Below are 60,948 nucleotides of genomic sequence, written 5' to 3' on the forward strand. Positions count from 1 at the left end.
AATTTCATTAACGAACAAATTCCGTCACCAAACAAGGTAATAAATCAGTAGGAACAGACTTCATACTGAAGGTACGATCAGGATACAACTTAGAGGCTCTAGCAAAGTTATGAGCTACTGAATTAGCAGATCGTTTAACAAAAATAACCTCAACGGTACTCAAATCCGCAAACAAATTTTTACAACTTTGAATGACTTGACCAAACAAAGAAATCATACAAATAGAACTACGTAATGCTTGCACAACCCCAAGACAATCACTCTCCACAGTCACATGATGCCACTGCTTCAATTTGATCCAAGTGAGAGTTTCCTTGACAGAGATAGCCTCGGCAAGGATTGGTTCCACCATGTTCATCGCCAAGATGGTTCGACCCTCAATTAACCAACCTCGATCATCACCCGCTACCATACCCGACCCAAAAGACCACCCATCATCAAATAAAGCTACGTGTACATTAACCTTAATGCTATTAGCAAGAGGAGGGGACCAATGTTCTGCACCATCATGAATCTGATCATCAGAGTATGATGTGCCAATGACAGAGTTTTGAGCATTATTCCATTGATTAAGGTAGTGTTTAGCAAACCCAACTATATCATCAAGACGAGTCGTGTCTTTCCCTTCCAAACTAACTCATTGCGCGCATTCCAAATGGCCCAACACACAGCAGCCACAAGAGCCTTTTTTTCAGCATTCAGCTTGCTGAAAACCAATGTGCACCAGTCAAGAAAAGAGATACTTGTGTCACTAGTAGTGCCGATGCCCACCCTATTCCAGCATAATTTGATCACATTGCAAGTGACCAAACAATGAGTAATGGTTTCAGTTTCCACCCGGCAAAGAGGACAGAGAGAGCTTACCTCCACATGTTTAAAAGTAAACAATTAAAGAATTTATTGATAATTTTTGTAAAACATAAAATTTAAATAGTATTTATATTAAAAAATACTTAACTCTAGTGCAGATAATATTTAATTTATATGTATGAAACCTCTCCAAACAATTAGTGAACAAGTGTATTTAAATGAATTTTGAAATAATAAATAAAAATAAATTATTGTTTTGATAACCAAAATAATAATAATAAATAAATAAAAATTATATTTGAAACAACCACTTATATACTATTAAACCATCTCTAATCGAAAATATAAAAATTGAGCTATGTTTGACACAAAAAATAATTTTGTGATATTTTTACATCAATTTTATTATGCTTTAATATATAATTGTAAATCTTGATGTAAAATTTAATATGTCATTTAATACCCATTTAATAATATATTAAAAAATATAAAATAATACCAATAATATAAAAATAAATATAAAATTTGATAAAAAGAATGCAAGATATTTAATGTAAAAAAATTTGTTAACTAAAACTAATAATAAAATATTAAAAATGACATAATAATAAATATAAAATTATAGTATTTATTGTAATACAAATTTTGCATCATGCTATGTGGTGATCTAAATTTTGATCACTTTTTTGTTATCCCACATATTTACATCACAATTTAGCACATCATTAGAGTAGAGTTTTAACAAAGTGAGCTATATATTTGACACAAAAAGTGATTTTATGATATTTTTATATCAATTTTTACTATTGTGCTTTATTGTATAATTATAAATCTTGATGCAAAATTTAATATGTCATTTAATACTCACTTAATAATTTATTAAAAAATTATAAAATAATACTAATGCAAAGTAAATATAAAATTTAATAATAATAATAATGAAAGTAATTTAATGCAAAAGAGTATACTAAAATTTAATAATAAAATATTAAAAACGACCTAATGATAAATATAAAAGTATCACATTTATTATGATATAAATTTTACATCATGCTATACTGTGATCTAAATTTTGATTATTTTTTATTATGTGACATATCTACATCACAATTTGATATATTATTAAAGTATACTTTTAATAAAATGAGCTACCGAAATAAAAGATGTTAATAATTCCACATGTTTGTTTGGTGTGGTATAAAAATGGAAGGAAAATATTGTTGCTTTTAAAATTTTTGGTCTATGGAACATAAGTCTAATGAGTTTAGTATTTGGAAAGGTATCCTTAAGTCTAGAGATATCATTCTTAACGGGTCAGTTTCCTTGGTTGCCTTTGGAGACTCCATTGATGTTTGGAAACAACTTTAGATTCTTTGGCTGAAGCTAAAGGATTTTCAAGATTTAATGAAGAGTTTAAGAGGTAGTGGCTTTACAATAAAAGATAATTGCAGATATCTCAAATTAACAATCTTTGGAATACTCCTTTCGGTTACCAGCTGGTTTGGAAACATAAGAAAAATAGCCAGTATACTGTCAAGGATGCATGTTATGTGGATCAAGTTCCGAGATTTGCCAAAGCAAGAGATTTGGAAATGGATATGGCACCCGTCAATACATCCTAAGGTTGTTGTCATGTTGTGGAGAATTCTGAATGAAGCTCATCATACCAGGTCTAGGCTTGAGGCTTCTATTTTTATCGAAAAAAGATTGTCTATTGTGTGGTGTTTTGGAGGAAAGTTGTGTTCATCTATTTAAAGAGTGTAGTTTTATGAAAACTATCTGGTTTAATGGTCCTTTTCCATGCCATTTAGATGTCATTTTAAGGGATTCTTTGATTCAGATGTTCGAATTTTCCTTACTTATTTTTCTAAACTTTAGTAGACCTATGGTGATTTTTATTTTGGTTGTGTTGCCTTAGAAGTTTGGCATCAAAGGCACTTCCTTAGATTGAAGGGTGGATCTGTGGATCTAAGTTTGGTTTCTTTTTAAATTGGAGTTAATTTTTTCGAATTTTCTTCTCACCTTCAAACACCGATGCCAAAAACAGTATGGAATTCTGAGAGGATGGTCATGCCTAGCAGGAGGATGTTGACATTTGTGTTCGAGGTAGAAACTCGAGCAATTCACCTTGCTCTTTCTTGGGCTCTCCAATCTTCTTGGAAGGTATTTCATATATTTTTTCTAATTCTAGTCAATAGTATGGCTTAGAATAGAAGCCTTCCGGACTGGAGCTTCTTAAATGTGTTGTTATCGATTTTAGATTTAGTTAAAAAGTTTAATGTTTGTAAGTTTTCGTTCTTGTATCGTAATTTGAATTCTTTTACGGATGACCTTGCTAGAAGAGTTAGAATCTCTAGCTTAGATGCTGGTTTGTATCAAGGACAACGAATTTTCCTTGTAATTCTGTTGTTTAAAAAAAATAAACTTAAACTACAACAACAGAAAGAGAAGGTGAAAATGGGTGGAAGAGAAAAAAATAGGGATAAAAATGTCATTTGAAAAATAATAAATAAATAAATTGAAACTGCTCAACCAAACTTTCACAAATAATTTGGATATTTATATTTATTACATTGACCAAGTTTTGGTAAACTTAGAAAATATTAAATGTAATTTCTAAAAAGTTTATAAAATCGGTTTTTTTTTTCCTTGGCCATAATTGAGGGCCTTATGTCTACTCTAGTCTATATGTCTAGCTATCTTCTTGGTGCAGTTTTTTGGGGTCTATTTCTTGTGGGAAATTAGAGTTGTATTTGTTTGTATAGCTAAATAAAATTCTAAATGTTTGGTAATTCAGTAAAAAAAAAAAAAAATTATATGTTTGGTGTGGTGGAAAAATAGAAGCAAATAATGGCATGCTTATTTATTAAAAGAATAAGGTCTTAATTCTCATTAATTTATTAAATAAACTTTATAATAAGATAATTTATTTACTTAAAGGAATACTATTCCCTTATCTAATTTATTTTATTTTAGTTTTTTAATGTTATTAATTGAAGAAAATAAAAATATATATATGCTCTTTAAAAATTTATACGTTAAAAAATAACTATATTTTCGAAAAATGATAATTTAATCAAATTAAAATATTTCAATTATCTTTCCTAATTATTAAACAAAATAAAATTATTATAATTTTCTTTACAAATTAGTTTACAAGATAATAAATTATTGTTTGTAAGTATTTTATATTTTAAACTTATTTATTTCTTTCATTAAATATGTTGATTCCGATTACACGTAAACTTATTGAATTGGAAAAAAATTATAAAAAAGTGAAAATGGGTGGAAGAAAAAAAAGTGGGGAACCAATTATCTATCCAAAAGTGGGACAAAATGAAAAGTTACAAAAAATATATAAGGTGATTTTAGAATGCACTCTCTTAGATATATTGATACACTCTTTACTTGTTTCAGCATCTAGAATAATTTTTTAGTCTATTTTTTTTAATATTCATGTATGTTATAACTATTTAAGATATCCTACAAAATTTTGAAAATGAATAATTTACAATTTAAAAAACAATGTTCAAACAATATGTTTGGGCAATTGCGAACAAACAAGACAATTTGTGGATCAGATGGGTTCACTGTGTATACATCAAATATGAAAATTGGTGGGATTACCAAGCGCCAATGCAAGCAAGATGGTATTGGAGGAAATTGATTGATGTTAAAAATCAAGTCAAGGCTACTATGGATATACAACAGTTTGCTCTGGCTAACTATAGAATATCCAATGGCTACAAGGCTTACTGCCCCACTACTCCACCCAAAGTTTATTGGAGCCAAGAGGTATGGAATAGATTGAATATACCTAGACATAGCTTTTGCTTATGGATAGCTATACAGGATAGGCTTAGAACAAGAGAAAGGTTACACAGGTTTGAGATTATTGACGAAGATGTCTATTTGCTTTGCAAGAACCAAACCGAAACATCTAAACATCTTTTCTTCTCTTGTCCCTTCTCTTCTCTTTGCCTTTCCTTTGTGAAATCATGGTTGGGATGGAATGTTGAAACTTCAACACTTATAAGATTGATAAGGTGGCTGGAAAGAACAAAAATTAGTAAGTTTAAAAAAACTGTGTACACAGCTACAGTTGCTGCTCTCGTCTAACATTTGTGGAAGAACCGCAATGACATATTGTGCAATTCAGGGCATCAAACACCAGAACAAGTAGCGAACTCGATCAAGGTTGCTGTGAAGAACCGAATTTCCTGCACTTGGCCAAAGAAAGTGCAGCTGGATGAAGAATGGTTTTTGAGATTGTAGATATAATTTTGTAACTAACAGAGGTGTTTGAAGAGCTTACACAGGAAATGTATAGATTGATATTCAGGTCTTCATTTGAAGGTCCTAAATAGGTTGTAAATTGTTATTTGGAGTAATGAAATTCATGATTGATTGATAAAAAAAAATAGTCACGCGTGCAACACACTGTTTGAATGTAGTTTTTAGCTTGTTAAAATTTTCCGAATTTTTTAAAATTTTGCAGGATGTCTTAAATAACAATAATTTACATAACCATGAGAAAAAATTGGACTAAAAAATTATCTCGAATACTAAAATGGATAAAGATGTATTGGTACATCACTTTTAAGTAAGTGCATTATAGAATTTTCTAAATGTATATATGTAAATTTATTAAATTACCTTCATTAATAATTATTAAATTAAAATTATGTAAAGAAAATAATAATTTTCATAGCATTTTGTTTCTTTTTGTTCTTGTTTAATAACCAAATAACATAATGAATGCTCTTATTGATGTGGTAGAGTCAAAAGTTGGTATTGGTATTGTTATTTGATCTTATAGAGAGGATTTATTGGTAGTATAACTTCAATTCCATTACATTCGGTCTAAGCTATTTGCAGTTACAAACACAAGAGAAGGTTCCTTTCCATTTGGGAATTGTTGATTGTATGATCAAGAGGGGGAGAAGGAAATTTTTTTTTCATTAGTGTACAACAAAAATTAATGTATTACAATAAATGTGAAAAAAAAAACTTTTTTATTAGAATATTCAATTGTTATTATAAATAAAAAATTATTTACAACAATACAAAAAATAGGAGGTGAAATTTCTCCTACTATTATTTCTTTTCTTTTTACTATTGTTATTTCTGTGCAAATCCATCACGAAATAGATTTTAATTTAGTTAACAAAAATCTGCGTTAACACATTAATTTACATTTATATATAAATTAAAACGGATCAAAAGATTTGGATTTGATCCGACTAGTTCGAGTCAGATAATTAACTAATTAGGATCATAATCAAATTAGATCTGACCTGATTAGTGGCGGACCTAGAAATTAAAGTGAGGGACGTAATTTGTGCTTTTTTTTTTTTGTAAAAGTAAACTTTGAAGAGAAAAAAAAAATACCCTTGATGGAAAAAAAAAAACTTTTGGTGAGATTTGAACTACTAACCTAAATCCTATATATAATTCAGCTTAAATATTACACCTAAGTTAATATTATGTCTATAAATGTAATCTTTTATTACAAATATATGTTGTAATTAATTAAATTGCATATATATATTTTTATCCTATTTTTTTCAGAGGGCGACTACCTCGTCTCACTTCTATATAGGTTCGCGCCTGCACCCGATCTATTTGCATCCCTATACAATTTACAAATGAGTATTGTTAAGCACCAGTGGTGCCTTTTAGTGGTGTCGTCTTGCGATTAACTATCGATATTTCTTAAAAATTATTACATTAAACTTATGAGACTCGATACTTAATTAGACTACTAATAATATTAACATGTATGAGAGTGCTAAGTAATACTAGTACTTTTTAGTATTTTTCTTTACTAATTACTATTAATGAAAATGTTAGAAATTACTAAGACATTTTTTTAATATTTTTCTAGTTATTTGTACGGATAATATTGGAACCATACATGTTGATATTTTCCTCTGCTCATTTATTATGGATTTTAATAAATTACCCTATTTTGTATTTTCTTTGTTTATTATTAAGTTCTGAATCTGTCGAGTTCTTCCCTATTTACAGCAACTAGTCATTTTTTATGTTCTTTACGAATAAAATTTTATTAAAGCAAAAGAAAATATTTGGGTTTTGTTAGTCGGTTCCACTAAAAATACATAAAAATCAGTAAATTATACTAAATAAACATATGTTTTGATATTTAAGTTAGCTTTTTTTTTTTTTTGTATGATAGTGTATTAAATATTATTTATAAATTTTAAAAAATATATAAAAAAAAAAAAGTATTTTTACAATACTCTTTACTACTTTGGGGGCAATTTTTAATTATTTTAGTATTTAGAAAAATTTATTAATCTAATCTTTTATATTGGTGTACAAAATATAATTATTTAAAATAATTTATAATATAATTTTTTTAAAATTTTTAAAAAATATCTTAAATAATTACAGCTTGATTCCAACTATTTTTTTTTTTTTTTCTAGATACACTTGAAGAATGCATACAATTTTCACAAGAAAACAGTGTGCAAATCAAAGATTCACACCATAAAAAAAAATAATAATAAAAAACTTTCTTAAATACTTAAAAGCAAACGGCAGAATTTGGCGTATTAGATGTTTGAATAATAATTTTTTTTTTTTGAACAAAGTTGTAAACCTCCACGTTTCAGTGTTTTTGTAGAATAAAATAGTAAACCAAACACGTCACTACAGTGACGTAACAATCCTCTTGTCGAGTGACGTCACTTTCTTCCTTTACAAAAAATTCCCCAAACGCAGTCTTAATTTAATATATATTCTCTATTCAATAAAAACCCCTCCAAGCCAAACAAACAAATAACAAAAAAAAAAAAGAGAGCATTTCCTTCGAATGCAAAATCTTTATTCTGGATTTTAATCCACTACGACGTCGTATAATGGAGAAAGGTAAGAGAAAACGGAGAACAGACGGCGACGTTAACGAGAAGAAAGGAAAATCCGAAGAGATTATAGGCGGAAAGACGACGACAACGACGGTGACGGCAACGGAAGATGAGGTGGAGGAGTTTTTCGCTATACTCAAGAGGATCCACGTGGCAGCTAATTATTTCAAGAATAAAAACGGAGGAAACCGTGAGTTGACGGCCAAAACTTGGAGGGCTGTTGTAAAAGGTCAGAGTGACGCTATGGTTTTAGACGGAGATAACGGCGTTGATGATGAAACGGAAAGTATTAACGATAACAGAAGAGGTTTGGATCTCAACTTGGAACCTCCGCCGCCTCATTCCGATGACTTTTGACTTTTGTTTTTTTAATTTTAATATTATTATTAATAATAATAATATTTTTTTTATATATATATAAAAATTTATTAGTAAGGAAAAAAAAATGGATCTGATAGTTCAGATAATTTTTTTTTTTTTGGTAAATTATTTAGCAACACCAAGTTGCCATTTTTAACAATCTTATTCTAACTTAAAGGAATATATCATTTTATGATTATGGGTTTATCTTGAACCAATTATGTTGTGATTACTTAGTTATTAAGAAATTGGAATTATTATCTTGTTTTATGTTTTTTTCTTTAAATCTTTGTATTGGATTGTATTTTTTTTTTAATTAATTTTGTAATTAGAGATATTTTGAGGCATAGATAATTTATGTTTTCAATTTATATTTATTTTTTCGACCGATTAAATAATTACGTTTTTATTGCTTACTATCAATTTCGTTAACGATTGATTTGATTAATAAAATACCACAGATTAATATATTAGTGATCTGACTAATTTTTTATTTTTAAAATATCATCAAATAAGAAAAACAATAAAATATAAAGTTTTTTCATATTTACATAAGTAGTTTTTTTTTTTTTTTTTTTTTTGTATTTTTAGTGAAATTCACATAACGATCAAGTAATTTAAATTACAATTTGCAACTAAAATTAACATAGTATTTTTTTAAAAAAAAAAAAACATTAACATAGTATATAGTAACTCACTTAAAAATTATCAAAGTAATTATAAATTTAAAAGATAATATATGGAATAATTTTTCAAATATAATATATATTTTTGCTGTTAAATAAAAATATATTTTTATTTTGTTTTTATTATTATATAATTATTATTGAAAGTGAACAGTTAATAAATTGACACTAAATATTATTTTATTATTACTTTTCATAGTCTTTTTTATTATTATCCTTTCTGAACATTAAGGAGAAAAATTCCAATTTCCAACTTGGAAGAAGATTATGCTACAATATTCAATTACATTATATTATTATTTTCAGTCTATGAATATATGTATTTAATATTCATTTTTTTTTATTCTACTTAATAAAAGAAAATGTGTGTATATTGTTAGTAATTTTTTAATATATTATTGAAGATGTTATTATTATTTTAAGAGAATAATCTCATTTAGTATTTTGTGTTTACTAACAAAATAGAACCGATAATGTGTTCAATAATATATGAAAGTGAAAGAATATATAGCAAGCACCACAAACCAAATATAGAGTGATTAGTTATTTTTATTAAAATATGTGAAATTCAATAATAAATATATCACTAATAATATTCTATCAATTTGTAAGAGCAGTGTAGTGTTAGGTAATATTAGTGTTGGTTAACAATGATAAGTCTTTTTATTTTATTTTTTCAAAGTCAAACTTCATTAAAAGAAAACTAGTTAAAATACTAGTTAGTATTGAAATATGTTAAAAGGTATTTATACTGTCTAATACTATTATTTATATAATTTAATATTGAGTTCTACTTATTTAAATTTAATAAAAATTATAAAAAAATCGCTAACTAATTATAAGACGTTATCTCATCATAATGGTAAGTACCTTGCTCATTAATATTAGACTAAAGAGATCACATGGCAATAGAGTATGTCAAACCAATTAAAAATAATACCTAATAAAGGAATTAACTCAAGTCATTTGGTATGATGTAATATTTTTATGAAAATGATGATTTTTTATATTTCCATATTTGGTATGGAGTATTTATTATTTTAAGTATAGGAAAACTGTTAGATGGTAATAAAACTACTCTATAATAAGGTAATTTTAAATTCTTAAAAAAATTAGGTTTAAATAGGGAAATTTGATTTTCTATACTTAAAAAATCTTAATATTTTATTTTTAAACCAATACATTTTAAACTAAGAAAAATATGACACTTTTATCTAAAACCCAAAAATACCCCTCTCATAACTCAACCCCATCTCTCTCTCTCTCTCTTCCTCTGTCTGAAATCGAAAAAAAAAAAAAAAATTCCCCCAGGTCCGATGGTCGGACCATGGGACTCTCTCTTCCTCTCTGAAATCGCAAAAAAAAAAAAAATAATAAAAAATACTGGTCTGATGGTCGGACCATGGGGTCCGACCATCGGACCAGTATGTTTTTTTTCTTTCTCCAAGACCTGGTCCGATTAATAGCATGCACATCTTATATATATTTTTTAAATAAAATAAATGTTTTATCAAATAATAAATACATAATAATTGATGGAAGATTTTTTTTTTGGAGTAAAAAGATAATATCTAATTAATATAAAATCTTATTTAAACTTTCCATTAATGATGACTGCCGTGTACATATTTTTAAAACAGCATAAATCACAAACCTGGGAGGAATTTTTTTTTTTTTTTTTTTTGAGACTCGGTGTCCGATGTTCGGACCTTGGGTCCGATTGGTCGGACCCCATGGTCCGACCATCGGACCTGGGAGCAATTTTTTTTTTTTGCGATTTCAGAGAGAGGAAGAGAGAGTGGGTTTTCGGGGTGCGACTTTTGGGCGGTCCGAGAGAGTGGGGCTGGGTCGGGGTGTTGGTGCGGGTGGTCGGAGGTGGCGGTGAGGGTCGGAGGTCGGAGGATGAAGGTCGGAGGTGGTGGTGAGGGTGGGCGGTTGGGATGTGAGATAGAGAGAGAGAGAGATGATGCAGAGAGAGAGAATTGTGAGGGGGTATTTTTGGGATTTTGAAAAAAAAAATGTATAGTTTTTTTAGAGTTTAGATTTTTGGTTTAATAATAAATTTTTTTTTATTTTTTTAAGTATATAAAATCAAAATTCCCTTTAAATATTCTCTTCACTCTTAATATAGGTGCCGTTTGGTAACACTTTTGTTTTTTAATTTTTTAATCACAAAATGAAAGTAAAATTTTTGTTTTTAAAAAATTTGTTTTTGAAAAACAAAAATGCGTTCTGTAACCACTTTTGTTTTTCAATTTTAAAAACAGAAAACAAAAGTGTGTTCTATAAAGTTTATTTTTATTTTTATTTTTTGATTTTATTTAAGTCGGGTCTAGGTCCGGGGTCGGATTCGGGTTCAAGTCAAAAGTCGGGTTTAGCGCCAGGGCCGTAGGGAGGGGATTTGGGTCCGGGTCTGGTCCTAATCTAAAAGATTGATTAAGAAAAAAAACTGTTTAAAAAAATATTGAAAGTGATTCTTTTTGTTTTAAAATTTTGATTTCTAATTATAAAATTGAAAAGTAAAAATAGTTTTATAGAACATGTTTTTGAAAAATATTTTCACTTTTCTACTTTTAAAAACAGAAAACTGATTAAAAAAGTGTTACCAAACGCCACCATAATATTTAATATATCAACAATAATTGATGAGATTCATGTATTTAACTAAAAAAATATAATTTAATTAATAATAATCTAATTAATTAAATAACCAAATACGGTTATAAATTTAAAATTATATTCTTTGCTTTAATATACCAATTAATCAAAAAAATTTGAACTCCTCGCACCAAATTATTTTAATGCTTCATAATTGGCTGTCTATGGGTCATTTAATATTTAATTGAAGATTTTGTTAAGATTTCTATCTTAATGATTGTAAACGGCTTGGTGAACTTATTTCTATTGATTCTACTCAATAAATAATATGTACATGTAATCAAAGACTAAATCTCATTTACCTATTAATAGAAATTTTATTTACCTTTAAACAGTTGGAAGCAACATTTTTGCCATTTTTAAAATAACCATAGATAATTATATAGTACCATCAATAACATCTTTATCAATGAAGAGTAATCAAAAAAATTTACAACTTGTAGAAACTGACAAAAAAGGAGAGTTTTATTTTCACCTCATAAAATCATATATACATCCCATTATTAAAAATAATATATAAACTTAAATAATTTTTAAAATTTAATCTAAATATTTTTTAAAGTTTTTTCCTCACATTATTTTATGTTAATTTCAATACTTATTTTGATTTTATTTTCTTAACTTTCTAACTCATGTATATATATTTTTATTATTTTTCTAAGAAAATTTTATATAATTTTTTATTTTAATTTTTTTGTTATAATATTTAAAATATAATTTTTTTTATTTGATAGGTATATTTTTTAAGAATATGAATTGGCAGAAAAAAATTAAAAAAAAAAAAACTTAGTACAATTGAATATATAAATTTTATATAAAATAAAAATTATTATAATTGGGTGTCTTTAGAAATTTTTGGGGTCTAAATAAAATTTCTTGACGAAAAATATAACTTGAGTACCCTAACAAAAATTCTAAACCGTCAATAAATATATTGGGTCTGTTAAATATTATTTTAACTTGCTTAAATAACTCGAATAAACTTATTTATATATTTCCCTACTAAAATTTTCTATAATATTTTACATAAATTATATTTAATAGTTAAATTATTTTATATTTAAAGTTTGTATTATATAGTGTTTAATTAAAAATTTAGACTTTTAATTAATAATTTTAATTGTATTTAAATATTAAAGTTAACATTTAGAATCTACACTAATTTTTTGAAAGAGAAATAATTTGTTTAATACTTTAATATTTATTCAATTTAGCTTGTAAGATTTATTAATTAATTTCATTTAAAAAATTAGGTAGGTTGGGTATTTAAAGTGAACCCTTGGAGCAAATTGTCAAGGCCCAATATAATGAGTAAGGTGAGCTTGAGCCCAATATGGCCCATCGAAAACCAAAGAACCAAGTTGGGTACCATGCCATTTAAATGAAAAAAATAAACAATTTGAATTATTATTACATTTGGGGTTTTGTTTTGGAACATTACTGGGTCTTGATTTGAAATCTGAAATGGCCCAAAAGTTTGTAATGGCTATTTTCAAAACTAAATAAATCATGCTAGTTGTACAAACTATTTTAAATTTTGCTATTTTTGGTAGAACATTGTTATTGACCACTAGTAATGTCCCATAATTGGTTAGTGATATTATTCTTTAAAAGCTATTATCTTAAGTTATGTGAAACTCAATATTTAAGTACACCAATAACAGTATGATAGGGTGTCAAGCATCAATAACACTTTTTAACAATTCTCGTTTATAAATAACAAATTCAATACCTTAGTCACCGAAACTAGTAAACATTTGGAATTATTTTTGTTTTTAAAGCCACTTGTAACTTCTTACCAAAAAAATGCCATTAATTACTTATTTATTACCAATGGAATTGAATTTTAGGAACTATTTAATTCATAGCTATTAAAATTTAAAATGTTAGTAACTAGTTTTACCACTTTGAAACTACTGATTAGAATAGTTTTAGTCTCTTTTCTAAAATATCAACCTAAAAAGTAAAAATATGTCATGCTTTGTAGATCACTTTATTAATCATTGTGTAAATATTTTTTAAAAATATTTATGAATATAATTTTCATAAAAATAATATCAAAATTAGACAAACATTAACAAACGCTAATTTTTCCCTTATTAGAAAAAGTGAATGGATTTGTGGTAAACAAAATTTATATTGGTAATTTAATAATACTATTATTATTAGTATTACTCCTAACACTTTATTAATTACTTTCTAACAACAAACCTTACCTACCAATTTTTATTATTATTTTCTTTAATCTTGATAAAGCTTTACCTACCAATTTACCACCAATAATAGTCTTTTTTTTTTGGATGCCATTTTTAGGATGAAAATTCCTTTTTTTTTTTTTTCACATCAAAATAACATTTTCCCACCTAATTTTTCTTGTCCCACTTGTAAATTCATCCAAATTAAAAGGTCTATTTAATTTCTATGTTTTGGAAAATTATATTTTAATTATTACGTGCCGTCCTAGCTATATATACATATTTATATACGATGTAATAGAAAACTATTGTACCTATTTTCTCTCAATAATTTTTACTTTATATATATTCCAATTTTATAAATATTCTTCTCAATTTGGACCATTTATTTATATCACATCCAACTTTAAAATTTGTGATATATAAAAGAGTCAATCTTTAATTTATAATTATCTTTAGGATATTTGCTTCAATGATATATACTGATTTTTTTTAAAAAAAAATAAATAATATATACTGAAATTGTTTTATTAATAATTGTGTTTTAATAAATTTTGTTTCTTCTACTCTATTTGCCAAACATGCAACTTTAAAATTGCATATATATATATATTTATTAAAAAAAAATAATAACCTTATTTATATATAAAACACATACACATGAACATAAGCCATGCAAATTAATTAATATAATTACCTAATTAATTACAAAAACAGTAGTAAAAAGTAGTTATATAGAGAAAGCAAAGTTTAGTTGAGGTTTTAATTAATTAATGAACTAGATAGGATTAGAAACCAATTAACAAGGAACAAATAATAATCATATTGAAAATGTTTTTTTTATTATTATTTAATCACCTTTAATTTGTAATGTTATAAAACATGTAATAATTAATTTAAAAAATAATTAAGAGGTGTAGTGGGTGGGTGTGTCACACACTATTGATTGGGTTAGGCCATCTGTATTTTTAGGTTTGGCATTTATATTTTGAGACACATCTTAGTGCCATTGGGCATTGACCACGACATCTACCAAGTTTTAAACCTTGTAATAATCTAAAATAATATACCTTTTAATGATTTTTAATTGATTAATATCGGCTATTTAATAATACTATTTGAAATATAACTTTTACGGTACTAACATGGTTATTTTATTACATTTTATAATAAGTGATACATAATAATTGATAAATGGATCAAGATCAAACTTGAATTTTAGAGGGTCATAGAAAAAAAAAAAAAAAAATTAGGTTCTTATTTAAAAAAAATGTGGTATTTTCAAAATTAATAAAAAATATGTGTATTTTTAGAAATAGAAAAAATAATTTATATTTATTTTTTTAAGTTTTTTAAGATTATTAAAGTACGTAAGATTAAATACTATTTTAGATTATGTATTTTACAAAAGTTAGAAATTGGATCATCTGACTTGTTAAATGACAAAATGTACCTTGTATTTTCCAAAATGGTACAAATATGATATTGAATTGATTTTTTCTCAAAATAAAACTTAATAATCCGACCTAGATGTATTATGACAAAACTAATTAAATTTTTTGTATCTGTTCGTGTTAAGAATTATCTTGAAGTTCGTTATATTTAAAAAAAATTATCGAAAATTAAGCTTAGTATCCTATTTATACAATTTTAAAAAATACAAGATATATTTTATCATTTAACAAAAATAAAAGGTCCAATTTATAATTTTAGTAAAATACATGGTCTAAATGGTATTTAACTTTAAAGTAAAAAAAGTAAAAGATATTTGATTTATTATTCACTGTGTTACTCGTTTTACAATAAAATTCTAAAATTAAATAGAATGTAATTGAAAAATTATTTTACTGTAAAAGTTATATTTCAAAAATATTATTACCAATATTATACTATAAAGGATACAATTTAATAATATAAAAATTTTTGAGATAAAAATACTAAATATTCTATTAATATATATGACACTTTTTTTACTTTTTCTTTTTTTAGTGTAATAAAGCAAACAAGAATAAAAGTATTTAAGTATGGACAATGGACCTCAAAAATGTACGTGGATATAATATATATAAGATATCTTTAATATATATTTTTTCTTTCCCTTTTTCATTTCTAGGGTTAGAAATAAATATCACATGCAATCACCTTTAAAAGTATTTTGGATTATTGTTCCAAATATAAACATACATTTAACAACCGTTAGATTAATAATATAATTATGTTGATCGAAGTACATAAAAAAATTAACCAAAGTACGTACGTTAAATAATATAAATTTATAATAATAAAGAATATGCATGAAGTCCAATACATTAAATTACGAGATTCGATCTGTTTTAATTTTGTGTTCTTAATTTCGTTATTATTTTTTTTTATTTTAATCCCACTAAAAAATCTTTTTTAATTTTTGTTTGCCACCACTACTATAAGGGATGGCTCACCACTACCACCACCATATATAAATATATATATATATATTTATATATGGGTGACTATTCAATGGTTACATTTTTATTGTAACCATATGGTTACATTTTTCATTAACCTGTAATAGCAGGTTACTAATAGGTAGACTTTCCTTTTTTAGATTTAATTAATTATAATTAACTATTTTTTTAAAATAATTAATTAAATAGACATTCCTTTTTTAGAATTATTTAATTATAATTAACTATTTTCTTAAAATAATTAATTAAATATTTAACAAGACCTTTTTAGTAATTAATATTTATATTTAAATCCTTACTTGAATTATTTTAATAATTAAGCCATTTAATTATAATATTAACAAAAAAATTTATTTTTTTTACAAAAATTAAACTTCTTTTGACACAAATTAAAATTCTCTTCTTATAATAAATTTTCAAATAATTAATTATTTTTAAATGATATTTAATTATTTTGTTACAATTATATGAACTAAGTATGAGGCCTCAAGCTAATCAATCGATAACAAGTACAGCCATTTTTTTTTTAAAAAATCCTTCAACTTATTTCATTTTTTACTTTTTAAATATCTAAATAAAAAAATTAAATAATTATGCGTAATAATTTAAAATTAAGATTACAAGTATAATAAAATTTAAATTATGAAATTATATGTGTATAATTTTAAATTATAAAAAACTTTGCTATAAAATTTTAAATAATTTAAGTATAAAAAAATAAATTACTAAAAGATCCTTATATAGTAATAAATTGCAAAAAATTAATTAATAATTATAATTAATTTAATTTTAAAATATAATTAATCTTAATTAAAGTTTTATAAGGAAATAAATGATTAGGTTACTTTCAGGTTACAAGTTATTTTTTATTTATTTTTATTTAATTTCCAAATTAATCACAACCATTAAATAGTAATCCAATGACTTAAAAAAATGTAACCATGATGGTTACAATAAAAATGTAACCATTGAAACCTCTTCCATTTATATATATATATTAAGATAAGTCTATTATATACTCTGAGTGTTTTTAATAGATCTGCTATTTGTTTCGACATACAGATTTTAACATATTTTTAGATTTGCTATAGGGTAAGTGTTTTTAAAAATTCTTATTGAAGATGTATCCCGAGCATTTTCTTCGTCTTCATCTAAAATGAGGAAACAAGTGCTTTCAGAGGAGAAACGGATCGACCTGGAGGCCAAAACAGGGACCCAACGCCTAGGTTGAACTAGGTGATGGGCCTAACACCCAAATTGACACTTTTATCAACTTGGGCCATTTCCATCAGCAATTCAGGAGAAGTCATCTGCGCATATTCTTTATTTTCATGGACAATTAATATTTGAGTTCCTTCGAGAAACAAACGAAGTAGTTTGGGGTCAGATTTGGGACCCAGTGCCCAAATTGACACTTTGTCAACTGAGTTTTTCTAAGAAGTCTTCTAGATATATTTTTCGTTTTCGCCAAAGATTAAGGTACAAGTTTTTCTGGAAATCAAACGGAGTCATTTGGTGTCAAAAAACTAGACCTAGCGCCTAGGTTGACACCTGACACTAGGCTCGATGCCCAGGTTGACACCTGGCACTATATCCAATCAAATTTCTAGAAAAGTGCTCTGGGTATTTTTTCTGTCATAAAAATAATAAGGATGCAAGTGATCTCAAGGAGCAAACGAGATTTCGAGGGAACTAGAATAGGGCCCTAGTGCCCTGATTGACATGGCACTAGGCTTTGCGCCCAGGTTGACGTGCAACCGGATTCGCATGTTTTCCCTCCTCAAATATAAATTCTACTATGGGTATTCTTCTTAAAATGGTCAAAAATTAGGTAGGAGACCTCATTTGCAATATCGAATTTCATAGAAATATCAAAACGAGCCCTGAGAAGGCACTTGGGAAGCACCCAGTACCCAGGTTGACACATGACTTGGTGCGGTGGGTTTTGCTTATCAAAATTCGATTCTATTTCAAACATTCAACTATTTTTTCATAGTAAAAGAGAGCTACAACTTGTGAGAGGTTAAATTCATACTTTGATATTTTACCATTTCAACAATGTGAAATATCGGCAAAATCAAGGAGTTTTAAGTCTTCCTAATTTTACAAAAAAGAGACATCTCCGAGAATTGGTGAATAACTTTACCAGAGTGCAGAATGTGACTAAGTGGTATCAACACATCAATTAGGTGACAAAAGATACAAGTTTGAGACATTTTTTCACTCACCCGACGTCCAATTGGGTGTCAACCTGAGCAATAACAACCTTTAGTAAAATAGACATAACTCACTCAATATTGATCTGATTGACTCGATTTAATTTGTGTTTCGAAGCTATTTCAGAGATATATTAATTCATGTCTCACACCCATGTCGCAATTTGGAAGATTTCAAGGACACAATTCGTCCTCAACATAGTTGCAATATTCATTACTCGAAAACGATGTGACGGAGGAGATTCAAACTCCAAAAATTGACTATTTTCACCAAGAGCCAATTTCACCATTTGATCATCATCAATGGCCAAGATCATCCCAAAGTGATTTTTTCATATTTTTTTTTGTAATTTATTATTATTATTATTTTAATAGGATCTCCTTCCCTATAAAGGAGAGCTCATCTAGCTCATTTTTCACATTCTTCTAAGTCTCCATTAAGTAATAGCACGTCTCTCTCTGTAAATTCAAGCCCCACACTTGGCTAGTTTTCTTATAATTCTCGTGAGAAATAAAAACTCAAAGTATTCGTAACTCTATTACCATCGCGTCACAGGGAGTGAGCTATTATAAATTTATTGCATCTCTTATTTATACTTAATTCTCATTACATTCTCACTAATCTAGCTAGCGGGTGCAACTAGATTTCTGCGTCAAGAGTAACCAATCGATTACGTGGGTTCCCAATCGACACAAACAAATTCCAAATTTGCATCACACAATAAGCTTATATGTCAGTTTATAACTGACACAACAAAAGTTTTTTGTACTAGTGTGATGATTAAAATTTGGCTAATTAGGATTTTCGTCCCTTGAACTTTGACTTGTACCAAATCATGTCCCTTTAATTTTTCAGGTCGTTAAAAATTCTTCATAAATCATTGAAATAGTTAGATTTAAGGACTTTTATCTAATTTTAATTAATTTTGCAAATGTGACAATTGTCCATATACTAAATTGTGCCCTTAAATTTTGATATCTTCCAAATTATGCATCTTAAACTTTAACATGTACCAAATCGTGCTCCCAAAATTTTTATTCACGTTAGACTTTTTTTAGCAAAATTGGACAAAAGTCATTAAATCCAACAATCTAAATAGTTAAAGGGAACTTTTCAATGAGCTAAAAAATTTAGGGGCATAATTTAATATATGTTAAAGTTCAAGGGGCAAAAATCCAAATTAACCTTAAAGTTAACTCACTATTCTAATTTCCCATGACCAACTTAGAATGTTAGAACTTTGCTATTAGGTATATTAATAGTGTTAAGCATTATCACAATGATTATTGAATTTTCATAAAATTAAAATATATAAAACCAAATATAGTTATAATCCTAATTACGGTGTTCATGATAGTGCTTGACACTACTATTACCCATAACATTTTTAAAAATATTATTCCATTAAATCGTATCCAAACTCAACAATGTAAAAATTAATAGTGGTCCGAGAACAATTGCAACTACCACCTTAAATAAAAATGAGAATTTATGTCAAAAATAAAATGAAAATTCAAATTAAAAAAAAAAAAATGAGAAAATGTACAATTACCAAGTACCAACAAAAGAAAAAATTAATTTGCTTTATCAAATTAGCATTGGAATAGTCAAATTCAAAATTAGACATGTATATGTAATAAGGAATTATGTGAAGAATTATCATTAGAGTCAAGTCGTCTATAATGGGAGAAAAAAATGTTAACCTAAGAGTAAGAGATGGGATAGGAATTTGTACCCTCCATTATTATTATTATTATTATTATTAAGATAAATAGAGACATAAGTACTTAAAATTTTAAGTTTATAGGTGGCATAAATTTAATATTTATTTTTAGTACCTAATATTTGTAAAACTGTAATTTTTCTTCAGTTTTATTAGTACAAACTCGTTTTGAATTTATTAAAGGAACATTTAAAAATAATTGATACTATATATTTCAGTCTAGACCCAATGATCTAGAATCTGGACTTTATGTGAAGTCTATTTAAAAAAATAACAGAGTTTATACTGACGAAATTAGAGAAAAATTACAGTTTTGGTACTTATGCCGCTAAAAATAAACATTGAGATTATGCCACTTATAAACATTAAATTTTGAGTATTTATGCTATTATTTATCTTTATTATTATTATTATTAAGATAAAGATGGCTTATTATTATTATTATTATTATTATTATTATTATTATTAATAAGAAGATAAAGATGGGTTTAGAATTAGATTAGAATAACTTAGAAGAAACTATAATTTTTTGAGGCATATTATTATGACCCACCACCACCACCACCTTTGTTTGGGGGCAATTATTTTTCCAACTTCAAACTCAAGATTATGTGCTTAAAAGACAAGAATATCACCAAAAATAATGGGGGGCATTTTGGACCATAACTATTTATAAACACATCTAATTAAGTTTGCCCTTCTAGCTAGGTTGAATTGTCAATCATAACTAAAATGGTAAACAAGTCACAACTCATAACAAGTTGAAAATGTGCACCTATAATTTTTATTATTTAAATGAGAAATTAATACCTAAAAAAATAATAATAAAAGCATTGTCTGATCAAAAATGAAATAGTTCCCCCATTATCTTTATCCTATTTTTCCTGTGTTAAACGTGCACCTTTTTCTTTGCTATATTGATAGTTGTGATCGGACTTAAAATTTGTATTTTATGGGGGCTTATTTATCATAAAAAAATATTTATACTTACATTATTATATTTATTTAATTTTGTGGGGGCTTTTCTACTATGAAAATCTATAATTATCAAATTAAAAAAAATACATTTAACTTTTTAAAAGACAATATTTTTATTAGTATGGATCATTGCCTGGTTGTGATTCATTCGGAATGAAAAACTACTTTTCTTCAGAATAATTTAATATTTTATAAATTATTTAGTTGAAGATGTTAGAATTTTTGTTTTTTCTATGTAAAAATCTTAGTTAACCTATTTTTATTGATTATGTTCGGTAAGTATTATCTACATGTAAGGGAGTATGTCCAATTGATTTGTCATGTTATTTTATACATTAATAAATTATAAAAAAAAAAAATTTATGTAGTGAACCTCAAAAATAGGTGTATGAATGCACCATTTATATTATATTTTTAATATTTGGATAGTTCTAATTTTAATTTTTTTATAAGAGAATGTGCATATCATACTTATTTAAAATATTTGGTATATTTTTTTTAAAAAATTAAAATAATTTAATGTGCTGAAAGCAATATTTGAATTGTTTGTACACATATTTTTTTTTAATTATTATTTTATAGATATATTTAAATACCGACATAAGTATTTAAAGTTTTAATTAAATTTGTAAGCGGCATAAATTTAATGTTAAGTTTTAGTAGTATAAGTACCCAATATTTGTTAAACTGTAATTTTTTTCCAATTTTATCAGTACATACTCCATTTTGAATTTATTAAAAAAATAATTGAAAGTAACTAATACTACATGTTTCTGTCTAGACTTAATGATTTATAATCTAGACCTCATATGTGGCCTGTTTAAAAAAATAACAGAATTTGTACTGACAAAATTAAAAAAAAAATTACAATTTTACAAACATTGAATACTTTATACTGTTAAAAATAAATATTAAATTTATACCACTTACAAATTTATAACTTTAAATACTTATATTGCCTTTTATCTTTATTATTTTATACTTATAGGATATGTCTTAATAAGCACCCTAATTAAATTATATATTATTGTATATAATTTTTTTTTTTCTCATAATTAGTGTTTTGCTTTGCAGGTATAATTGAGTACTGTATATGAAAAGATATTATGAGTGTGTAGACAATGTCTCTAATATGTACATATATATTATTCATTAAAAAAATATATAATTCTTTAGCAAAAATATATATATAGGTTTTTTTTTTTTTTTTGCCAAATACCCTTTTTCTTAATAATAAATATTGTTTATTAAAATAAATAAATAAATAAAAATATATACTATCTATAGCATGAATTTATAATCTTTTCTTTTGTAATAATAATATCAATGGGCAACAATTAAAATTTAAAAATTGGAATCATGTTATTTAAAAAATAAATAAAAGAGATAGAGAACGTATAAAAGGTAATTAAGTGAGAAGAATAATCTTTACTTATTTTTTATTTTTTTTAATGTTATATTTAAAATTATATAAGAAGAAAAATAAGCATGAAAGTTACATGAATTAATGAAAGATTAATTAAGAGTAATTTGTATTAATTAGTGGGCGATTTCATGGACATGTAAGACACGTTGTGGTTTATAATGATATGATTCATGCACTTATTAAATATATAATATATAAGACAGAAATGCTAATCACGCAATTAATTTTTTTATTTTTTTAATTGAGACAAACATGATAATTAATAAAATTAATATATTATTTATAACAAGTTTTCACTAAAGTCATTTTCATACTTTTTTTAATCATTTTAATATTATAGATCTATTTAATTAATTAAAGTTACTTAAAATTAATAAATCGATTAAGCGTTAAGAAAAATTAGAGTTTCTCGTTGTTAAATCTATAGTTATCGGAGTTATTTTTTTTCTCTAGCCAGGCCTGCCGACTTTCCTTGGGGTTAGGTACGACTTGGTCGGGGTTGTGTTTTGCTACTGTTTAGTCTTGTCTCTGTGACATGCATTTGAGTCTTGAATCTATAGCATAGTTTTGAATATTTTAGTCATGTCTCTGTAACGTGGTTTTGTTTTGTTGTTGGTTTTTCTTTGTTCTTCGATGACTCCCCATCAAATCATTATTAATGACTAGTAATAACAAGTTCTTTACGACGAAAAGAATTGTTAATAATGCAATTACGTATTTTACACAATAGTTGAATATTGCTCAAGCTACGAGGTTGAATATGTATCTTATGAGCGGTGAATGAATTAGAATATATGTGTTCTTAAGGTTGATTGTGATGTTGTAATTTTTTTATCTAATTTCATTTTTTATTTTTGTGTCAAATTAACAATCAGAGAATTAGGCAGCTGATTATTTTGTTCATTTTTTAAATTATAATTCTAGTCGTATCTCCAACAAGGAGATGTCGCGATTAGATTGCAGGATATTATTAAGTTGATTGCTATTAATAAATTTCTATGATTTATTAAAAAAATTACATCTATTTAATTATATGAGAGATATAGATCTATGTAGATTATAAATAGTTTTTAATTGAGTTTAATTTATTTTGTTATAAATTATTCAATCATCATATGAAAAATAAATCATTTTGTAATTTTTGAATGATTACATTTATTTTATTTTTGTTTATGTTATAATTTTGGTGTTTACCCTAATTGATCCTATTCATTTCTTAAATATTTATTTAATTCACTATAATGTTTTTTTAATTATTTTATCTAATAATTGAATCCACAAATTTTCGTATTATTTTAAGGTATAATTGACCTCTCAAAAACACCTTTTAGCAAGACTTCACTATTCATTGTGGACTTTCCTTTTACATATAAACATCATTAATAATAATCATTATGAGCAAGATTTAATAAATAAAAAATTAAACAAAGCAATTAGCAACCCACTACATTTTCAGATTTGAGTAAACAAATAGCTAGTGGAACTGGCCTAAACAAAATTATAAAATAATTAACATATATACATTTTTTTTGGTACTTTGTTGTCTTAATTATATATAAACAACATGATATATATTAATCATTTTAGTCTTAAAAATAAATATAACTCTTTTCATAAAAAATATTATAAAAGCTTTTACCTAATAGTAAATTTATTTAATTAATTTAAGAGGACTTAATAGCTATAAATAAATTGTGGGATTTATTTTTAATATAATTATTAAATTATAATAAAATATTTCATTTTTTTAAAATATTTTTTTTTCAGTGGGGCTACAGTCCCCATAAACTCTTACTTGGGTCCATCATTGACCAGTCTTCTAGCTAATTTTAATCATATAAATAAACAAATTAATTTATATATAATATTGTTTATAAATTAATAAATTACATAAATATATATTTTTGAAAGCATATATAAATATATATTATTGTGACTATTTTTTAGTGGTCTCTATCAAGTCGATCTAATCTAATGATAATTGATTGATTTAATTATAATCGACCGCCAAATTAGATATTCAATTATGATCAGATCAGATAATTAGATGTTATTTTTAAATATCCAGTTAGATCAGATCGACTGTTGTTAGATGGGGTGTCAAAAAATCTATTACATTCAACATCTCATCGAACTAATTGATATTTTCATTCAATTTGAATGAATAATTAGATTTTATATTGTTATACGTAAAAATATATATAAAAAAATTAATATTAAAATTTTACTCTTTTTTTTCTTTATGATTGAATGGACCTAAAAAATTATACATATTAAAATACTGGACTTAAAATATTAAATGAATTAATCTGATTTAAAAATACTAGGTCGAAAGTATTGAATAAATTTAAATTAAACTAATAAATATACATAAAATACATCAAACGAACGATACCGATCCAATCTAACATTTTATAAATGTTGGATCGACTAGATGAATAAAATTAATTAGATTAAGTCATATAGTAAAATTTAATATCTAATATATAATTATATAAAATCTGTATAAGTTTAAAAATATTGAATCTGATCTAATAAACAGCCCTGGTATGTGTTTCACTAATATAATACAACAAGACTGCTCCTCTAACCGGCCTACGTTCAAACCCATGAGTTTTCATATTTTATTAATGTTTGAAATTAATAATTAATTTTAGCATAATTCATTATTATATTGTTATGTGTAATGCTGACCAATTAATTAATTTAGTTTATTATAATGGTCAAATAATAGTTTTATATTTATACGTAGAATTAAATATTTTGAAAAAAAATGCATCAGATACGTAATCACATGTTGACATATAAACAAATAATATAATAAAAAAGAATATACTTGTAAATAAAGATAGCATAATAATAATTCAAGCCAAATTATTATAAGATGGCATAATAATTAATTAATAATTAAATAAAGAAAAGAAATTGCTTCCAATTAAGCAGAGCCGGCATGCTACTTTTCCAATTAAGAAAAAAAAATTAGTTATACCATTTTTGTGTTAAATTTGTAAGCCTTTTCATGATTAGCAAAATTATACTAAAAAATTAATTCAAATTAATTTTATCTTGGTAGATATTGATATTATTATTAAAATAAACAAATAAGTATTGCTATACGGCAAATGATATGATATTTGAATTGTTACATAATTATAATATAATTAATTAATTTTATTGTAAATTCAATTAGTAATAAGTGGAATAATACATGTTTTTATATGTTAATTTAATATTTTTACCATTTATTTCATATGGTATATTATCCCATAATAGACATCTGTTAATAAAATTAAACTGAGTTGGGGATCGAAAATCTTTAATTCTAATAATTTCATATGGTTTGAATTTTAAAAGTCTGTAAAAATTTCAAAACTATAATTTGGTATATATATCATAGTTAGAGGAGAAAAATATTTTTAATTAGTCTAAATATAATATTAGATATTATTTCACATATTTTAAAAAATAATTCTATTCAAAATAAACATTATATGAAAAGTTTGTTTAATTTTTCTTTGAGTTTCTGCTAATTAATGAGATTTTTTTTGTCTTTATATTTTATTAAATGGCTTAGTTTGAAGCATGGACACATTGTCCTAGTCTCTATGATGAGGCACTTAGATTAAAATATATATATATATATATATATAAATATATATATATATAATATAAACAATTAGTATTTTGGCTTAGTGGTGAGCTATCTTAAATTTGTTTCTAAGGTTGGAAATTAATCTGAAACCACTATATAAATATATATATATATATATATATATATATATATATTACATTTGTATATAATATACAAACTCAATTATTAGTGATGTTGGTTCATTCCCAAATTGGTGATGTTTTAGACTAGATCAATATAATATATTATATAATTATAATATTATTTTATATAAAATATATTTATTTTTTAAAAAAATACCATACATAACAGATAACACTACTATGATGTTTTGATGTATATTTTATAAGTAGATTATATTCATGATGATATATATGTATATATAATATATATATATAGGTGGCATCGTACATGCCAACCTTACCCATATATCATCATATATAATAAACCGTGACTAAGTGTGATTAAAAATTAATTAAAAACGTGGTTCGGAGGTAGATTATTGGATAAACCATACATTAATTAATAATAATAATACTAATATATCTACTAAAATCATAATTAAGTACGCATCAAACTAGACCAAAATAAGGTAACATAATATTAGTTTGGGAAATGTTGAAAGATATTGCTTAGTACTTTTTGTTTAGTACTCTCTTACATATTAATATTGTTATTGGTTTAATTAAGTGATCATGTCTCATATAGTTTAATGTAATAAATTTTAAGAAGTATAGCTATTAGCTAGCCAATTGTAAGGCAACATGTTTGGAAGGTACTAAACATCATTAGTGCTCAAAATGATTTTATTATGTTATTATTAAATTAAAATATGTGAGATTTTGTTAGCTCCCGTTTATTTATATTGTATTGGGATTAAGCATTTAAAATATTTATTTTTAAAATAATTTTGTCTAATTTTTAATTTTTAATTTGAGTTTATATTTCAATAGATTCAATATTAAATTGTATTAAATATAATTTTGTTAACTGAAAAATATAATATCTTAAGTAAATGTCCTTTTAACAATTTTATTTGAAAATGACTAAGGAACTAGTTAATTAATAAGGAAACATAGGAGTTATAATAATTGAGAAAATTTTAGTTCAATATTTTACTTTATGATTATTTTAACAATAATGTATAATTATCTTAGTTAAAATAAGGAGTCCCTTCTACCTAACTAATCTAATTTTGTTTTCCTTTTTTTTCTTTTAACAAAAATTAACTAATCTAATATTCTTTCTAATTTGTTTTGACTACATTGGCCAAAGCTTTAAAAATATAAAGATCATTAAAGACGGCTATTGATGATGAATCAATATTGCCAACTAACCAAAAGATGTGATCGAGGTGTCTTTAAAATCAAAAATAAAATCATTATTTTATTTTAGGGAAATTTGATTTTCTATACTTACATATACCTAATATTTTATTTCTAAACTAATACATATCATCATTGAAAATATATGACCACTTTATCTAAAACCCAAAAATACCCCTTTCAAATTTTGCATAATTTATTTTAGTGCAAAAACATAAAAAAAAAAAAATTGGTAGTCCGATGGGGTCCGATGGTAGTCCGATGGTCACCTGATGCTACTTTTGTATGTACAAAAACATAAAAAAAAAATTGGTAGCAGATTTGGTCCGATGGTAGTCCGATGGGTGGTCCGATGGGTCCGATGGGTGGCCCGATGGTGGCCCGATAGGGTGGCCCGATAGATGGTCCGATGGGTGGTCCGATGGGTGGTCCGATGGTGTAAATGGGATGATGTAAATGAGAGTATTTTAGGGATATCATAAAAATTGTCATATTTTACAAATATTAGTTATTATTTGTTTAGAAATTTTTTTTTAACCAAATGTAAGCATAAAAAATCAAATTTCCCTTTATTTTATTATTAAAATTATGATCATAATAAAATAAGAATAAAAACTTAGATAATCATCTTAGTGTGGTCTTTGTTAAAAAAAATTTAATTAATTTTCAATTTTTATAATTAGAAAAATAAAAATGTTTTCTAAAAATATGTTCTACGACACTGTTTTCACTTTTTAATTTTTAATTGAGAATCAAAATTTTAAAATTTTTGAAAACAAAATAAAAATTACTTTTAAATTTTTTTTTAAAACAGTTTTAATATTTTGAACTTCGACCTCTACCTGAATCTCGGGACATAGATTCTGGCCCCAACCCCAGTCCCAAACTCGGAGCCCCAACCTTAGATTTAGACTTGCACCCGACTTAAATAAAATTAAAATAAAAGTTATAAAGTACACATTTATTTTCTATTTTTAAAATTAAAATACATTTTTAGGGTTTAAAAATATTTTTATTTTTTTAAAACATAATTTTATTTTTATTTTTATGATAAAAAATTAAAAAATAAAAATATTATCAAACGCTCCTTAATTAATTAATAAATAAATTAATATTGTGGTTGTTCATAAGTTATCGACCAATATTTGTCCAAAGTCATACGACACTTTGATTGGATATTCCTCTTTCTCCACTCACTTAATTAATTTCTTTAATTAAGCAAAATTAAATAATCATTATAACTCGAATAATATCTTTCTTCTCTTTTTCATTTTTAATAATATTATTTGTTTCTCTTTAATTAGTCGTTGTTCTTAATATATTTTTTCCTCTTTATAATAAGTCCTTCCTACCAATTCATAGCTTTTCCTTTTGTCAATACAAAAGTGAGAAATACTAAATTGTGAGTATTTTAAAATAATATTAATAAAATTAAATATAGTTTAATGTGTCAAAATTAATATTGTGATATAATAGTTTAAGCCAATATATGGTGGTGTCATTATTGTGATTGAATTAATCTTGATGTTCGTACTAGGAAAGACAATGGTTTGTATTAATAAAATTATGTTTTTATAGAATTGTTCAAGATTTGAGAGACTTAATCTACTTAATTTACATTTTTAAAATTAAGGTTAATTTGGATTTTTATTCCTTATATTTTAACATGTATTAAATTACGTTTTTGAACTTTTTAAGTTGTTAAAAATTCCTCTCGAGTTATTAAGATTGTTAAATTTAAAAATTTTAATTCAATTTTACTAAAGTAAATTTCACGTGAATGAAAATTTAAAAGGTATAATTTAATATATGTTAAAGTTTGGAGGTATAGTTTTGTAAATACATATCAAAGTTCGGTGTCACAACTTAGTATATGGACAATTGTTATATTAGTGTGATTAATTGAAATTAAATAAAAATTCTTAAATTAAACAATCTCGATAGTTAAAAAAAAAATAAACGACTTAGATAATGCTATTTAGTACGGATATAAAATTGGGAGTGATTTTAGATAATGTTATTTTAAGAGAAAAACAATTGAAATTGAATATATAAGATAGTTATCAAACTCTTTTAATGGGAATGAGTCTCATTAGGTACTTGAGAACTATGTCCGTATGTCTCTTTTTGTACTAGATTCTCTCCTGTTTTTGTGAGTTGTATATTTACTAATATTAGTAAAGACTATAACTTTGTTGCTTATAATATAGTTAAGTGGGCGTTTACCCACCAGATGTTTGGTTGTCTTCCAATCTCCTATCCTTGAAAACCTTTTTTTAATGATCGCGAGTTCTAACTATTTTTATTAATTTATATAGGGTAAATATTATTTTGGAACTTGTGTTTTGTAAAAATTACTAATTGGACTTTCTGATTTGTTAAATTATAAAATGAATCTTGTATTTTTTAAAATGGTATAAATATGACTTTGAATTGATTTTTTGTCAAAATAAAGTTTAATAATAATATGATCTAAAGATGTTATGACAAAACTGTTTACATTTTCTGTATCTGTTCGTGTTAGGAATTGTCTTCAAGTTGGTTATATTAAAAATTAAGCTCGCGGTCATATTTTTATCATTTTAAAACTACGGAGTCTATTTTATCATTTAACAAATTAAAAAATTTAATTAATATTTTTTGCAAAATAGATAGCAATATTTACTCATTTATATATAAAGGCTTTTTTTTAAAAAAAAAAAAGAAAAAGAATATATAAGGTACGAGGGAAAAGTGGGCATTAATTAAAAAGAAATATAAATTTTAGAATTATTATCAACCGGACACGTGGATGTTTAGTCACTATTACGTGTACGGCAAACACTATTCTTATTTTTGCAGCAGATATGTTTCAGTTTCAAATCACATCACACTCTTTGGATCAATAATTTAAGGTAAGTCTACAAATATATTTTTGGGTATTTTTACAATACACTTTATTAAAAGGGTAAATACTATTTTAGACCTTGTGTTTTGCAAAAGTTACAGATTGGACCCTGTGTTTTGTTAAATGACAAAATAGACCCTGTATTTTCTAAAATAGTAAAAATAAGACACTGAGCTTAATTTTTGACAACTTTTTTTTTAATGCAACCAACTTGAAGACAATGCTTAATACGAAAAGATACAAAAAATGTAAACAGTTTTGTCATAGCACTTTAGATCGGATTATAATTAAACTTTATTTTGACAAAAAATCAATTCAGGGTCCTATTTGTACTATTTAAGAAAATACAGGGTCCATTTTGTCATTTAAAAAAACACAAGATCCAATTAGTAACTTTTGTAAAACAGAGGGTTCAAAATGGTATTTACCCTTATTAAAATAGGTATACTAAAATAACCTCTAACTATTTCGGTATTTATAAAAATAAAAATTAGTTTAATTTTTTTTATAGTTATGTATGTTATAGTTATTTAAGATATCTTGTGAAATTTTAAAAAATTTAGGACAATTGCCAATATACAAATCAATGTTTGAAACGTCTATATCACACACGTATAAAATAAAAAAATCATGCATGTAACAGACTTTTTAAACACTGTTTTCGAAATGTTAAATTTTTATGAATTTCTCAAAATTTTACGAGATATCTTAAATAACTATAATGTATACGACCATAAAAAAATAGACTAAGTATTTGTTTTAGATACCAAAATAGATAAGAGTACATCGATACACCTATTTTAAGGAGGTGTATTGTCAAATTTTCCTATATTTTGGGTGCTTCTACAATACACCCTATTAAAATAGGTGTACTGATGCAACCCCTAACTGTTTCGGTATCTATAAGAATTTTTTAGTTTAAATTTTTTTGTAGTCGTATACGTTATAATTATTTAAAACATCATGCAAAATTTTGAGAAATTTAAAATAATTTTAGTTTAATTATTTTTTATGACTGTATGTATTATAATTATTTAGTATCATTTGTTAAATTTTAAAAAATTCTAAAAAGTTAATAAGATTTATGTATTTTATTGCACGCACGATTATTTTGTTTAAACTTTGTTTTCGTCATTATAAACTATTAAAATTTTTCTAAAAGTTTACAAATAGTCTTAAATAGCTACAATATAGGTGATTATGAAAAAAAAAAAATTAAACTAAAAAACTCTCTTAGATGTCGAACTAGTGCGAGTATCCGCACTTTGCGGATTGAATTGGATCATGTAGATTGAATTAGGTATTTTATGAACATTCTGATATCGTACTTTTTAGGTTTGTCGTGTGTCGTGTCTTTCGAACTAGTCTATTTGTGCTTACGTATCGTGTCGTGCCTGATCGTACTCATGTCTTCTGACTCGTGTTGATTTTGTGTCGTGTCTAAAAACTCGATCTGTATTTACATTACTACTTTATACTATATAATATTATGATATTTTAAATGATATTGTTCATTGTTTTTTTTTAGAAAAAAAATAATTTGTTTCATCATTATCACTTGTGTTAAGAACACTTAGAATCTGGCCCCCATACCCAAACTCGAGCCCAAGCTCCAGACCCCGGCCTCAAACCCCCTAATTCTGACCTGTACTTCTTGAGCCCCAAATCCCAAATTTGTGCTCGGACTCAAACCTCGAATCTGGATCTCTAACCCGTGCTCTTAGACTCAAAACCCCAACTTCGACCCTCAACCTGACCCTCAATGCTGGACCTTGACTCACTTTCTCTCATCTTAGTTTCTCATTCCTCACCAAAATAAAAAATAACAATTAGGAAACATATTTTTATTTTTTATTTAAAAAAAGCAAAAATTAATTATAATACACATTCTTGTGTTTTTTTTTTTTAAAAAAAAAAAACCAAATTATTACCAAATACACTTAAAATATATTTTTGAAAAATAATACAATGCACTCTTAGAAAGGATCCACCGATGCACCTTTATTTATTTTGATATTTAAGAGAATTTTTTAATCTAATTTTTTTCATGGTCATATACGTTGTAGATATTTATTAGGACATTTTTTAAAATTTTGAGAAATTTAGAAAAATTTAACACGTCAAAAATAGAGTTCAAATAATTAATTTCACAGACGTATATAATAAAAGAGTCTCTCGTACAAGAAACTTTCAAAGTTAAGATACAACAATTAGAAGTTGAGGGGAAGTTTCCTCCAGCCAAATACAATTTGTATCTATTGAAAGACTATATTTAGCCAATTTATGAGAATGAGTATTAGCATACCTATAAATATGAGAGATCCATACCCCTGAGAAATATGTACAACAGATTATTTGAACTTTGTGTATTAAATTTTTTCAAATCTCTCAAAATTTTATAAAATGTTTTAAATAACTATAACATAAATGAAATAGAATAAATTTTTTTAACAATAATCAATTTTTAAATAAATAACTAACTATTCTTAATATTCATTTTAGAAGGTTCATTGTAGAAGTATCCACCTTATAGTGGAAGTAACGAACTAAAATTATAGTATTATATAAAATGAACAAGAAAATGACAACACAAACAATCCTTATTTTATTTATGTATTTTTTTATATATATAAACATGGGAGACATTACAAAAAATAAAATAATTAAAAGAGATTTATATATAGTGGAATTTTCAACCAAAGAAGAAAAAATCAGTAGTGGAATGGGTTTCTCTCCATCCTCAATTCAATGCAATGATTCAACCAAATCAAACATGTATAGTTGCAGAGACCAAATACTAACACATATTATATTAATCGTCAAGACTGAATATGAAACAAATTTTAAGAAGTACATTTATATTGAATAAAAATTCCTATATTTTTTTTTTTTCAAAAATGAATACAATACTAATATTTTGTCAATTTATGAAGTTTAATTGTCTACTGCTTTACCTACCAACCATCTACCATATTTAATAAGAAAATATTAGTGAAATTTTACAATGTACACTTTAAAAAGAATATACTGATACATCTTTATTCGTTTTAGTATTTAAAATAATTTTTTAGTCAAATTTTTTTTCATGGTCATATAAATTATAGTTATTTAAGATATTCTGTAAAATTTTAAGAAATTCAAAAAAAATTTAATACGCCAAAAATTACATTCAAACAGTGTGTTACACGCATAACTATTTTAATTTATACGTGTATAAAAATAAACTGGTTGAGCATTGTTTTTTATATTGTAAATTATTCCAAATTTTTCAAATTTTGTAAGATATCTTAAATACTTAACGTGCATGAATATGAAAAAAAAAAAAATTAAAAAATTCTTTTGGATGCTGAAATAAGTAGAGGTTACAACACTACATTCTTTTTAAGAAAGTGTATTGTAGAATCATCCAAAAATATTATTGTTGTTTAGTATTTTTTAAGTGTCATATTACTATTGGTGTAATTAGAGAAATGCTAAAGGGCACCAATGGTGCCTAACACCTTCTTATGTGTCAATATCGTTATTGGTCCAACTAAGTATCGGGTCCCATATAATTTAATATAATAGCTTTTAGGGAGTATCGCTAGCCAATCGCAACGCGACATGTCGAGAAAGTGCTAGGGTCTACTGGTGCTTTATAACAATACTCGTATAATTAAGTATCAAGTTCTATATAATTTAATGTAATAAATTTTAAAAAATATTACTAACTAATTATATAATATCATCACTACTAATATTAATTACTAATAAGAATACTCATTTAATAATTATAATTAATGAAAAGAAAGATTAATAAAGAGTTTGTAGTGCATGAAACGTTTTTTTATTAATTAATGAGTATAGGTATGCACACATTCGGCCTACATTTTATAGACAATTGTTATTAGGTACGTGTGTGTATCTAACACTAATATAAATCACATGTTATAGTTAATTATATTATTTAGCATTATGAGTACAATATTAAAAAAAAATTAAATAATTTATATTATTATAATAAGGTTTAAATTTTAGTTGAATGTGTAATTTTTGTTTTTTTATATATGGTAAGTAATTATTTTTATTTTATTATGCCGAAATAGATAGGAGTCTGTCGAGATGTGTTGTAGATTTATTGAATATTATTTGATGTGATTAAACTTTTAAAAATTTTTGTAGTAGATCTCTTAAAATGTTGTTTTGTTAAATTTTTATTTGTTTCGGTATTCATAATAGTTTTTTAGTCTATTTTTCTTTTTTCATAACTATACATGTTGTAGCTATTTAAGATCGCTTGTAAATTATTTTAAAATTTTGAATAATTTATAGTACCGAAAATAATTTTTATATAGATATGTATTACGCCTAAAAAAAAGTCTATCAAAACAATCTGTAAGAGCATCTCTAATGGAGATACAAATAAGTGATGTAAATACAAAATATTACTTGCTTTGTAAAAAATCTACTCTAATAGTATGCTAAATTATAATGTAAAAATTTCACATAATTAAAAGTGATCTAAATTTGCATCACAATATAATAACATGATATAAAATTTGCATTACAATAAATATTATGCTTTTATATTTATTTTTATGCTATTTTTAATATTTTATTATTAAATTTTATCTAACATACTCCTTTACATTAAATGATTTATATTATAATTATATTAGTATTAAATTTTACATTTAATTGTGTATTATTATTATTTTATATTATTTTAATAAATTATTAAATGAACATTAAATAATATATTAAATTTTGTATCAAAATTTACAATTATATATTAGAATACAATAATAAAAATTAATGTAAAATTATCACAAAATATATTTATTTTTTTTATAAAATATAACTCAATTTTTATATCTTACATCTAACTTAGAATTATTGGGGAACTAAAAATGAAACTAACCTCGTGATTCGTGAAGAGTGGGAACAACGACATAAATAACGTACCGAAAGATCATGTGATTTTTTTTGTTTTACTTTTAGAAAATATCCCCCACTACTACTGACACGTGGCCCCACCGTGGGACCAACCTATAATCTTTTCTAGATCTCCCATTATTATTTTTTACATAAATAAAATTCAATTTAAAATTAAAACCAAAAAAAAAATACATAAATATTATTATTATTATTAATTGAGAGTCGGGCCTCCCAGAAAGGACTTAGATTAGATTAAATTAAAGAAAATTCCAAAACGCCACGTGTAAACGTGCGAAGAAAGGTATAGATAAGGTGTAACGCAAGGGGTGACACGTCTGACGGTGGTGTCGACTAAACAGCGGCGGCTGGCTTCCTTGTTTTGGCTTCTCATTCTCAACTCAACCAAACCAACAAATGCAACTTACATAGAGCCGGCTAAGCCGATGTTGAGCCGGCTAGAATTTGAGCTTGGCTTGGGGCAAGTGGAGACGATGAGGGTTTTGATTGGTTGCGAGTGGGAATGGTGATGGTGCTTGGAGTGTGTGAGTGTCATGTGTGGATGAGATTAAGGAGGTTTCTTCCCTTGATTTATATTAATATTTTATTGACTAATTTTATAAATATTTAAATTTAATTTTTAATAATAATAATATTTAATTTATATTTTTATGTAAATATTTAGTATATTTAAATTAATTTTTTTGAAAAAATTAAAAATTTAATAACTTAAATTAATCAAGATTGACATGTGATTTACTTTAACACTTTATACTCACGTATAAGCAAGGCGGGACAATCACCCTTTGAAAAAAAATTGAGAAAAAAATATATATATATACATTTTAGTTAGTTACAACATATATTTGTAATAAAATATTACATTTATAAACATAATATTAACTTTGGTGTAATAGTTAAGTTATTTAGCATATATGTTAGAAGACAAGGGTTCTAATTAGGGATGTTCATTGGACCGCATCCAATGTTTTTAAGTCTATCCAGATCCGATCTAATTATATATTGAATATTAGATTTTACCATCCGATCTGATCCAGTCATCTAATCGATCCAACTTCCAATGAATGTTGGATTGGATCGGTTTTATCCGTTAGATGTATTTCATAAATATTTATTGGTCTAATTTGGATTTATTCAATATTTAGACCTAGTCTTTTTTGGATCAAATTGGATCCATCCAATAATTTAGGTCCCGTATGTATTAGATTAGATTGGACCTATCCAATAAAAAGAAAGAGTAAAATTTAATAATAATTTTCATATATACATATATATTTTACATATAACAATATAAAATTTAATTACTCATCCAAACTAAATGAAAATAATAACTAGTTTGATTGGATGTTTGATGTATTGAATTTTTGAACACCACATCCAACACTCGATCTGATCCAATTGGATATTCAAAAATAACATCCAATCTAATCCGATCACGAATAGACATCCAATATTTGGCGATCGGTTGTCATTGGATTGGATGATTTATGCACACTCATAGTTCTAATCCCATTAAAGGCATTTTTTTTAAGTTTACTTTTGCCCCCCTCACTTTAAATTCTAGGTCCGCCAATGTATTTATATAAAAATAATTGGTGATGAGTGGAGTAGCCCATGTTCTTATATATGGCTTAATACTTTTATATTTAATTCATGTGGGACAATGTTCTCCAATATCCCTTCTCAAGATGGTGGCTATTTTTACTCACCAATCTTGAATCACCTTATCACAAGCCATGCCATTTGCTCGCTTTTTTTGTTCGAATCTCAAGCGTCTTTGGACCATCTGGATCTCGTGCGGTTGGCTAACTTTCTGGATAGTTGTGTATCGAAAGCCCGCTAGAGATATGGCTCTGATACCACGATGAGAATCATGGGGTTCCATCTCAAAACCAATTGGTGATGAGTAGAGTAGCTCATATTCTTATATATGGCTCAATACTTTTACATTAATCTACGTGGGACAATGTTCTCCAAATGTAATAAATATATACAATTTAAGTGCATATCCCATATTATTCGATTCATAAAATGTGCGTCAAAATATAATAGAAAATTTTATGATGTATTGTCTTAAAATGAGTGTACTCATGTATTATTTTCTTATATTTTACATTTGTAAATTTTTAAAAATGTTAAAATGATTTAATATATAAAAAATTATATTTAAATAGAGTATTTATGTGTGAACTACATGATTTGAAGTATAGTTAAAATTGAAATAATATTAACTTACAATATAAAAATAGGTTTGAATACGACATAAAAAAATATAAATTAGGGCACGATACAAAAAATATAGACTTAAGGCCATCTCTAATCCAGCGACAAAATGTTATATGTAATGTGATTTTTTTCGTAAAATGCTCTAATCGAACTGCAAAATTTATCTTAATTCTATGGGACTCTACAATGTCCCTCGAATAATAGTGGGTAATAAACCACTGAATTTCTTTTTATTTTTATAATCAAATTATATATTTTGGGCTAGAATCAAAAATTTAGTGCTAAAATAATAAAATAAAATAATATAATAATAAGTTAATACTTTTTAGTATAATTTATTTTGTTGTGGTTGGAAATTTTTTAGAAAATAGTATATTTGTTTTTTAGAGAGTGATTTAATTCACACTATGATAATCGTCAGTGCAGAAGAATTTTCAATCAACAAGTTAATTGTCTAGCCAAAGATATACCGAGTCAGAATATGAGTCATTATAAACAAAGTGACGACTAAATTATCTCGAAAATTACAGTTAAATTAGTATTAAATTACGGTTAAATTTGATTTAAACACGACATAACACGATATAAAAAGTAGAAATATCAAAATCAAGAATTAAATAAATTTCTTAAATAAATTTGGAATATTTTGAGTGGTAGCTACAATACCGAATTATAGTGATGCACCTAGATGTGATAGGCTACTATGTAAGTTTCCTAAACCGACACAAAAATATTATACACAAGCATTCAATTGTGATTTTTTTCAAAAAAAAAAAATGAATTATGGTTGGTTAAATCATATATATATTTTTCAATAAAAAAATCATATATACATTTTTATATTGCTTTGACATAGCTAACACCTTTATGTACTATTTTTCAATTGATTTTTATTGCTTATTTTTTATGCTATTGTACCTAAAATTTCCAAATTGAATAATTTGCTTGTTGTTTTAACTATTGGAGTTATATTCGTCAACCTATTCATTGACTTTCTTTAGATAAGCATTTGAGCGTTAAAATAAGACTAATTATCATTTTTATCACTTAAATTATAACATATATTAAATTATACTTTTAAATTTTTTAAATGGTTAAAAATTTTCTTTTAATTATTAAAATTATTTAATTTAAAGATTTTTATCTAATTTCGTTTAATTTTGTTAGCGAGTGTCAATACACTGAATTGTGTCCCTAAACCTAAATTTTGATATTTACTAAATTAATTATACTTCTTAAACTTTAATATGTACCAAATTAAGCTTTTAATTTTTTTTCACAATTTTTCTTTAGTACAATTGAATAAAGGGTTTTTTTTAATTTTAACAAAAAAAAAATAACAATATTTCAAAAATACTTCCCGCTAGCCAAATAAACAAATATACAGCCAAAATAAAAAAAAGTACACAAATACCACTTACACACACCTTCAACCCATGATCCATGCTTCCTCGGCAACTATCGCGCAACTACGCAGCAACCCAACGCAACCGAAACGAAAATTCAACCAGAAAGATAACCACCATTATTTCTGGCGACTTCACTTGAGAAGACGACCATATTCAATCAAAACATGGACTGTTTCGAATTCATAAAAAAAGTGTAGAAAAACTACTACGAAACTAAAATTCAACCGGAAATCCTGTTTAATTTGCATAAAACTAATGTCCTGACTTCAATTTTTAGATTCATGAAAGGCAGATCTCAAAAAGTTGAACTGGAGTTCCCAAACAATCCAACTCAAGTATAATCCAAAAAAATACATCGATACTATAACAAAATATTTATCCTGGTGTATTTTTGTTATTTTCCAAATTTATAATGGTGAATTTGTTCATATTAAATCATAAAGAGACTTGTGGATAAAGTTACGTATGTAGAAACACTGTTGTGATTTTTAATGTTTCACAACAGTTGCATAAACATTTTGCTAACAGTTATTTCATCTGATTGAAACTTTCGTCTAATGTAACCTTCGGCCAACCACCTAGCAACCACCCAAAAACTTTCTTCTGATTGAAACCTTCGTCTGATGCAACCTTCGGCCAACCACCTAGCAACCACACTGCAATCATCGTCTGATTGAAACCTTCGTCTGATGCAACTACCGCACAACCACGCAAAAACCACTCTGCAACCATCGTCTGATTGTGTAAGTGATGATAATGTAAGTGGTATTTTGGTAATTAAAATCACACAAAAGGTATAAATGTTATTTTTACCTTATGAATGTATTTTTGTAAATAAAATGTCAATTTATATTTTCTATGTAATAATTCCTTGAATAAAAGTCTTTAAATCTAACAATCTTAATAGTTTAAGAGAAATTTTTAACGAACTAAAAAATTCAAAGACAAAAATCTAAATTAGCTTAAAAATAATGCTCAAAATATATTTAAATTATATATTTTTTATACTATTTAATTTTAGTTAAATATTATAGATAGTTTTAAGTGGAGATTGCATCAATTTTAATTAATTATATAATTACCTTTGATAAAAAAAAAAATACGTGTAATTTAAGTGTGCCACCATGCATATCTTAATTTAGTATGTGTAATAATTAATGGTGCCTATCTCAAATAATAATAATCATAATAATAATAATAATAATTAATGGTGCCATAGTAAATATTAATGGAGATTTTTTAAATAGTTATTTATTGTGTATATATATAAATTGTAAATTATTCGAATCTTCTAAAAATTTACTAGTAGTCTTAAATAAGTATAATATACATGTTCATAAAAAAATAAAAATTAGCTAAAATGTTGTCTTGATGCCGAAACACCCCTTTAAAAGTATTTCGTAGACTTACCCAAAATTAAAAACAAAAAAACTATATTTTTTTAGGCATGTGTTTGGTTCTCGAATAAAAGAAATGCTAAAGGGTACCAGTGGTGTCTAGCACCCTCCTATGTGTTAATATTACTATTGGTCAAACTAAGTATCAGGTCCCATATAATTTAATATAATAATTTTTAGAGAGTATCGCTAGCTAATCGCAACGCGACATGTCACAAAAGTACTAAACACCACTGATACTTAATAGCAATGCTCCTCGAATAATTATACATGAAATCTCATATTAGCTTTTGAATTAAAATCAGTAATAAATGTTGATAAAAAAAAAACTCATAATAAATGTTGGAAGATCACCTATAGGACTACCTACATTTTCTTTGCCTCATTTTTTTTTTTTTTAAAAAAACTGTAATTATTTATATTTCCTAATAATTTGTCCAACTTTTCCGATGTCTCATTCAATGACATGTTAGTGTGAAACAATTTTTTTTACAAAAAATTATATTCATATCAATATATATTTCTTTCTGGATTTTTACTACACCCTTTTGATATGTTTTGGCATTTAAAAAAAATTAATTTAATTTTTTTATAATTATGTACGTTTCAACTATTTAAGATATTACTTATAAATTTTTAAAAAATTTCAAATAATTTACAGTGATAAAAATAAAATTTAAATAATTATTTGTCACAAATATAAGTATACAATAAAATATTTAAATTTTATTTTTGTCATGGTAAAGTATTTAAAATTTTTTAAAAATTTATATATACTCATAAATAAGTATAACATACACAAGTATAATTTTTTTTTTCTTGACTAAAATACTTTTTTTGAATACTGAAAACAGATTAAAAAATCTACTAAAATATCGAGTTTACTATATATTTACCTTATAATTCTAATTATTTTGTTTGGTTGGTTGGAATGAGAAAACAAACACAATAATTATAGAAAAAAGAAAAAGAAATAGTGAGATTAGATATTTAATATAGAAAATATGAGAGGAGGTGATGGGAGGGCCAAACAAACTATTTTTGCACCAATAATTATTAGATTTTATGTATATATTGGTGGTGTGAATGGGATAAGCCTTTGATTAAAATTCATTTGTCTCATTACCCATTTCCCATCATCAATAATAAATGAATAATTATTTTTGGCTTAAAAACGTGGACAAAAATATATATATAAATGGAATGGAATAGAGATGATCACGCAATGAGTTGTGCATGTCTCTAATTGATGTTAACAATTAAGCTTTGGACAACAACCAAGGAAATTTACCTACTAGCTAATAAAATAACCAAATATTAAAAGCAAAATAATTATTAATAAATATTTCTCATTCTTGTAAAATATTATCACCTAATTCATCACTTACCGCAAATTCCAAAACTAAGTTTGGTAAGATGACATATCTTTAAAGTTTTGTATAATTTCACTATTATCTTTACATAACTATAGTGTTGACCTCTTTACTTTAGCATTTTAGTACTAAATGTCTTATTAAAATGTTATAGGGTAAGTATACTCTCTAAACGAATGTGTCTGTATATATAATTATGTATGTTATAGTCATTTAATAATTACCTGTAAATTTTTAAAAAAATTTAAATTATTTATAATGCTGAAATTAAATTGAAATATTCTGAATTATACACGTGGTAAGTAGCTGTCTGAATTTTAATTTCGATATAGTAAACTATTTGAAATTTTATAAAAAATTAAAAAAAATAGATTAAAAAACTTTGGTGTATGCTATAATAGATAAGGAGTCTACCAAAATACTCATTTAGAGGATGTACTGCATAAATTTCTAAAGTTACATTCCATTCTTAAAAAAGTATGTAATTAAATTAATAGGTAATTGGCAGTGAAATGCCTTTGTTTTTTTTTTATTTTTTATTTTTATACCCTTGAACTCTGATACTTTTTGTAGCAATACTTTATTAATTTTATTTTTTTATTTTTGTAAATTTAAGACGCAAATTAAATTCTATTGTTAAATACCAACTAAATAAATTTGTAAAAAAAAAAAATTAAAGGAGCATTGCTAAAAAAAATAAGATAAATAAATTAAATGTAAGAAAGATTAAAACTATTTCACTGCCAATTACCTTAAATTAAATTAATTATATTTATTTAACTATACAATTATATTTATAACTAATTTTAAATTTTAAATTTATTGAACTTATTTTATGTTTAATGGAGTGGACAATGAACTCATATTTAAAAGAGTACTAAACAATATTACTATATAGGATGTACATTTTTAATGATTACTAGTCAACTTTATTATTGGAAATTAAATTATTTGTATTTCAGTTAAAAAAAAAGTTATTCGTAAATATAAAATAGATTTTAAATATTAACAAAAATCAATCTAATTATTTTAAATATTACATGTTCTTAACTTTATTTTATTATATATTAAAATGGGAAAAATATGAATGAAAAAAAATGAGTTACAAGAAATTATAAAAAAAAAAAAACCAAATTAAAGAAGCCAAAGTACTTCTCATATAATGTAAAATTTTGTGCTATAAATACTATTAACCTACGTTAGCAAATGAGATGTGAGTACTGTTTACAAGTTCTGATAATATGGACATTAATATTTAACACGTAAAAGAAAGATGAGGTTTCAGAGTTAAGTAATCCTGAGTCATAGCAAGTCGGTTTAGGAGGGGTCCCTAGCCCTGTGCCTAAGTTGACTTTGGGAACTGTATGATGGAAGTTCAGACTTCAATACTCATTTCTAACGCACTATCTTTCAGTATTCCATAGCATGAAGACATTAAGAAATCAAATCCATGCCCCGAGAGCTGAAATTACACGAACTTGCAACTTGGAAGCCAACCTGGGCACCTAGGGTTTCATCCAACGCCCAAGTTGATATTCCTAACTAGGATTTCAGTTTTTATGACCGTCTTAGTGCAAATTGGTCAAACTTTGCATTATGACATCAACTAAACATACCACGAATATATTTGAGGCATCAGAATCAATTCAGAGCAAGTTTATTTTTGAGCACCTGGAGCCCAAGCACCCCAGCACTTAGGTTGACAATTTATCGATCTAGGCGCCTTCCAAGTATCAAATCGACAACCTAACTTTTGTATATTCATTTTTTTTTTGAAGGAGACTTTTGTATATTCTTAGTATTCATAAAAAAGGGAAAATAGGTACTTTTGGGAAAGAAACAACACTTCTTGGGTGCCAGAAGCAAGACCCAGCTAGCAGCTTGACTCATTGGCTGGCCTAGCGCCTAAGTTGACATTTTGTCAACTTGGGCTGATTCCGATAATGTTTTTCGTGAACTCTTCTGAGCATCTTCTTTGTTTTAGAAAAGATTAAGATTCAACTATTTTTGAGTACCAAACAAAACTTTTAAAGGGTTATAATTGGGGTGGGGTCTGGGACCCAGCACCCAGTTTAACACCTGGCACTGGACCCAATGCCAAGGTTACATATTGTAATCCTAGGTTGTTTCCAATTAAGTTCACAAAAAAATGTTTCAGTCATTTTTTTTGTCATCACATATAATGAAGATTCAAACAAACTCGGGGAGAAAACCACAAACTCGAGCCCCTGGAAACAGAGCCCAGCGCCCAGGTTCACCTGGTGCTGGGTCAAACGCCCAAGTTGAATCAACTTGGGGTGCTGTTTCGATTGCTCAAATGCAAAATTTGATTCGACCAATGAATTTGGAATGGTCAAACACGAGGTAAGAGACCTTGTTCTCAGGTTCAAGAACCTTGGAAGTATCAAAACGAGATCCTAAGAGCTCAAGAATGAGTACCCAGCGCCCATGTTGACAAATGGCATGGTGCGCTAGGTTATGCTCATCTAATTTTGATTCTGTTTCAACCGTCCGTCTAGTTTTTCAAAATAACTAAGATTCATGAAGTCAGAGAATTTAAATTTACAACTTTCCATTTCTCATTTTAACATGTGAAACTCACTCAAAAATGAGAAGTTTTGAGTCTCTTATTTCCACAAAACAACAACGTCTTCAAGAACTGATGATCGACTTTGCTAGAATACAGAAATAGACAAAGTGATGTCAAAATATCATTTAGGCACCTTAAAGTACATTCATGGGACATTTTTATACTTACCTAGCGTCCCGGTTGACGTCATATGTCAACCTGGGTGCTGGGTCATGAAATGCCTTTAGTAAAATCGCCATAAGTCACTCAATATTGATATTATTGACGTGATTCAACTTGTATTTTGACGTTATTTCATTGCTATATCAAGTCATGTCTCACACTTCAATCGTAATTTTAAAACTATTGGCCCCAAATTTCACCCCAAGGGAGTTACGAAAATAAGCACTGAGTTACCTGTAGAGAGTCCCACCAGACTCCGAAAAATGGCCACCACTATCAGAAGCTAATTTTCATTGTTAGATCATCATATACGGTCAAAAAATATCTAATTTTCATTTTTCTCTTATTTTTGTGAGTCTCCTTCACCTATAAAAGGAGAGCTTCATTAGGTCAAAACTACCCACAAGGTGCAAGCATCTTTCTCTAATTTTTCTTTCTAGAAACTAGAGTTTAAAAACCTAGCATTTTTTTTGTAAATTCTTGTGAGAAATAAAAACTCGAAGTAAACGTAGCTCCATTACCATTACGACATGGGGAATGAACTACTATAAATTGAGTGTGTTTTTCTAATTTTTTTTTGCTTATATCCATTATTCATCTCGTCAATCTAACAAACTGGTGCTAGCTACTTTTCAGTGTCTATAATCTTAATCATAAATTGACTCTTCTGTTTTAGAGATAAAACCCTTTGACAAATTTTAAACTTCACAATTTCATTTTAAATGATAAAAAATGTTACAAAATGTTTTAATTAAAAAAAATGTTACAAAAGGTTCTCTAATTTTTTTAAAAAATAATTAAAGTGGAATGACTATAATTGTAGAATAATCATCAATAATAACAATAATATTAACCACAAAAAAAAATATTTAAATAAAAAAATGGGAATCACTAATTGGAGAACAATTTAATTGAATTAATATTATTTATTTTGTTATCCAAGTGGTGTGACCATCATGTTCATTGACATCTCCCCACTTGCCAATGAGTTCCATACAAATGCTCAATCAATTACCCATAATTTTCCAACTTTTATTTCTTCCATTCCTTTCCTTTAGAAAAGTCCAACTCACCCTCTAATCCACTCCTCTTAATAAAATATAGTTAATTATTTTAAGGGTACGTAATTATGTTTACACCCATAAATGTATAAAGACATCACATTTATTAATAATATATTAAATTATTTTATTATCTGAAATTCTTTTTTCTAGATAAAATAAAAAAAATTCAGGTAAATCAAGTAATAGTATTGTATAATGATATATTATTTAAAGAGCAAAAATGACAAGATAGGAAAATTATCTCGTTTACAAAAATAAAAATTGAAAACTCTAATCGGCTAGTATTGAAACATCAAACAAATACAAAAAATAAAAAAACTCTATTATTGATTAATAAAAATATCTAACAAAACGACCAACTTTAGCGTCGTACCATGTACTGGCGGACCTAAAAATATTGTTTTTAAAAAATTAAATGTAATTTTTAAATTAATTATTATAGGCTAAAATAATAGAAAAACTCTATAAAATTAAATAAATTTAATAAAAATAATTATTTTTAATTATAAATAAGTCCCTACAAAGTAAAAATTTTAAATCCCTCACTAATACCATAGACCATAAGCCAATAAAAATATAAAAATCTCTCATATTATCAAATTTATTGTTATTTAAAACTTTTTTTCTTATTTCTATATTTCCTTTTTTAATAGATAATTTTTTTTAATATATGCTAATTTTTATATAATTTTTAATATCAAATAAAATATATATTAAAAACTCACAATAAAAAAAATTATTCTATATACTATTTTTAATATTTTTTTTTTATTTCTACAGTATAAGTTGTTTTATTAGTTGTTGTATGGGTTGTGAAGTAGATTTAAACTACAAATTATGTTGCTCTGTATATTTTTCTATAAATATAAAAAAATATTTTAAAATATATAAATGAAAAAAATTTAAAAAATATATATTAATTTTATAATAATTGTTAAATTTTTAGAGTACAAATATAAGGTCTCATTTTTAATAATTTTGTACCGAAAACACCCTTGTACCCACCTAGAATCTCATTTTCCCACCAAACAAACACACCGAAATAATCTCTCATCTCATCTCATCAATTTCTTTCTTTCTGCTTTAGCCGAGCCGAGCCGAGCCAAACTCCTTTTAAAGAAATAAAGAAAAGAAAAAGGCCGTGATTGACTAAGCAGCGTGGGCCCCCAACTGACCGGACTTGAAACAAGAATTCAAATCCATTTAATAAATAAATAAAATAATATATATATAAAAATAGAAAAAGCAGACACGAAATTAAGGAAAATAAAATAAGGTGATACTACGATACACCTTATTGCAACTTTTCCGTATCTATACAAATTTTTTATTCCAAATTTATTTTTAGGGTAGTTTACGTTATAGTTATTTGATATATGATGTAAAATTTTAAAAAATTTATAATATAAAAATTAATAATTAAATTATTAATTTTACACACGTATAAAATAAAAAAAACACACATACAATAAATTTTTAAAACCCTATTTATTACGACATATTAAATTATTTTAAATTTATCAAAATTTTATAAAATATTTTAAATAACTACAATATATACTACTATAAAACTATTAACTTAAATATTTCTAAATCTTGATTGTGTTTGGTTAAGGGAGATTCTTCCTATTATATTTTCTGTTATTGCAAATGACTCTTTAAATTTATAATAATAGAATTTATTCTTAAAAAAAAAAAATACTAAAGGCATTAGTGGTATCTAGCACCTTCTTACGTGTTAATATCATTATTTGTTCAATTAAAAATCAAGTCCATATAATTTACTATAATAACTTTTAGAGAATATCACTAACCAATAATAAAATAATATTTTTTTAAAAAAATATGAAAACTGATGCATAATAATAGAGAAATGTTAAAGGGCACTAGTGGTGCCTAACACCCTCTTATGTGTTAGTATCGCTATTGGTCTAATTAAATATTGTGTCCCATATAATTTAATATAATAGATTTTAATGAGTATCGCTAGCCAATCGCAACGCGACATATCGAGAATGTACAATACATTACTAGTACTTAATAATAACAATGCTCCTGATAAATAAAAGTGGATCCATACACAAATTTATAAATAGAATTTTTGAATAAATAATTATTAATTTTTATTTAAAAAAGGCAAGACGTCCGTGATGGCCTAAGTATTCGATCCCCCACGCCACGCGCCTGCGTCACCATCATTACTCACATACACTCACATTTTCTCTCTCCTCTGTCCCCCTTTATATAAACCCAATTCTCTCTCACCTCTTTTGCCTCACTACCCTTTCTCAACCCTATTATTTCTCATCTCAACAAACTACTCTCCGTGGCATTTTCGTAATTTCACTTTACTCCAAAAAAAAAATACTATGACTACTAAACGATTCCGAGATGACTCGGCCGAGTCCGAACTCGACTCGTTCGAGGTCAAGAAACTCAGGGAAGAGTTCCTTGGTTTTCTCGACGATTCCGACCCTGACCCTTCGACTCAAGACCTTGCCTCCGTTATGAAAAGCTTAGAGGAAGAGATTTCCGCTCCTTCTTGTTCCGTTACCCCAACTCCGGCGCCGGTTGTAGATCTGGCGTCGGAATCTGGCGAGTCTCAACCGGATCTAGGTTATCTTTTAGAAGCTTCTGATGATGAGCTTGGTTTACCGCCTTCTAATTCTGGTGAAGATGTTTTGAAGGAAGAAGAGACTGAGTTGGTCCGAGTTGAGTCTGGTTCTTCTGGAATCGGTGAGTTTTTGGGGTTTGATGAACAAGTTCCGAGTTACGATTCTTTTGAGTTTGGAACTGGTGATAACTTTAATGAAAGTAACGATTTCTTGCCCTTTGATGGGTTGTTCGGTTTTTCCGATGTTTATTATGATTCCGCCGATTTCTCCGATTTGTCATGGCGGTCGGAAACTTTGCCGGCGGCGCAATAGTACAGTTTGAAAAAAAAAGGAGAAAAAAACTGTTCTTTTTTTGTTGGAACGGAATGTAAAACGACGTCGGTTTGTAAATTTAGCAAAACGTGATATGTAGGATTAGACTGATATTTAAAAAGAAGGAAAAATATGGCTTAACACGTGCGAAGTTCTGTTCGTTCTTTATTGTGGTGGAAAATTAGCTTTATTAAATATTATTATTATTAGGTAGGGAATATAAAATTATTTTATTTTATTTTTATTTTTACTAAATTATCTTTAAAATCTTGGAATGAACGATATAAAATACAGTGATAATAGCTTTAATATTTGTAATTTTTATTTATGGGTAGAAAAAAAAGAAGAAAGAATATTAATTTTTTGCCGAAAATATAATAGAGAATATAATATGGTACTCAATGGATAATTGGCTCAATACTAGAGTTTATTTTCTTTTTGGGCATATTTACTTTTTTTTTTATTTTAAAAATAGAATAAATACATAAAACATTATTTTTTGTAAAAAAAAAAATTATATTTTTATGTTTATAGAATTTTTTTTATATATTTTTACTGTTTTTTATAAAAAAAATAAGATAACAATAAAAAAAATTATATAAAAATAATATTTAAATAATATTAAAATAATAAAAAAAATAATATATAAATAATAAAAAATTGATAAGATTATAACTTATAAAGACCTTATGAAACTATATTTTTATAATTTTTTTATTGTTTGTGTGTATTTGTGAAACAATCCGTTTAAAAATTTATGTAATTTAATTTCCTGAAATGATATCTCAAAAGAAGAAAATAAAATCACAAAAAATGTGTGGAGTGTAATATTTTTTATTATATGATAGAGAATATAAAAAAAATCGTATAATACATCCAACAAGAAAGTTAAAATATCTTTCAATCAAAGCACAATGATATGTTCTCCAAAAAAAAAAAAACACAATGATACCATAAGTTAATTCTGCAGCAGGACCATAAAGACTATTGTTTTTAAAAGCACCATACTTTGTGAATAATTAACTATGTTTAAAGACTAATTAAGATTTTTTTTTCCTTAATTTAAATAATATTTTTGAAATTTTAGACTATTAATTTTTATTTTAAATTGTTGATATGGTTGAATTAAGGGATTTTTGTTCAATTTGTTCAATTTTATTAATGTGACAATTATTTTCGTGTTAAACAGTAATTTTTAAATTTTGACAAATACTAAATCATACACTTTCAACTTTGATATATACTAAATTGTTAAATGTATTAAATTGTATTTTTTAAATTTTGACATATATATAGTAATAGGTACTATTAATACTTTTTAGCATTTCCGACCAATAAAAATGATATTTTTGGTACATCTTTTAACAATGTGAAGCATTAGGAGAAAAGAATTAGCTTTTATTTTTTATTTTTATTTTTGTGATTGTGTGTGTTATAATAAGCAAAATTTACAAAATAAGCTAAAAATTACAAAAAAAAATACTTTAACACCATTTTATTTTTACTAAAATATCCGTTTGTTTAATTGTGTTATAATTTATTTATAGTTATATATAGTTGTCATAAGTTTATTTTTTTGATTGTTTTATAGTTTATTTATAGATTTACCGTTGTCGTGAAGTTAATTTCTTGTTAATTTTTTATTATTTTTTTTTATTTTTTGTTAAGCAAAGTGTATTCTTGTTAATTCAAAACTTCAAAAGTGTAAAGTCATAAAAATGTAAATAAAATATAAAAAAAGTATTTTTAAAAATTTTCTTATAATAATTTAGGACCACTTATAAGTTTTTAATGAATTCTTAAAAGTTTACAATGTTAAATATTTTGTGCACACTTGATAATTTTTCTTATACTTATGAAAAATAATTATTTAAACTTTATTTTAGACACTATGAATTATTTTAAAATTTTAAAAACTGTACATTTAGTCTTAAATAAGTAAAATATGTGCAATTATTAAAAAAATGGATTAAAAGTTCTTCTAGAGATAAAGTTGTACTAGAACATTTTAAAAAAGAAAATTATACTAGTCCTCTTACAAAAAAAAAAACATAATATAAATGTCTTATTTATTTTGTTATTTTTTTAAGAATCATACTATAAATGCTTAAAACACTTTTTTTATGATAAGTTTTATTATTTATTTGTTATTGGCTTTATTTTTTAGAACTTGTAAGAAGAAAATATGAACACTTCCTTCAAGAGTTCTAAAAAATAGAAAAAGGGCAAGGTCATATTATTAATTAAATGGCCTCACGCATAATAGTGTCTTAAATACAATCAAGATAATCAGGTTCTATACCTTGCTATCAAAAGACAAAGCAAACTTACCAAGAGTATGAACAACCTCATTAATGGATCTAGGACAATGAGAAAGACTAGCAACATTTAAACTAGCAAAATTACAACTAATATCTCGACAAACTAAGCCTAAGGACGTATCCAAGAAGACTTGATTGTTAATCTTTTTCGTCACATTAATGCAGTCTGACTTAAACTGAACTTTATCCAAACCAAGAAACGACATTGAATTCCAACATTACGTAAGGCCAATGCTTCTGCAATCTCCGAAAGAAAATATTCCATCGAATACCAAATATCAAAAGCAACGACTAAACCCTGATTATCACAAATCACCATGCCCATGCCACATAAACCACCATCAATATCTAAGGTGGCATCAACATTGACCTTAGCAAAATCCACTGGAGGAGGCACCCAACAACGATCAGTCAAGGAAGGAGAAGCTAATGCTGACTGTCTCCATGCTTTTCTATATCTATCCACGATACTTTGATCCAAAATCTTCGATAATCGCCTTAAAAATTTCAAACCTAAATAACCACAACCTGAAGAGACATCAACTGATTTTTATGCACCATTTTAGTCATCTAATACTAAATTCTTCAGAAAATAACTAAAATAAGCTTTACTTGAGAATTAAGTAAAGGGTTAAGATAGAATAAAACTAAAAAAAATCAGAGCAAGTAGCCAAAAGATCACCAAGTTGGAACTCACAGAATTTGTGAGAAGGAGAAGAGAAGGGCATCCCCACAATGCATGGTGTGTTGTTTCCTAATAACTATCACATAAAGGACACGCTCCATCGTTAAGTAGTCCATGCTTGATCAAATTACTTTTAGTAGGAATCAACCTATGAGAATTTTTTCGAACAAACATTTTAACTTTTGGAGGAACATTAAGACTCGACAACTTCTTCCATCAACCTGAAAAACCAATAGAAGAAGAAGCTTTGCCTAAACCTAGCTCACCAATAGTGAACCAATAACCGCTTTTAATAGAATACAAGCTTGAATTATCATGACTCCAAATCAACTTATCACAAGTAGAAAACGAGGGCCAAGTAGATGGCAACCACTTCATCTGGAGCAAACAACCCATAGATCAATTCCTCATCCCAACCACCCAGTTTAAAACGCAACTGAGACATCACACTACCAACACTAAAGAGTTGGAGATTCAGAGAAAGAACCTTAGAGGTAGCAGATAAAGGAATCCAAATATCTTCAAAATAAAAATATTAATATCTCTGCTAGCACCCACTCTCTACAAAGTCCATACATCGTACGATTATTTTTCCCATAAAATATTATTTCACACAAAAGATTTTTTTTAAAAAAAAAAAATAAACAAAACCAAAAAATTTATTTCTACCTTTTAAAACTACAGCTCTCCTAGAAACAAAAGAGAATAATAGAGCTTCCAAGCTTACTTTGTTAACCAGACTCGGTTGAAGATGTACAAATCCTCAAAATCTATATATTTTTTCGATTCACCACTATATACATCTTAATATCTTATGCTTATTCATATTAAATCACAAGATAAATTAAACTTTAAGAAAAGATGATGAAAATAGAGACATTCTCTCTCTCTATGTACATAATTCTACAAAAAGTCAACTTCAAATATATATGTCCATCAAGAGAAAAATCAAATAATCTTATTTAATATATATAGGATAAAGAGAATCTCCATTGAAATTTCACTCATGTTAGAAGAGAAAGGGCATGATATTATTTTTTTGTTTTTGACTTTTCAAAATGTCTAAAGTCACAATATCCATCTTCCTTGTGTATTGTTTGATCATAATCAAGAAGCAACTTTAAAAATGTCTAATAAATCTACTAAACAAAATTATATATATATTTTTTGTAACTTGAGGGAGCCACCCATCATCATTTTTTGTGTGTGGAATGAAGTTATATAAATATATATATATATTTATTTAGTATATCAAATTTTCATTCTATAAGATATTTTAAATTTATAACACACAAGATAAAAAACAATGTTTACATTTTAACAAAGTAAAAAAGTATTGTTATTCTTTGTCATATGTTTGGTTGAACAAAATTGTCAACAATGACCGCATAGCGCAGTGGATTAGCGCGTTTGACTTCGGATCAAAAGGTCGTGGGTTCGACTCCCACTGTGGTCGATTAGTTTTCTAATTTTTGTTATTTCATTTTTATGTAATAATAATAAAAAAAGGCTAATATACCTAAAAGAACTAAAATAAATAAATTAAAAGGGCCCAAGCACAAGACCGATACCAATCCAAGTAATTATCCAAAGCCCAAGTTCATGCAACCAACCAAAATATGAGCTTCATACTTTTGTATATGATAATGGAATTTTTCATAAAAAGGCAACATAAGATAGGTCCAATTTAGAATTTTACAATTATAAAAAAACAAGAACACTAAATCAATTATAGAAGCAACAATATTCAAACATAAATAAGTGGGTAATTAATTTACTCTTATGAAAACCTGGTTTCATATGATCTTTGTGTGGTGTAATTAAATTTCATTATACAACCAAAACTTATTGGTTGGTGATTTAAAAACTGCATTTTTAAAAAGTGTTATTCTGAAATGAAAATCTGAATTTTGTATTCATGTCAAATCCTGTGAAATACTTTTCTCCTTTGTCACTACCGATGGTCTCTCAACCATTTTACCTTTTAATTACAATAACTCATAATACTGAAAAGAACATTTTAATGTTTTACAGAACATTTTTTCATTTTTATTTTTGAACAAGAGAATATATTTATTTTGTGTCTCTCACCCTCTTTCTCTCGTAATTACTCTCATTGACTTCGGTTGACTATTCTTACTATCTCCATTTTTGGCAATCATTCTTCCCATCTCAAGCTCTTATCCACATTAATTTCATCCATTTTTTTACTTCTAAAACCCTTATATATATTCAATGAATACCTAGCTACGATGTTGGAAAATCCACAAGGTACTAATTTTCTCCTTGATTGTAACCCATTTGTTAGTGTGTTGTATATTGTCCTATTATGATTACTATTTCTAAACATCGTGATTAGTTTATATATATATACATATAGATAGATAGATTCTAGAGCTCCACTCCAATATTTTTTTTTTCGTGAAACAAGTACTCTATTCATTTATGTTTTTTTTTTTTAAATAAAGATTGCAACTTTATTAATGCAAATCAGCTAATAAAATAGCTTCCAAACCTGTAGGGACAGACCCCCTACAGGAAAGACGGCCAGGACATGAACCAGAAGAACGAGCTAACCAATTAGCCGCTTGGTTCCCAAATCGTTTAACAAACTGAACTGAAATATAAAACATCGAAAGAGATCGTATAAGACTAATACAATCTGAAACAATTAAACCAAGAGGAGAAAGAATTTGTCTATTATTGTTAATAGCATTCACCAACACTAGACAATCCGTCTTCACACACACCCTAGTAGGGATCCAACCTTCAACTGAACCACCATCACCCCAAGTTTGTTTAAGCCAGCTTAAAGCTTCCTTCATTGACATTGCTTCAGCCACCACAGGGTCGACACCACCAAATCTCTTCTCGACAGCAGCACTAAGAAGCACCCCTGCCGAGTCACGAGCAATCCACCCCAAACCATGACTCTTTTCTCTTGAAAAAATAGCTGCATCGCAATTAACCTTCAACTCACCCAAAGATGGTTTACTCCAAAGCTCAGAACTAGTCGAGGCATGGCTAGTAGATGTCGAAACATCTCCATTTTTCAATTGAGCAACTTTCCAAAGTTCAAGGTACGTAACTGCAGCAGATACAACTCTTTCAACACAAACAAGCTTTTTGTTCTAAAGCAAGTCATTTCTAGCTCCCCAAACACCCCATAAGATCATAGCCATTTTATCAATACCATCTCCTGGGTGAGCATTACAGAAGCTCTCAAACCAATAACCAAAATCAGCATCTCCACTCAAGACAGTAAAACTCAATCTTCTCCCCAAACAAGCCATCGTAAAAGGACAAGTAACCATAAGATGAAATGTAGTCTCGGCATCTCCACTACAAAGAGGGTTACTAGTCACATTCACCCGCTTAGTTCGAAGTGAAACAAGAGTAGGAAGACAATTAGAGAGGGCCCGCCAAAAAAAATTCTTAACTTTTAGAGGGAGTTTTAAATACCAAAACTTTTTCCAAAAATCAAAGTTGTCTTGAGAATTCTATCTCCCATTAAGCTCTTGCAACGCAGGGACTCTATTCATTTATGTTAATTCTACGTAATAAATAATTTAATATGCATGACAGCCAAGACCATACATATAAAATAAAAGATTGATAATTTGGCATGTGCGCGTGTGGTTAAATTCGGTACATTCAATTCAATTTTTTATTTTTAAAAAATAACAAACTTTTTTCAATAATATAAAATATAAGAATATTTAAATTTGAAGTATGATATTTTCTGTTTTTTCAAAAATAAAAATAAAAAATGAAGTATGATATTTTCAAATCTATATATATGCTTATAGTAATACAGCTATATAATTTGTAAATATATTTATCGATCGAAAAAAATTCTTAACCATGGAAATTATTGTTTATGAACGGCGGAGGAAAAAATTTATGTCCCTAATTTTCATTATGAGTGATGATTTACTATTAGAAATATTACACCGACTTCCTGATTTTCGAAGTATAGTAGAGTGTGCTTCTGTGTGTAAAAATTGGTTTTCGATTATCAATCATTCTAAATCTTATTTGAGGCGAAAATCCAATTACTATCATCGTCAAAAAAGACTTAACAATACACTTTCCCACCTATCGACTTGTTCATTTTCCTATGATTTTTTTTTCAGAGAGATCAAAGATTTTTGACTACGGACAAAGAAGGGCTTTAGAGTTTTTGCATTCGAAGGATAGTAGCAATTATTTTTATTTATGGTCTTCGTTCGAAGATTTGTTATTGGTAGAATCTTCTCAACTTGTATACATTTGCAATCCTTTTACCAAACAATATATTTTACTTCCTCAGTCTCCAAATGCCTTTCATAAATATTATAGATATGCATTAGTAGTATCAAGGGATTATGATGATACTAATATTAGTACTAAGCTTGAGTATAAAGTGGTCAAAATTAGTACCAATGTTTTTAATAAGGTAAGAATTTCTCCAGTTCGATTCGATCTCCATATAACTATTTTTTCTTCTAAGACTAGACAATGGACCTCTTCAACTAATTTCAAATTTCCTGTATTCTTTCTATGGAATCATCAAGGTGGTGTTGTTGGAAGTAATAATAATGGAATTGTATATTGGACATTAGGGTCATTCTTTCACATTGAAGCTATTGCAATTTTTAATATTATCACAAAAGAATGGCAATTGATTGGTCTTCCACTGGCCTTACATTGTGGTTGTGTTGTTAGGTGTAGTTGTAAAGAGTTGAAGGTATATGTTGGAGTGGTTCGAGGAAAAGTTGTCCTAGCCTTCTTGAAGAACTATGCTTTTATGGCTTAGGAAATTTATAATGAAGATGGGAACAATAAGATGTTTAAATGGAATTCGGTGCATTATCACGATCTAATGATGATGAGGCGATTTGAAAGTATAGACTTGCTTGCTGTTCATCCAGATGATAAAGATATATTTTTTTTTCTGATGATTCAAATAAGATTTATCAATGTCGAATTCTTGGTCAGAATAAGTGTGACATTGAAAATATATGTCATCTTCCACTTAAAGATTGCCCTAGAATGCGTGTTGTTACTCTTTTACATCCCTGGTGGCCTAATCAAATTTTCTAAGTTTTTATTTTGACTTAATTATTATTTTCTTTAAATTATTGTCATAAGTTTTAGTATATATATGATTTGAATTTTAATTTAATTTGAAGAAAATAATGTTATGACTCACTATTTATCTACATTAATTAAACTCAATAATATCATAAGTTTTAACATATTTTAATTATTGTTTTGTTTAACGTTTTCAATGGATGGATTATGATTAATGAGTAAGAGTAACAACATTTTTTTTTAAAAAAATAAGCATAAGTTTTGAGTCTACACTAATAAAAGAATGTAAATAAAAGGTAAAAAAGATATTATTACACCAGTCATACCAAAAGTAAATCTAATCATTAGCGCTTAAAACAAATGAACTTTACGGTTTGTAACATTTAACTACAAAAACTAAAATTTTGGTAAGTGCACGGTGGACACGTGACAAGTTTTTAGTGGTCCACGTAATATTAATTTTTAAAAAATAATTATAAATATTAAAAAAAATTAAAAAATCAGATTTTTTTTTCTTTTTTATTTTTTTTTAATTTAAAAAAATTAAAAAATTAATTTTTTCTTTTACTTTTTTTTTTCTTCTTCTTTTTCTTTTTTAAAATTCCCTTGAAGCAAAGCGACTTGGGGAAGGAAGTGGCTGTTGGATCTCTTGTGATAGCGTCGATGCTGGGGAAGGAAGTTAGTCCGACCGAAGACCCAACGCTTTACGTTCAATTGGCTATCACTGCTACTTTCTTCGATGGTGTTTTTCATCAGTCTGCTTTAGGATTTTTAAGGTAACAAACATAATATTATACATACATATATATGTACTCTTAAAATTAATATATATATATATATAAAATAAAAAATAAAATCTGATTTTTTAATTTTTTTTTAATATTTATAATTATTTTTTAAAATTAATATTACGTGGATCACTAAAAACTTGCTACGTGTACAAGTGTGTACACGTGAACAGTTCACCGTGGCACTTAACTATGACTTTTGGACGGAGGTGTGCAGAGCAAAACGGAACAGGGGTTAGGTAGTTTAGCCGCCAAAATTTCAATTTTTGTGGTGAAGTGTTACAAACCGTAAAGTTCAGATAGTTTAGCCGTCAATATTTTTTTTTTTTAATTTTTAAGGTGATTTACTCTTTAATGCAAACATTTTAAGATGTAGAAAATATATATTTCTTCTGCTATTTTCAAAATTTAAGAACTATTTGGTTACTCGTGATACTTTAATGATCTATAATTTTTTAAATGTAATTTTATTAATAGCAACTACATAAAATAATAGCATATAATCCAATTTAGACTTCTCTTCCGTTAGAAACACGACTAAAATTAGAATTAGTAACTTTTGTTGTTCCTTCCGGACCCCACACAATCTATGACTGATGGTTATTTAGTTTAGGTAAACAGGTTTTTTTGCACAGAAAGGTTTAGTATTGTCTCAAAGTATGCTTAGCCCAAACAACATCATCTTTGCAATCATTTTGTTCATGGCCAAAATGTCCACATAACATTAACATGGAAAACACTTGGAATTTAAATTGGATCCCAAATTGGTGTTCCTAGTTCCTACCCTCATTATATTTTAAAGCCACTTGGTCGTTGGATTCCCAAAGTTACCCACTCTCACAAGCAGGGCCGACCCTGAAATTTAGTGGGCTATAGGGTAAAAATTATTTTTTGGGCCCTTATTTAGAAAAAAAAATGGTATTTTTCAAAATCAGCAAAAAAATTGTATAATTTTAAAAGGGCAAAAATTTTTTTTTAGGCCCCTGGACTAGGTGGGCCCTAGGCACAGGCCTAGCCCGCCTATGCCCAGGGCCGGCCCTGCTCACAAGACTACAAAACAAACACAGAAACCCCACACTAACCTAAACAAATCAGGCAACTAATCCTAAAACCTCACAAAACCAAAAAGCTTTTATATAATAATAATAATCTTATTTAATACAGCATAAATAATGAATTTGTTAGACTTTTTATTTGGAATTATATTAAATTTTATTGATTTTATTAAAACTTGCATTGATTAGATAGTTCTTTGTTGTGTTAGCCCATATTGTTGGTGATCAATTGTTAATGGGCTTAGCATCTATGTGTAAAGTCTAGGTGAAGCAGAAGTGTAAGGTTTTCTAGTTAACTGAAGCTTTTGATGAGCAGGCTCAGTCCAATTTTGTAGTTAAGTTCTCTCCCTAACTCTATAAATACATATTGTTTCATCACAATTGTATACCTTTTGAAAATCAGATAAATAAAATGTTTCTGATTTAGATATCTAGGGAGGAAGACTTAGTTCATAGTATTGCACTATCAAATTGCGATAATCACTACGGATCAATCAGGTACGCATATACTTAATTATCATATATTATTATCGTGTTCTATATTATATACAAATAGATCTTGGATTTATTGTTAATTTATCTAACAGGACTATTCAATGAAATTTCACTCATGTTACATGAGAAAGAGCATGAGATTATTTTTTGTTTTTTTTTGACTTTTCAAAATGTCTCGATTAAGTCACAATATCGATCCTTCTCGTGTATTGTTTCATCACAATGAAGAAGCAACTTTAACAAAATTCTTTTTTTTTTTTTTTTTTTGTAAATAAGAGATTTTTTTTTAATTTTTAACACATTTTTTTTAAACTATATAACAACTAAAAATTTAAATTAAATGAAATTATGGTTCCTTCTAATGTTAAGCTATTTTTAGTATTTTACTGTTCAGAAAAGAAGAAAGCATTGGATTATTATTGTTCATTTGTAACACAGATTTTATATTTGTACATTGTTCTTATAGTTTAACCTCATCAACGACCGCATAGCGCAGTGGATTAGCGCGTTTGACTTCGGATCAAAAGGTCGTGGGTTCGACTCCCACTGTGGTCGATTAGTTTTTTAATTTTTATTATTTCATTTTTATGTAATAATAATAAAAAAAGGCTAATATACCTAAAAGAACTAAAATAAATAAATTAAAAGGGCCCAACCACAAGACCGATACCAATCCAAGTAGAGGAAATTACACTTAGTATGGGATTTTAAAAGTTCTTATGATAAATATGGCACATTTAAGTTTGGCCAATTTATATGGTATTTTTTTATTTTTAGGTTTTTTTATGGTATTTGATATGCCATATATATGTAATTAGGTTTCTAAATCCCATATTTAATGTTTTTATTTGTTTAGGAATTTTTATTTGTCATTGATGCCGGAAAAGTCACCGGAGTTTCTTCAGGTCGGGAAAAGTCACGGAGTAGCGGTCGGTGCGGGAAAATTCGTCGGAGTTCTTCTTGGCGCAGAAAATTCGTCGGAGTTGGCATTTTTACCGGAAAAATCACTGAAAAATCACCAAGCAACCGGTTTCTTGAAGTCTAAGAAACCGGTTTCTTGGTGATTTTTCGTTGACAATGCCAATTCGACGACTTTCGACGCTAGCCTACTCCGGCGACTTTTCGGCGGCGACAGTAAACTTCAGAAAAGTCATCAGAATTGGCATAGTCGCCGGAAAAATTACCAAGCTGGTTTACGGTTTCTTGATGAAGAAACCAGTTTTTTGGTAATTTTTCCGGTAATTTTTCTGACGACAATGGCAATTATGACGAATTTTCTAGCATTGGTAGCAACTCTGACGACTAATACACCGACATCTACTCCGGTGACTTTTTCAGTACCGACAGTAAACTCTGAGAAATTCGTCAAAATTGGCATTGTCACCGGAAAAATTATCGGACTAATCACCAAGAAACTGGTTTTTTTTCGGTTTCTTGGTAATTTTTTTTGTATTTTTTTTTCTCTATTTGGTTGATTGATGAAACTGGTTTCAATTATTTTCAATGTATATCATTTTTGTTTTGTTTTCATAATCTTTATTATTGTTGTGTAACAAAATTAGTTCCTTGATGAAGAAACCACTTTCTTGGTGAAGAAACCAGTTTCTTGATGAAAAAACCACTTTCTTGGTGATTTTTCTAATGATTTTGCTGGCGACAATGTCAATTCTGACGACTTTTTTTACGCCGGCAATAACTCTGGCAATTTTTCCAACACCAGGAACTACTCCGGCAACTTTTTCGGCACCGACATCAAACTCCAGAATAGTCGTCGGACTTGGCATTGTCACCAGTAAAATTACCGGAAAAATCACTAGTTTCGATGTTAGAAACCGGTTTCTTGGTGATTTTTCCAGCGACAATGCTAATTCTGATGACTTTTTCGGCGCCGGCAGCAACTCCGGCGACTTTTCCGGCACCGACGGCTACTCCGGCGACTTTCCGGTGTCGGCAGTAAACTCCGATGACTTTTCCAGCACAAGTAACAACTTCGGCAATCACTATAGTATTATTTGTTTTATTTTTTTAAAAAAATAAATATGAAGAGAATTTTAATATTTTTTATGGTAATTTAATTAAGTTTTTATTTTTTATGAATTTTAAATTCAGATTTCTTTTTAATGTCTTATATGGTTTTTTTTAGAAAAAAACCCATATTTTTAGTTTGATTGGTTAGATAATGCCATATTTAGTGGCATTTACTTTTTATGCCATA

General features: G+C 26.6%; 2 protein-coding genes and 2 non-coding genes across 4 annotated transcripts; all 4 read left to right on the top strand.

The window, feature by feature from the left end:
- The first annotated feature begins 7,694 nt into the window (after nucleotides 1-7,694).
- Nucleotides 7,695-8,057, top strand: LOC115712507 (protein NIM1-INTERACTING 2). Its single transcript, XM_030640794.2, has one exon. It carries the CDS (start codon nucleotides 7,695-7,697, stop codon nucleotides 8,055-8,057), a length of 363 nt encoding a protein of 120 aa, XP_030496654.2.
- A 39,426-nt stretch (nucleotides 8,058-47,483) lies between these two features.
- LOC115714381 (uncharacterized) lies at nucleotides 47,484-48,464 on the top strand. Its single transcript, XM_030643065.2, has one exon. It carries the CDS (start codon nucleotides 47,756-47,758, stop codon nucleotides 48,311-48,313), a length of 558 nt encoding a protein of 185 aa, XP_030498925.2. The 5' UTR covers nucleotides 47,484-47,755; the 3' UTR covers nucleotides 48,314-48,464.
- Nucleotides 48,465-52,701: 4,237 nt separating this feature from the next.
- Nucleotides 52,702-52,775, top strand: TRNAR-UCG (transfer RNA arginine (anticodon UCG)). The gene has a single exon. It is a non-coding gene; the product is annotated as a tRNA-Arg (tRNA).
- A 6,439-nt stretch (nucleotides 52,776-59,214) lies between these two features.
- On the top strand, nucleotides 59,215-59,288 carry TRNAR-UCG (transfer RNA arginine (anticodon UCG)). Its single transcript has one exon. It is a non-coding gene; the product is annotated as a tRNA-Arg (tRNA).
- The last annotated feature ends 1,660 nt before the right edge of the window (nucleotides 59,289-60,948 follow it).

The sequence above is a fragment of the Cannabis sativa genome, chromosome 4 (assembly GCF_029168945.1).
Source record: "Cannabis sativa cultivar Pink pepper isolate KNU-18-1 chromosome 4, ASM2916894v1, whole genome shotgun sequence".
Classification (NCBI taxonomy): domain Eukaryota; kingdom Viridiplantae; phylum Streptophyta; class Magnoliopsida; order Rosales; family Cannabaceae; genus Cannabis; species Cannabis sativa.

Bases quoted from the DNA above. Each gene is read 5' to 3' on its own strand.
- LOC115714381 (XM_030643065.2), top strand. From the start codon at position 47,756: ATGACTACTAAACGATTCCGAGATGACTCGGCCGAGTCCGAACTCGAC.
- LOC115712507 (XM_030640794.2), top strand. From the start codon at position 7,695: ATGGAGAAAGGTAAGAGAAAACGGAGAACAGACGGCGACGTTAACGAG.